Source organism: Protopterus annectens, chromosome 3.part0 (assembly GCF_019279795.1).
Source record: "Protopterus annectens isolate FY-2018-M chromosome 3.part0, PAN1.0, whole genome shotgun sequence".
Lineage (NCBI taxonomy): Eukaryota > Metazoa > Chordata > Ceratodontiformes > Protopteridae > Protopterus > Protopterus annectens.
The window spans coordinates 1,532,241,334-1,532,313,422 of NC_056731.1; positions in this window are offsets into that span (position 1 = coordinate 1,532,241,334).

A 72,089-nucleotide genomic window follows, 5' to 3' on the forward strand; every position below is an offset into this window, starting at 1 on the left:
TTCTTCATTAGCACTCTTCAAGAAAAATCTTGATGAGTGGATGGGAAATAGGAAATACACCCCAGGGATCACTTTTGTGTCTCTGCTCAACAGTGGCACAGGAAAATAACTTTCTTGGGTGGCGTAAGCCAGGGAACCTTGATGGCTAGGCTTACGTAGGCCCTTGGGCCGATAGCCTAGTACCTACCTATGAACATCCAATTGCCTGTTTCCAACAGTGGAAGGATAGACTGTACCGTGACCATCCAGACTTTCTGTACCTTTACAAATTTGTTTAACAGACTGAGATCCAAAATTAGTCTCCAGTCCCCGGTCTTTTTTGGCACTAAAAAGAGTTGAGTAGAATCCAGATCCTATCTGGTCTGGGGGGACTATTTGGATGACCCTTTTTTTTCTGTAGCAGCTTTGATATCTGTACTGTTCTGCTTCTTCCCTTTAGTTTCTGAGGGGGACAGGACAAAAATTGAAGGGGATGTGATAGCCTCTGGTGATTATCCATTGTACCCAAGAATCTGTGGTTATGATTTGCCAGCAGAAGGGTACAAGGAGAAATGCCCCTCAACTGCTTCCAGAGGTAAACAGCTGGGCCACCCTTCAGGAGCACTGGTAGGGTTGACCAGAGAAAGAATCCCTGGAACCTTGGTTTCACAGACCTCCCCTGCCCCAAAAGGGGCAACTTCCACTGGAGTTTACCCCTCTGTCCCTGGGGGAGAACTCAGCACGTGCATCATGGAAAGGGCCCTGTGATTTCTTATGCCACATCTTTCCACTCCTCTGATTTCTGGAAGAGAATCTCTGAGGGGAGGAGAAATGGACACCAATGGCAGATAGGGTCTTACCATCTTGTTTGCATCTAGCCAGTGTGTTTTTACTTTTACTTTGGGTCCAAACAAAGAAGAGGCTTCAATGGGAGCATTCAGTAAGGAAGCCTTGAAGGGGTCTGCAAAGTCACAAAGGTGCATCCAGGCATGCCGTCTCATGACTATGCCTGCACCCGCCACTCTAGCTGCTCCTTCCGTGGTGTGAGAAAATAGGCGCATGGAGGAGTTGGAGATGGATTCAAGGGTGGCTAACTGTAAGGACACTTTTTCACAGACCTCATCAGAGACAGCTCCAGCCAAGGATTCAGAGAGCTCACTTATAAAGTCCCTTTGAAGCCTGGTGAAATGTGCCAAAAAGTCCAAGGACCTGATTGCAAAGGATGATGAAGCAAAAACATGCTTCCTAGTCTATCCACCGTCCGGGACTCCTTGTTGGGTGGATGGATAGTCTGGCTCTCTTTTGCCTGTTCTTTTTTAGTTGTGGCCGCCACCACCATGGCATCTACTGGGAGACCTTTAGACCAGTGGGGATCACTCTCAGGGGGAGATAAGATTTTATCCGGCCTCCAGGAAATAGCTTCAATGGTGTCAGGAGCCTTCCATGCATGCTGCACGATGAGCTGAATGAGCTCGTCGGCAGATGGGGCAACCCAGGAGGTGGGGGGGCAGGCACAGAAAGCCTGCAGGAACACAGACTCTTCTGAGGAAGGGTTGGAGGACTTCCAATCACCTCTCTGTTTCAGGATATCGAGGATGTCACCAAAGGACACCTCATCAGAGGGGGACTGTGGGGACCCTTCCCTATCATCAAAATCTGTGACTTCCACAAAGGACTCTACTGGGGAGTCCACATGCTTCCTCTTGCACGTGCTCTTATGATGTACTTCCTCAGTGGGAGGTTCTGGAGAGGACAACATAGCAAGAGTCTCCTGTCTTGAGACTCCTGTGCCCGGTGTCCAACAGGAGTGGCTTTTGTCAATTGCGGCCCAGAGAAGGAGATATATTCCGACAGTATAGACTTGCCTACCGAGTCAAGGGCCTCTCCATGATCCAGAAGGCTGGCCCACCTGAGGAAGGATGGGAGCCCGGAATCAAGCACAACAACCTTGGAATTGGGGACACACCCCACCCTGACGAACCAGTTCCCTGGTCTGGAGTCTCAAGAGGGCTGTGAAGTGAAGGTGCACCAACGGCACAGCTACTGTCCTGAGAAATGACCAGTGGGACATGCAGGAGAATAGGTTGGAATCTGTGGAGAAAAATGATCACCTCCAAAGGGGAGAGATGTCCTGGAGGTAGAAATTCCTCTGGCCACAAGCAGTTGATAGACAAGGTGCACAACATCTTCTCAGTGAGACCTCTTGCATAGATAGTCCTGATCCTACTTGAATGAATGATGTCTGCACCAAAGATAACGGTGCTGTAGTGGCAGTGTGCACCAAAAACTCTGGTGCCAATGAGGTCTGCACCATCAAAGATGGTACCGAAGGTGTCTGCACCAAGAACAAGGTCGTCAGTGCCGAAGAGGTTGTCTGCATGGAAAGGGTCAGTGGCGAAGGCATCTGCACCCCAAGGTCAGTGCCGAAAATGTCTGCACTGGTAAAACCATCGGTGCTGAAGAGGTCTGAACCAGAAAGAACTTTTAGTTATGTACTTACCATAACTTTAGATGTTTGGGATCCATCTCGCCTACATTCAGTACTGATGGGCTCGGAGCCGATTCCTCGGCTCCGACTCGGCACGCTATGCTATAGAGTGAAGCCTCTTATTGGCTGAGCTATTTCTTATCCCAGGATGCACCACCACTAATCCCCCAGATCTTGTTTGTCCGCATTCATGAACACATACACAACTTGTTTATATAACATTGCCAGATGTTTCAAGATGAAACAACAGGATTCGGACCTTCTGATATCCTCTGATCTCCAAGGAAGGGGAAGGAGGGTGGGTTATTAGAATGTAGGGAGATGGATCCCAAACATCTAAAGTTATGGTAAGTACATAACTAAAAGATGTTATGTGATCCTATCTCGCCTACATTCAGTACTGATGGGACAGCGTCCCTAGCACCTAAATCCTGGGTGGCTCACTGGAAAACACTCCTGAGCACTGTGGAACCAAATGAAGCTCGTCCTCTAGATGCCACATCCAATTTGTAGTGAGAAATGAAAGTGTGTTGTTAGGACCACGTAGCTGCAGCACAAATGTCACTAATGGCAAGCTTAGAATGGAATGCTATTGAAGTAGCCATAGCTCTTGTAGAATGAGCTTTGACAGAGGTCGTAAGCTCTTTATTAGAAGAGGAATAAGCTTGAGTAATACAGTCCCTGATCCATTTGGCAATAGTGACCTTTGTGACGGCTTTGCCCAATTTATTATCCGAAAAGGATACAAACAATTGATCTGTTTTCTTTGTTTGTTTGGTCCTATCTAAATAAAAACGCAATTGCCTGTGGACATCTAATGTGTGGAATATGTATTCCACTTTGTTTGAATACTTCGGAAAGAAGACTGGAAGTTCTAATGACTGTTGTAGGCAAAAACTGGAACAAACCTTAGGGACAAAGGATGGATTTGGCCTGAGAGATACTCTATCTTTGTGAAAAAACAAATACGGAGGTTTTACAGACAAAGCTTGAAGCTCTGAAACCTTTCTGGCAGAAGTAATCGCCACCAGAAAGGCAGTTTTCCACGATAGAAACTTTAAATCACATGTTACTGCCAGTTCGAAGGGGGAGGAAGTTAAGGCACGTAACACCACATCGAGATCCCATGGAGGAGCAGGATGAGAAATCGGAGGTCGTAAAAGCGCAGCACCTTTCAAGAAGGTCTTACACAATCTGTTGCTCATTAAAGGTGGGTTTATAGATTCGTGAAAATTGGAAATAGCTGCCAATTGAACCTTGATGGTAGAGACTGAAGAGCCTTGATTGAAAAGGGAAGTTAGAAATTTCAGTACTTCTGATACGGGAATAGTGATGGGATCCAGACCCCGGAGTTGAGCCCAAATAGCAAATCTCTTCCATTTGCTAGAATACAATTTCTTCGTAGCAGACTTGTGGGCCGAGGATAAAATGTGTACAACTTCCGGATCTAAGGTATGATTCCTGACTATAGTCGGAAGAGGAGGAGCCAAGCCGTCAATTTTAAGGTGTGTAGGGACTGGTGGAGTAGTCCCGACTGATGAACCAATAGGTCTGGGATCTGATCCAGGAGCCATGGACCTTCCAGTGCATATTCCCGAAGATAGGGGAACCATACCTGATGAGGCCAGTAAGGAGCAACTAAGATCATTTTGCTCCCCAAGTGAGATGCCTTTTGGATCACTCTGGGAAGGAGAGGAACTGGGGGAAAAGCATATAGCAAGCCGGTGGGCCACGGATGGGCTAGTGCGTCCATAGGGCTCTCCCCCAGAGCTGGGGTGAGGGAGAAGAACTTTTTGCACTTCGCATTCAGCGGAGTTGCGAAGAGGTCGCAACAAAGAATTCCCCATTTGCTGAAAATCTGATTTGCAACCGTAATGTTTAGAGACCACTCGTGTGGAGAGAGGATAGTTCTGCTCAGTCTGTCGGCTATCACACTGGACTTGCCCGGGATATGAGTCGCCACTAGAAAACGTTTGGTCGACACTGCCCATTCCCAAACTCTCATGGCCTCTCTGCAAAGGGGGTAGGATCTGGTCCCTCCCTGCTTGTTCAGGTACCAGACAACTGACATGTTGTTGGAGTGAACGGCAATTACGCCCTGAGGGAGGTAATCGTGAAGGGCTTATAGGGACAGAAGCACCGCCCTCATTTCTAAGATGTTGATATGAAGTAAGGTCTCTTCTGAATGCCATTTGCCTTGGACTGACCTGCCCAGGGAATGCCCCCCCCCACCCCATCTGGGAGGCGTCCGTAGTCAAAGTGGCCACAGGAGGAGGTGGAACAAAGGGTCGTCCCTGATCCAGATTGGAGGGCACCAGCCACCAGCGAAGGTCCCGTTTGCAGGTTTCTGTGATCCAAATGCGGTGACTGAGAGGGAGATCCTGAAAGGACCACTGAGTTGAAAGAAGCCACTGGAGAATTCTCATGTGCAACCTTGCTAGGGGAACTAGAAGAACCGTGGCGGACATAGAACCCAATAGCTGCAGGACCATTCTGGCTGGGGCTTTGGATCTGAGAAGTAAGGCTTGAACTTGAGCCTGTATGGTTTGTATCCTTTCTGTAGGTAGATAGACCCGCATTCGGTTTGAGTCTATCTCTACTCCGATGAATCTTATGCGTTGAGATGGCAGCAACACAGACTTTGGCCAATTGAAGGTGATTCCAAGGGAAGTACCCAGTGATATCGTGGCTTGTAGGCTCCGCAATAGTAGATGCTTGGATGTGGCAGTTAGGAGCCAGTCGTCTAGATACGGAAACACCTGGAATCCTAGACTTCTCAGGTGAGCAGTCATGACCGCCAAACATTTGGTGAACACCCTGGGGGCTGTGGTGAGACCAAAGGGCAGCGCGCGGAACTGAAAATGACTGCCTCCTAGGCTGAAGCGCAGATGTCTCCTGGACGCTTTATGTACCATGATATGGTAATAAGCGTCCTTGAGATCTATGGAGCACATCCAAACACCTTTCTCCAGCAGTGGGAGAATGGATTGTAGGGTGACCATTCGGAACTTGGACTTTTTGACTGAACGGTTTAGAATGCTGAGATCCAAAATGGGCCTCAAGTCCCTGGTCTTTTTTGGCACCAAAAAGAATCTTGAGTAAGTCCCTAATCCAATCTGGTCTGCGGGGGACCAGTTGGATGACTCCTTTTTGCAGTAGCTTTGAAACTTCTGAGGCTGCAATTTCCCGTTGACTGGGTGGAGGGTCCGGGATTTTTTTGGACTGGGGTGGGGAGTAAGAAAATGGGATGGCGTAACTTCCGCGATAATTCGAAGCACCCATCGGTCCTGAGTGATACCTTCCCAGGCTTTTAGGTGCCTCGAAAAACAACCCCCGACTGGCTCCGGAGCTGCACAGTCGGGCAATCCCTCAGGGACTGTGAAAGGCTGAAGAGCCACGAAAGGACTCACGGTCTCCAGTGTTGCGGGGGCCTCTGCCACCTCTGGGACGGCATCTTCCAGAAGAATTTCCCCCTCCCCTGCCTCTAGAAGGGGGATCGTCCTGCTGTGAGGGGTAAGACTTCTGAGATCTACGGAACCACATTTTCCCTCCTCTTTTAGCCTTGGGGTAAGGCCGAAAGGGAGTGGAAAATCGTGCCCCTACGGCAGTCAAAGTCTTACCTTCTTGCTCGCAGCGGGTCAATGTGTCCTTTACCTTGGGTCCAAACAAAGAGGACCCATCAAAGGGGGCATCGGCAAAGGAAGACTTAAAGGCCTCCGCAAAATGACACAGGCGGAGCCAGGCTTGCCTCCGTAGAGCAATGCCTGTACCCGCCGCTCTACTCGCCCCTTCGGCCGCATAAGAAATGAGCCTCATGGACAAGTTTGATATGGACGACAGCGTAGCCAGCTGAGAGCCAACCGCCTGGGCCAGCTGCTCAGGCAGGTTACCCAAGAGGGTATCTGAAAGTTCCTTAATCAGATCCCTCTGAAATCTGGTAAAGTGCGTTAGATAGTTCAGGGATCTTAAAGTAAAGGCCGCTGAACTTAGGGTGCACTTACCGTACCGATCCATGCTCCTAGACTCCTTATTAGGAGGATGGACGGACGTCGAAGCCTCTGCTACATCTTGCTGGGTAGCAGATGCCACCACCAAGGCATCTACAGCCACACCTTTCGTCAAAAACTCCTTTTCTGGGGGTGCTGACAGGAATTTATTTGGACGAGCAGGCACCAGTTCCACAGAGCCTGGGTGTTCCCACGCCCTTCGACAGATCAAATCTAGGAGCTCGTCAAAGGGCAGAGACCCCCAGGAGGTGGAGGGCTGAGCCCCGAAGGCCTTAAGGAACACCGACTCATCAGCAGAAGGGGGTTTGGATTGCCAGCCGCCTCGTTGTTTAAGGGCTTCCAGGATGTCTGCAAAGGAGACATCATCTGAGGACGACTTAGGGGACCCCTCTGCATCATCAAGATCAGTGTCTGATGTGAGAGACTCATCGGGGGAGTCAACGTGCTTCCTCTTGCACGATCTTTTCCTGGGGGGTTCCTCCGAAGAAGCTTCAGAGGGACCTCCAGGAGGGGGGGAACCCCCAGTGGGGGTAACCTCAGGCCCCGGGGCTCCGCTGTCTAAGGACAGGGGGACTGCCAAAGACCCAGTCTCCGTATGCAGGGAAGGTGCTGGGGAGACCGTGGAGGTAGCCAAAGAAGATTTGGCTAACGCACTCCTCATGGCCCTGAAGGCGGGACCACCAGAATCCTGGGAAGGTCCCACCTCCGTGGCCACAACGGTAGATGGTACCCCCGCAGCCGACGCACCGAGAGGAAGGCTTGGGACCGAAAACATCAGTCCCGAAGTGTCCCCCCGGGGCCGACAGAGGAAGTCCGCGTACCAAACTCCAACTCAAGAGCCGGGGTTGGAGTAAGGGTGGGTCCGACCCAAAAACCTCCATCGGCTCCACCAGCACTGGCTCCAATGGTGCCAAGGCTGTTGGAGGAGGAACCATAACAACAGGGTGGACTATTGGCTCCGAGGCCGAATGGGCCGGAGCCGAAACTAATTTTTGAAACACCGGAGACTGGAAAAGTCTTAGGAGCACCCTGTCGATGTCCGAATCAGACATCTTGGAGGATCTAGATGACACCGATCGGGTCCGAACCGACTTCTCCATCGGCTCCATAGGACTAGGGGACCGGCTCCGAATGGATTAGACTACTATCGGTTCCGAGGGAGACCTCAAAACAATTTCCCTCGGTGCCGATGAGGACTTCGGCGCCGAAGGGGAAGAGTCTGAGCCGGCAGCCCTCATCGGCTCCAAAATCAGTGGAGCCGATGAAGGTGACCCGCCTCTCGATGCCCCAGTCCTCGGCTCCGAAACCAGAGGGGTCGAGACTGGAGGCATCGAGGCAGACCATTCCGCCCTCGGCTCCGAAGTCCATGGAGCCGATGGAGAAGCCTGCCTAGGTTTTTTGGCAGTCGGTTCCGACAGACTGGCCGGAGCCGATGCTTTTTTCTTCTTGGTAGGAGAGGAAGAGGAAGATAAGGCCTCCTCGAAGGAGGGTTTAATCAGCCCTTTTAATATTAATTTATTCTTCCTCTCTTGGAGGACTCTAGAAGAAAAGGCGTGACACACGCTACAGGACTCCTGTAGGTGCTTGGCGCCTAAACAATATACGCACGAGGAGTGGTCATCAGTTATCGACATTTTGTAACCACACCTCGCGCACTTTTTAAACCCAGAGGGTCTATGTTCCTTAGACATGCTGACTAACAGGTCACTAAAAAAACAAGTTAAAGTAGCTGTTTAGTGAAGGATTTTACCACAAGGAAAACTGAAAACCAAGTTTTTTTTTTTTTTTTTTTTTTTTTTTTTTTTTTACACAAGACAATACACAATGTCAGAACAAAACACAATATCAGGACAAAAATCACTGAAACGGAGGGTCAAGACCCTCTAACTTAAGCAGGTACTTGACCTCCTGAAAAAAATAAAAGACGCTAGATAAGAATAGGGGAAGGCCCCTCTAACTTAAACGGGAAACCTTCCCTTAACCCAAAACACAATTTTTCTCAAGAAAAGTTATCAAAAACCACTCGTACAACAACAATAGCTATTAAAACAGCTTTTGGGGTAAAAATAGCAAAATTCCTGACAGGAAACTTTGAAGAAAACAGTACTTAGCTCAGCCAAGTTTGAGACCATGTCCTAGCTTGTAAGCGGCAAACGAGATCTGGGGGATTAGTGGTGGTGCATCCTGGGATAAGAAATAGCTCAGCCAATAAGAGGCTTCGCTCTATAGCATAGCGTGCCGAGTCGGAGCCGAGGGATCGGCTCCGAGCCCATCAGTACTGAATGTAGGCGAGATAGGATCACATAACATCATCGGTTCTGAAAGGTTCTGCACCATTGGTCGGTGCCAAAGTGGTCTGCACCATAATAGGTGCCGAAGAGGTCTGCACCATGATAGGTGCCGAAGAGGTCTGCACCATGATAGGTGCCGTAGAGGTCTGCACCATGATAGGTGCCGAAGAGGTCTGCACCATGATAGGTGCCAAAGAGGCCTGCACCAATTCCAGAGATGGTGCCGAATAGGTCTGCACCAAGAACTTCGATGCCAAAGAGGTCTGCACTGAGTACTTCAGAGCCGAAAAGGGTGTGGATGTCAATTCCATTGGTTCTGTCAGTTTTAACTTTTGAGTCTTGGTTCCTTGGGTCTCCAGCGGGAGATGATGGAAGAGACCTCGAGGATGTCTCAGCATGACTGTTTTTTTTTTTTTTTTGTGGAACTTCAAAGGAGGCAATGAAACCTCCAGCCCAGAGATAGCTTCGCTGAAGGGAGTTTTTAGGAGGCCCTTTAAAAACACTTATTTTTCCTCTCATTCAAGGTATGAGTAGAAAATTCTTACATATCCCACATGGAAGGTCAACAGTGAAGTGGGAGACACTCAAACAGTAAACACACACAAAACATGTGCATCTAAACACCTTTTAAAAACCATGACTTCCTTTTTTGTCAGACATTGTTATTCTAAGAAGAAAGAAAGAAGGAGAAATGACCAACAATGGTATGAGAGAGGCTAGCCAAGAGGGTAAGGAATAAGAAGTTATGTACCTACCATAAAGTTCCATGTTAGTTGTCTTCATCTCACCTTCTTTCTTGCTGTTTGGGATCAGAGCTGATCCTCGGCTCTGACTCGGCCATCTTCAATAGCTCGAGAGCTGTTTACTGGCTCGAGGCTACCCCTTATCCCATGATGCCTAGCGACAGCTACCAAGATCTCATTTGAAATATCTAATCCCAGACATAATAAGAGAGAAACTAACAAAAAACTGGTTGTTCCATACATCCTAAAAACTAGAATAGGTTAGGAAGACCTAGGCAGAAGAGTAACAATAAAGAATACTCAGCCAGTGAAGAAGGACTCCTCTCGATCCACTAAGACGGGGGTACAGAGGGAGGGACGCAAGAAAGAAGGAGAGATGAAGACAACTAACATGGAATGTTATGGTAGGTACATAACTTTTTAATGTTTAGTTGTCTATCTCGCCTTCATTCTTGCTGTTTGGGACAGCATCCCTAGCACCTAACATCCTGGGTGGCTCAGTGGAACAGACTCTTCAGAACAGTGGAACCAAAGTCAGCTCTGCTCCAGGAGACCATATCCACCTTGTAATGAGAAATAAAGTTATGAAGGTTTGCCCACGTGGCAGCTGCACAGATGGAATCCATGGGCAACCTAGACTGAAAATCGACAGATGTGGCTAATGCCCTAATAGAATGACCTATCGGTTTAGTTGGTAACTCTTTATTCCTTAACTGGTAAATAAAAGTAATAGTGTGGGACAACCATCTGGATAAGGTCACCTTGGAAACTGGGAGACCTTGTTTGTTTAAGGCATAAGAAAGGAATAATTGGTCTGACTTTCTTATTTCTTTAGTTCTATGTAGGTAAAAACACAATTCTCTATGAACGTCCAATTGGTGAAGCTTGTACTCTGCCTTGTTGCTATGATTTGGGAAGAACACAGGGAGATCTATAGATTGATTTAAATTATTTTCTGAGCAGACTTTAGGAAGAAATGAAGGATTAGTCCTCAGAGCAACTCTGTCCTTGTGAAACACCAGGTAGGGAGGACAAAGACATAGTGCTTGAAGTTCTGAGACATGCCTAGCTAAAATGATAACAACTAGAAAGAGTGTCTTCCAAGATAGAAACTTGATGGAGCAGGATGCTGCTGGTTCAAAAGTAGGCAGAATTAAGGAAGTTAGGACTAAATTAAGGTCCCAAGGAGGTGGGGGATCTCTCACTGGAGGTCTAAGAAGAGATGTTCCTCTCAAAAAAGCTTTACAGAGCTTATGAGACATGATGTTAGAATTTGTCAAACTGATATGAAAATTAGAAATGGCCTCTAATTGTACCCTAATCATAGCGGAAGCAGCCCCGGAGTGAAACAGTTGTGCTAGGAATTTCAGAATTTCGTGGACTGGGGCTGAGAAGGGATCCACATTCCTAAACTCTGCCCAACAAGAAAAACGTTTCCATTTGCTAGCATAGTCTTTTCTCATTGTAGACTTATGAGAGGAAACGATAATCTCACGGACTGCTGGGGAAATGCTGGGAAGCCTGGCTAAGGTTGGAAGTGGAGCAACCAAGCTGTGAGCTGGAGAGTTTGGAGGGAATGATGCAACCCACCTGATTGATGAATCAGGAGATCTGGAATCGGGTCCAGAGCCCAGGGCTGATTGAGAAGGTAATGGTGCAGGAACGGGAACCATATCTGTCGAGGCCAGTAGGGGGCAATGAGGATCATTTTGCAACCCAATGATTTTGCTTTCTGTATGAGTTTCGGTATCAGGGGAAATGGAGGAAAAACATAAAGACGTCCCTGAGGCCAATCGTGGACTAGAGCGTCTCTGGGTATGTAACCTGGAAGCGGAAGAAGGGAGAGGTAGTTGCTGCATTTGCTGTTGAGAGGGGTGGCAAACAGATTGCAGCAAAGCTGTCCCCATTTGCGGAACATAAGATCTGCAACTTCCTGACTCAGAGACCACTCGTAAGGCATGGGAATAGCTCTGCTGAGCCTGTCCGCTATGACGTTGGATCTCCAAGGGATGTGCGTCGCAATCAGAAAATGTTGGGAGGAAATCGCCCACTGCCAAAGTCTGAGTGCTTCTCGACACAGGGGGTAGGATCTGGTTCCACTCTGCTTGTTGATGTACCACACCACTGACATGTTGTCTGTTTGAATTACAATGGTTCCGGAAGGAAGAGAGTGTTGAAGAGCTTGCAATGCTAAGAGCACGGCTCTCATTTCTAGGACATTTATGTGCAGATGGTACTCGTGAGGTTGCCAAGTGCCTTGGACTGTCCTGCCCAGATAATGCCCCCCCCCACCCTATCAGGGAGGCGTCTGTAGTCACTGTGGCTGCCAGAGGGGGCTGTATGAAAGGTCTGCCCTGAGTCACTAGTGGGGAGACCATCCACCAAGAAAGGTGCCTTTTGAATGCCTACGTGATCAGGATCATGTGAGTCATGGGTAACTCCTGGAAAGACCAGTGCGTGAAAAGAAGCCACTGAAGAATTCTCATGTGTAAATGCAGTAATAGAAGAATGGTAGCTGCCATGGAGCCCAGAGTTTGAAGGACATACCTGACTTGGATCCTTTTGCTCTGCATTAGGATTTGCACTTGTTGATGAATTGTGGACACACTTTCCAGTGGTAACCTTGCGAACATTTCCCTTGTGTTTAATTCTGCTCCTATGTAAGTGATAGATTGACAGGGCAACAAGGCAGATTTTCCGAAATTTATTGTAATACCTAGCTGGGTGCAAGATGTGATTGTATAATCCCACGCTTGTAAGAGTTGATGCCTGGTGGTAGCAGTAAGGAGCCAGTCGTCTAGATATGGAAACACCTGGAATCCTTGACATCTCAGGTGAGCCGTGACCACTGCCATACATTTGGTGAACACCCTGGGGGCTGTGGTGAGACCAAAGGGCAGAGCTCTGAACTGGTAATGACTGGCCCCACCCGAAAGAGAAGAAACCTCCTGGTGTGTCTGTCCATCTTGATATGGTAGTATGCATCCTGAAGATCTATTGGGCACATCCAATTGTCCTGACCCAGGAAGGGTAGAATGGACTATAGCATGACCATCCAAAACTTTGTTCTTTGTGCAGATTTGTTTAGTCTGCTGAGATCCAGAATCGGTCTCCAGTCTCCTGTCTTATTTGTACCAAAAAGAACCTTGAGTAAGTTCCGGATCCGTGCTGGTCTGCAGGACTTCCTGAATGGCTCTTTTTTCTAGCAGTTTTGAAACTTCTATTACTGCTTGCTCCTTCAGATTGGGTCGGACATCTGGAAGGGCCTTCTTTGACTGTAAGGGGATTGATGAAAGGGAATTTTGTAACCTCTGGATATAATGGATAGTACCCATCTGTCTCTTGTTAAATTTTGCCAGGCTTTTGGGTACAGCGAAAGTCTTCCCCCGACTGCCTCCAGAGATGAGCAGCTGGGCAACCCTTCAGGGATGCTGGAAGGGCTATTGTCAGAGAAGGATTCTCTGTTGCCCTGGTTCTGTGGACCCACTCTGCCACGAGGGCGGCGTCTATTATTGTTGTTTCCCCCTTTGCCTCTGGAGGAAAAAATCACTACGTGTGTCAGGCAAGGCTCCCTGAGATTTGCAGAACCACATCTTCCCACTCTTCTGACCCTTGGGGTAAGGTCTAGAGGGAGTGTAAAAATGGACTCCCATGGCAGAGAGAGTCTTGCCTTCTTGCTCACACCTAGTCAACATGTCTTTCACTTGTGGCCGAAGGAGAAAGGAGTCATCAAAGGGGTTATTGGTGAAGGATGCTCAAAAGGGTTCTGCAAAGTGACACAGCCGCATCCAGGCATGCCTCCTGAGGGCCACACCTGTGCCCGCAGCTCTACTCGCTCCATCGGCTGCATAGGAAATGAGCCTCATGGAGGAGTTAACTACAGAATTAAGAGTCGCTAGCTGGGAAGCTACTTTGGCTTGTACTCCCTCAGCTGTAGGATCTTGAAGGGTATCTCCAATCTCTTTAAGGAGATCCCTTTGAAGGCGAGTAAAATGACATAGATAGTTCAGGGACCTCATGGAGAAGGTCGCTGAAGCAAACATTCGCTTCCCATACCTGTCCATCGTCCTACACTCCTTGTTAGGTGGATGAACAGATGAAGAGGTCTCTGCTAACTCTTTTTTGGTGGCTGCTGCTACCACCATGACATCAACGGGCACACCTTTAGAAAGGAATTGCTTATCCTGGGGGGCTGTAATAAATTTACCAGGTCTCCCCAGAGTTGGCTCCACTGTGTCTGGAGCTGACCAAGCCTTTCGAGCCACTACAGACATAAGTGGGTCGAAAGGAGGAAAAACCCAGGAGGTGGAAGGTTGGGAACCGAAAGCATCCAGGAATACAGACTCATCCTCGGTAGGGGCTAGGGGATTCCAGTTTCCCCTCTGCCTAAGCATTTCCAGGATGTCCGAAAAGGAAACATCTTCAGGGGGGGATCTCGGGGACCCTTTTGATTCATCTAAGTCTGTATCAGAAGTGACAGACTCAGGGGAGTCAATGTGCTTCCTCTTGCACTTCTTCTTCCAAGGGGGCTCCTCTGAGTGATCAGGGGAGGCCTCAGAAGAAGAGGAAACACCCAATGGGGTATCCTGGGGCATCGGTTCCCTACGCCTGGGGTCTGGAGGAGGAGCAGAGGTTGGCACAGACACTATAGGGGACGAAGCCTGTGGGGCTGGTAGTGGAGCTGTCTCGGGGGACAGCACACTCCGCATGACCTCAAAGGCATCCCTGCCTTGAGGCAGAGAAAGCTCCGGTTCCGAGGAAATAGTAATCTTTCTCCACGCTGAGGGGGATGGCTCCGAGGCTGATGTTGGAACTGAGTTCACCTGCGCTGATGCTCAGAGAGAGAGAACGGGGTCGGACAACGGTCCGATGCCACTTGCCCCCTCAGAGCTGAAGAGGGAGCCCTGGCATCCAGATTCCTTGATCGAAGGGACTATCGAGGTAATAGGAGCCAAAGTCAGAACCGAAGGAGAGATGGTGATCGGAGCCGACGGTTCCACTACTCGAACCCCAATGAACTCCGGCTCCGAACTCAATGGAGTCGGAGGAGGAACAGAAGAGGAGGTGGATGGAGCCGATACCTGTTGAGGAGGGCTAGACAATAATTTTGCTAGTGCCTGTGATTTAAGAAACCTACTTACTACTCTTTCCACATCATGATCCGACAGGCTAGAGGATCGAGAGGAGTGTGATAAATAGTGGCTACGTTCACTTTGCAATAATGGAGATCAAGAAGCCGAATGAACTGACTCTAATGAAGGGGACCTCAGCCTCTTATGGCTCCGAGACGGCTCTGAAACATCCAATGGAGCTGACGGAGGGGTTGTCTTGTCGGTGTCAGCCGGAATGACATACTTGGCAAATCCTGTACAGGAGTTGGCTCTGAAGGTGGAGCCGACGGTTTAGTGGATTTTGGGGATTTCACTGGCTGGGAACTTTTTGCTGGTGAATCCTGAGGCTTTAACAGACCCCTAAGGATCAATTTGTTCTTACGCTCCTGCATGACCCTTGGACTAAAGGCATGGCAAATAGAACAAGAGTCCTGCAGGTGAACAGCACCCAAACAATAAATGCAGCTAGTGTGCCCATCTGTCAGAGACATTTTCTGACAGCATGAGTCACACATTTTAAAACCAGATACTTTAGCTTCCTTAGACATGACCCAACTACAAAAAAACTAAGTACCACAAGGTAAACACAGACAGACAAATAAGTACTATTCTAAACAAGATACACCTATAAAAATACAATCTCTGTCTTTTTTTTTTTTTAAGATAGCAAAACAGGAAAGGAAAGCATCTAAGTTAAACGGCTATCCTAGGGAGAGGGGGAGGGGGAGAACTCTCTAACTTAAACGAGTTCTAAATAAAAGGGAAACTAAGAGGAACGAAGTATTTCAACAACATGTGCAGAATAAACTAAGAACAGTAAAATATCTATTAATTTAAGGGGTCTAAGAATATTTTTACACAAAAAATTGAAAAATACAAGCCTGAGCCAGAAAATGACACACCTCGCAGCTGAAGCGGCAAACGAGATCTGGGTAGCTGTCGCTAGGCATCATGGGATACAGGGTAGCCTCGAGCCAGTAAACAGCTCTCGAGCTATTGAAGATGGCCGAGTCACAGCTGAGGATCGGCTCCGATCCCAAACAGCAAGAATGAAGGCGAGCTAGACAACTTAACATGAAGAGATTACCAGCAATGGTAACAAGGTTACCTAAAAAGGTAAGAAATATTTTGAAATACTGAAAAATAATGTGATAGGGTAAGATAAATTCTTAGCAAATAATAAAACTGGGTAAATTGTTGAAATATTTGATAAAATATCAAACAAATATACTTAGCTCAAGAGAAGTGGCTTGACACAGCTGTTAGGCAACGCGGCAAACGATATCTGAGGTAACAGGGAGAGGGGTATGCTAGGTAACATCTTAACTCGAGAGTTTTTGGCTGAAGCAAGCTTGGCATATGGCCAGCTCGGTTCCAAGGATGGAACCAATTGCCCATCAGTAATCACTGAACGAAGATTAAAAACATCAGATATATAGCTGCAAGTGCAGAAAACTCCTGGAATAACCTCATATCAATCAGGATCAGATGCAGGAATGGTTGAGGAGAGATGAATTTAAACCAAAAGATAAAAGGTTAGTATTAGCGGCCTAGGATAGTGGACTACATACACGTGTCTTTACAAATTCCATTGAGCATGTCGAGAAACAAATGTAGGTTTTGTAAAACAGAACTGGAAACAGTCACACATCTTGTTGCTGGGTGTGATATACTAATGACAGAAGGACTGTATACTGAAAGGCGTAATAATGTGGTAACACTGTTGCACTGGGGATCGTGCAAACATTACAACACTGAAGTAGCTGAGAAGCACTGGAAACATGAGTCACAAAGCATTATAGAAAATGAAGTTTCTATCACATGGCATCACACATTACCAACAGTTCAAAGAACAGATGTTAGAAAACCAGATATAGCAGTCCATGAAAAGAAAACAAAAGTAGCATCAATCATTGAAATTGCTACACACAGTGATTACAGTGTCTTATGTACAGAGAGACACAAAGTCATAAAAAAACAGGATTTGCAGGCAGAAACAAAGATAGTGTGGAAGAAGGATACCCAGAGGTTCCAACAGTAGTAGGAGCAATGGGTATCATAAAAAAGAATTTACAGTCTTATTTTGATATGCTACCAATATATGCAATTCCATATGAATTGCAGGAGGAGTTAATTCTGGGCACATTGCGGGTGCTGCAAAGTGTTCTTTTGGCTAACATCAAAGAATGAAACAATACTAATTTCATGAACTTTAGTCATATTTTGACTTAGGAATGGGGATCCATTACCGTCATGGTATTAGAAACCTAAAAGACTTAAGAGAAATTAAATGAGTGAAAGGATATGAGGTAGTTAAAATATTTTCACTATCTTCCCTTATAACAGTAGTTATATTCATTCTTGCTTCATTCCCATTCTGCTTGTTTTTTTAATGTTTATGTGGTTAACTTGTAAATCTACTAATTCAAGATTACTTTTTTAACTAGTTTTATATGTGGTTGAATGTATTGCTTCCTCCCTCCACCCCTCCCAAAAAATGGCACTGAAGCTTCTTTCTCTTTCTTTTCAAGCTGTAGTTCTGAGCAAGAATCTCCTTCCGCTTTAATTTTTCACTATTTGTACAAACTACTCGGGAGTTCCCCCTTTCTAAAGCTTTCTAATCCCCACAGATGAAAAAGGTACAGAATTCTGCATTTTCCTATCTGCTTCACCTTTAGTACTCACTACCATTTCTTTGCTTAGTGGGTACTCACTTAAGTGTCCATCTTCTATCTTTTTCTTCTCTTTTCCAATCCCAAAACATTTTGTAAGCTTCTGAACAGATATCTGTCTTTGTGGATTATATTACATTGGTGCTATCTGCTAGTTCACCTTCATTTCCTGTGTTGATATCATAGTACTGGATTTCTGCTGTCCCATCACTGGGACTAGTTTGTGGTAATGCACAAGATCTCTTTCTACCATCTAATCATAACCAAATTCAAATGCCATTGAACGGCTAGTCTGCAGTCCTACTAAATCAGACCCATTAGGATCTATTTTTTAACCATAGCCTCCAGACTGGCTTTGTTCCAGTTGAGTGGAGGACAGCAACAGTCATCCCTCTGCATGAAGGATGACCATCTACTGACCTAGGAAATTACAGACCCATAAGTTTGACTAGTCTTATTTGTAAGGTCATGGAAAGAATAATCATGCACCTGATAAATAATGACACAGGAAAACTCCAAACACTGGACCCGACCCAATTTAGCTTTGTCAAGGGCAGGTCATGCCTACTGAATCTCTGATTTCTTTAAGAAAGTCACAAAAGCCATGGATGAGGGTAAAACAGTACATACTGCCTACCCAAACCTGGCCAAGGCATTTGACACAATTCCCCACTCGGGTATTATAAATAAACTCACAAAAATAGGCTTGAATCCCTACATCACCAGACGAATGGCCAATTGGCTCATGGACAGGACACATAACGTTAAAGTGGGTGAATCCAGATCTAACAAGAGTCCAGTTACTAGTGGTGTGCCACAGGACTCAGTACTGGGACCACTAGTGTTCAAACATACTTCTCTGAAGTCAAGCCTAATGTGGAAGGCCTCTAGATGAAAAAGTTTGCCAATGACTGCAAGCTTTGAGCAATCACTGAATCCCCCAATGATATAAATATTCTTCAGAACGGTCTAGCTCAGACAAATGATTTGTGCCAGCACCATGGCATGAAACTAAATGCAAAAAAAAGCATCATCATACCCTTTGGGAAGTCAAATACCCCTGCAGATTACAGCATCAGTAGTACATCCCTAACAGCAGACTCAGAGGGCAGAGCTCTGGGTACACAGATAGATAATAGCCTGAACTTTGACCTCCATGTGTCCACAGTGGTGAGGAAGTCCTTCTATGTGGCACACATTTATGTACAGCGTCCAGATCCAAAGAAATTATAATCCTTCTGTACTCAGCCCTCATTAGACCAATAATCGAGTACAATGCACCATTTGGCAAGTACTTGTCTAGGCACTTACAACAGCTAGAGCAAACTGATAGGTTCCTCACAAAGAAAATACAGGGTGTAAACAACATGTCCTGTGTAGACAGACTAAAAGACCTGTCCCTTTACTCTGTCTCCTACTGACTATTAAGTAATGACCTATGCCTGACTTACAAGGCACTCACAAATCCAGCCCTGATGGAGCTGCTACACATCTGCAAGACAAACAGCAAGAGGGTCACCCAATCTACAGATCTAAACTCAGTCCGTGACTCAAACAAAACATGCTGGAGAGGCACTGTGTCAGAGATTGCCACTTCTTTGGAACATGTTTCCTATTCACTTTAAGGAGAGCCCCATGATCCTCTTCAATCACAATTTGGATCAATGGCTAGGGAATTGCTAATTCACATCTGGGGTAGTGCCTATGTTCCTTATTGACAGGGGCAATCTGTAACATACTCAAGGCATAGGCACAAACCTATGCCATCCTCTTGCCCCAGGGCCATATATTGGGTAAAATTGGGTTATATTGGCTAGGCTTGCAAGGTCTCTTAAGCCATTAGCCTAGTAATCTCTATGAACCTACATTAACCAGACACACTAACTGCTGTTGCAACTGCACAACCTTTTGCTTAATCTAAACATTAGACCGAACTAAGACTTTCAGTAAATCCTTTATGGTTGAGAACATACAAAATGGTTGAGAATATAAAAAAAAATGAGCAAGAAAACAAAATAGTAGTCACTGCTAATCATGGCATAGCATCAAACACATCTCTGGCTTCACAGACTTCACAGGAGAACTAGTTCAAACAGGGTAATCACTTATAAAGAATTTTATTGGCAAGCTCCTGGACAAACTGCCCATGTCCACACAACCAGTATCAAGTCATTAAAACACACTGGAAGCCTGAATAAAAACATATTTTTTTGAATACATAAATGAAAAAGTAATCCACATGGCTTTGCAAAAAAGGTATTTATGCTATTTACAGTACAGGCAAAGTACATATATATAAAATTATATATTACAGTGGATATAAAAAGTGTACACAGCCCTGTTAAAATGCCAGGTTTTTGTGAGATAAAAAAATTAGACCACAATAAATAATTTCAAAACTTTTCCCACCTTTAATGTGACCTATAATCTGTACAATTCAATTGAAAAACAAACAAATTTGTTAGGGGAAAAATATAAAAAAATAAAACACGTGCAATAAGCTGGTTACATAAGTGTGAACACCCTTAAACCAATACTTTGTTGAAGCACCTTGATTTAAATTACAACATTCAGTCTTCCTGTGTAGGATTCTATCAGCATGGCACATCTTGACTTGGCAATATTTCTTCACTTTTCCTTGCAAAAGCACTCTAAATCTGTTAGATTTTGAGGACATCTCTTGTGCACAGCCCTCTTCAGGTCACCCCACAGATTTTCTATTGGATTTAGGTCTGGGCTCTGGCTGGGCCATTCCAAAACTTTAATTTTCTTCTGGTGAAGCCATTCTTTTGTTGATTTGGATGTATTCTTGGGGTCATTGTCATGTTGAAAGGTGAAATTTCTCTTCATCTTCAGCTTTCTAGCAGATGCCTGAAGGTTTTGGGCCAAAGGTGACTGGTATTTGGAACTGTTCATAATTCCCTCCACCTTGACTAAAGTCCCAGTTCCAGCTGAAGAAAAGCAACCCCAAAGCATGATACTGCCAATACCATGCTTCAGCATAGGGATGGTATTCTTTTGGTGATGCAAAGTGCTGCTGTTTTTGCACCAAATGTACCTTTTGGATTTGTGGCCAAAAAGTTCAACCTTGGTCTCATCAGACCATAACATGTTTTCCCACATGCTTTTGGGAGACTTGATGTATTGTTTTGCAAATTTTAGCCGGGCCTGGATGTTTTTCTGTGTAAGAAAAGGCTTCCTTCTGTCTTGCAACCCTACCCCATAGTCCAGACATATGGAGAATACGGGAGATTGTTGTCACATATAGTACACAACCAGTACTTGCCAGAAATTCCTGCAGCTCATTCAGTGTTGCTGTAGGTCTCTTGGCAGCCTCTCTGACCAGTTTTTATCTTGTCTTTTCATCATTTTTTGGATGGACATCCAGTTCTTTGCAACGTCACTGTTGTCCCATATTTTATCCACTTTTTGATGACTGCCTTCACTGTGTTCCATGGTATATCCAATGCTGTGGAAATATTTTGTACCCTTCTCCTGACTGATACCTTTCAACAATGAGATTTTTTTGGTGCTTTGTAAGCTCTCTGCTAATCATGGCTTTTGCTGTAGCAGGCAACTGAGTAAATGTCAGGAAAATGCTACTGGGACAACTGAATTTTATTTGAGGTTAATCAGAGTGCCTTTAATTGATGGCAGGTGAGTACCCAAGAAGACTGAATGCTGTAATTAAATCAAAAGGTGCTTAAACAAAGTATTAGTTTAAGGGTGTGGACACTTATGCAACCAGCGTATTGTATGTTTTTTATTTTTTATATTTTTCCCGTAACAGATTTGTTTGTTTTTCAATTGAATTGTACAGGTTATAGGTCACATTAAAGGTGGGAAAAGTTTTGAAATGATTTATTGTGGTCTCATTTTTTTTATATCACAAAAAAATGGCATTTTAACAGGGATTTGTACACTTTTCATATCCAGTGTGTGTGTGTGTGTGTGTGTGTGTGTGTGTGTGTGTGTGTGTGTATATATACACACACATTATATATATATATATATATATATATATATATATATATATATATATATATATATATATATATATATCTAAAATGCGTGTGTCTGTATGTATGTATGTATATGTAGGACTCAAAGTCCTTAGTGAGCACCACCACACAGGCTCAGTCCCACACAATCACTACCACCCCCTTTCCCTCATTTTCTAAATGGGGTCAGGGTGTCACATCAACTGTCTACAGCTCCCTTAATTCAATGGTATTCACCTGCCTTCTTCGGCAGTCATTGCAGATCTTCTCTCACACAATCCATCCACCTCTTTGCTGGATGGCCTCACTTCCTCTTGCCTCCTCCCTGTCTGTCCCAAACCTTCTTTACCAGATTGTCTTCTGCTTTCCTGTACATGTGCCCTAATCACTATAATCTGCTCTCTTTGAACCTCTCTGCAATTGGTGCTAATTTGACTTTTGCTTTGATGTCTTCATTCGTTATTCTGTTTCACAGTTAGTATCCTACCACCTGTCTCAGGCACTTTACCTCCATCACCGCTAGCTTTCTCAACTGCTCTGGTATCACTGCTCAGGTTTCTGTCCCACACAGTAGCACTGGCCACACAACTGCTTTACACACCTTACTTTTCAGCTTCTTTGTCATTCTTCTGTCACACATTATCCCTGATACTCTGTAGCAGTTGGTGACAACACCTCTGATTCTAGCTTTGACCTCCTCATTCAGACTTCCCTTTTCCTCAACCACCCTCCCAGGCACTTGATTAATCTATTCCACTATTTTCCCTTTTATCACAATTTTCAACTTCTGATTTTCTCCATTTGCTGCCATGACAACTCCCTTTTCTGTACTCTGTTTCATCTTGAGTGCCTTCAGTTTTGCATTCCATTCCCGTTATTTATTGAATTTATTGTTCAGAGTCTGCTTGTAATGCCACATTGTCTGCTGCAGACAGACACCGCCATCCTGTTTGGTAATACAGTTGATCACCAGTATGAACAGTAGTGGGCTCAGAGCTGAATCCTGATGCACATCGACTCCCACTGACAACCCCTCTGTGATACCAATCGCTGTTCATATTAGAGTCTTCGGTCCATTGTTCATAGACTGCACTAACTCTATCCATATTTCCAGAACTTTGAACCATTGCAGGACTGTCCAAATCAGATTTCTTGGGATCTTATTCTATATTTTTTTCCAAATCTAGCAATGTCAAGTGGTGCTTGAATGTTAGTTACTCAAGATACACCTGCTGACTGCCACTTGCTAGAAAAAACAAGTGGTCAAACTCCCTATACCCTAATCTCACATTTCTAAATAGCTCTCCCAACACCTGATCCTATAAACCACATGGCCCTACCTGAGCCTACACCCTAAACCTAAAACTCTTACCTAGTTTCCACCAGACTCCTCGATCCTGTACTCTAAACCTCTAGTCCCCCTCCCCAACACTAAAGTCCCCGCTCACTCCCTAAACCCAAAACTCCAGCCACCGTCCCTAAATCTAAAGCCATAGATCATGCACTAAAACTCAACCCCCTCACTAAACCTAAATTCCCTGATCATTCCCTAACCCTAAAACTCTCCTCCTGCTCCCTAAACTTAAAAATACTTTCCCACTTCTTAAACCTAAAACTCCATTCCCACTCACTAACTCTAAAATCCCCCTCCTACTCCCCCCCCCCAGCTGCTTGCCCAAACTCATATTTCAGTTCAAGCATAAGTAGCAGCCCACATGAGCAACAAGAATTTGAGTACCTGGCTTTAAGACAGTGATTTATGAATACTTGGGACTTCACTGCCTGCAGAACGTCAGTTTATGCTGTGGCTGACTATTTCACTGGGAATGATGTTGAAATTGCTGATTCTACCTCATCTTTTCCTTTCTAGGAGGAACACTACTTGAGTTGCATGTTGGCCACACTTGTATGTGATCTCGTGACTGTCTTTCTTGCTGAACCATGATTTGTCCACCAAGCCATTTGTCAGACAGAAGTCTAGAATGGCCTCTCCTTCTTTATTCCTGTTGTTTCACTCATGTGGACCCAGGCAGTACTCATATCCTGTCTGGTCTGCCCCGATATGAGCATTCAGGTCCCCCATTATCAACATTAACTCATGTTGTCTTAATTTATTCCATAGATCCTGCAACTGCTGTTTGAAAGTACACTAATCCTCAGTATCACAACCCTGCTGTGGGGAGCAGACTGAGATTAGAATACTAACCTGTCCTTACAATGGAGTCTGACTGCCATGAGTCTGTCACTAAATCTAATGGCATTCCTTCACCACAATTTCCACATCATTTCTAGTCTGTCCACCCCTCTGGATCCCAAATCAATTGAGTTTGCTGCACTTCATTTCTATCTTCCCTCCTGGATACATATGCTGTACAGTGTTCTCCCTATCATCATGTCATCCATTTCCAAGATGATACTGTCACTGAACATATACCGAGTGTAGCAATCCTTAGTTCATGTTTGGCAGGTCGATTGGTTTTATGTCCAGCTTTCACTCAACAGAGGTATTCCAGGTAACAAAAGCTGGAAACTAATCACCAGCCAGCAACATATTTTCTCAAGACTGCTGAGCTTTATGACAGGCACATAGACCCCTCACACCATTATTATGGGTTCCTAGCGTATGAAGTAGATGGAGTCTTCAACCCACTCAACATCAACAAATACCCGTAACCATTTTTTGTGACATAAGTCAATGTTACCAAACCACCTAGAGCCAGTTATTAAAAAATCAAATAGCTAGCCCTGACATGGTACACAGTCTGTGATCCATGTTTCCCTATCCAGAGAATACTACGCACCACAGTTGGTACCTAAAATAGTTGGTCTATACAAATCTTTCCCCAGTAGTACCACTTGGACTTTTTGCTGCTGCCTAGGACTCCATTCAATTTTTTTTTTTTTTTGGCTTGATAATACCCAGCATGTTTTGAGGAAATAGGAGGAACCCCACAGAGACATAGAAAGAACATACAAACTTCAAAAATGCATCGGTCAAAGGTCAGGATCAAACCTTGAACCTTTTGCATGGTAGGCAAAGACATTAACTCTTATGCCATCTCAGCCCTACAGCAATGTTCCATCAAAAGGGTGCAAAATAAAGGCTGTGGCTTCAAGCTTTGGCTTGACCTTCCTTTCAGCTCCACAAAGTTCTTTGCCTGAATTTCTCTCAGGCCACATTCACAAAGAACCCAAACGGACCATATAACTTTGGAAATTATGAATCTTTGGACAAAGCCCCTGCTCCTCTCCATGCTGGACCATCAAGCTGAGGAAAGGACTTCCTGTTTTTCTTTTTCTATTTTTCTGCTTCCAAATTACAGCCTTTTACGTGGAACTAATTGTCAATCATTATTCTATCTGATATAAATAATTGCCTGAATAAGTTGTGTTGAGAACCTCAAGACAAAAGGCACATTTAGAGGCACACCACAGATTTTTACCAACAAGATCTTACTAAATATACATACACACACAAAAAAGTACATATATATATATATATATATATATATATATATGTATGACTAGAGAGAGAAAGAGGAAGATATATATATATATATATATCTATATATATATATATATATATATATATATATATATATATATATATGGGTCTACTTTAGAACACTGACACGCCAGTTTGCCGACACACAAACCACCGACACCAAATAACCGACAACACACAGTACCGACAACACAAAACACCGAACACTATTACACCGACACACTAAACGTAAACAACACATTACACTACATTACATATCCACTAGCCCTAACCCAAACCCTAACCCTAAGGTCCGACACTACCGCACACTTCCCTACCTGCATCCTAACCCTAACTCACTTAACCCACCCCTAACCCTAAGGTCCGACACTACCGCACACTTACCCTACCTGCACCCTAACCCTAACTCACTTAACCCACCCCTAACCCTAAGGTCCGACACTACCGCACACTTACCCTATCTGCACCCTAACCCTAACTCACTTAACCCACCCCTAACCCTAAGGTCCGACAGTACCAGACACGTACCCTACCTGCACCCTATTCCTAACTTACTTAACCCACCCTAAAACATAAACCCGTCACTAACACACACTTACATTACCCAAACCCTAACTCCGACACTACCGCACACTCACCTTTCACACACCCTAAATCCCTCACTATTGCACACTTACCTGTCCGCTCCCTAATCCAAAATCCCTCACTATCGCATACTTACCAAGTCCGCTTACGTCCCCTTGTCGGTCTTCCAGCTGTCGGGATTTCAGCATGTCGGTCAACTGCGTTGTCGGTCCTTTCGCGTTCCTCTTCTGTGTGTCGGCGAACTGATGTTTCGGTAATTTGAAGAGGACCCATATATATATATATATATATATATATATATATATATATATATATATATATGTATGGCCAGAGAGAGAAAGAGGAAGATATATATATATATATATATATATATATATATATATATATATATATATATGTTTATATTTATATATATATATATATATATATATATATATATATTTTTTTTTTTTTTACACACACACACGTGTGTGTGTGTGTGTGTGTGTATATATATATATATATATATATATATATATATATATATATATATATATATATATATACACCTCAAACTTGCCAAAGAACCGATATCTGAAGAATATTTATATGACATTCCTTTTACACTTTGTTAATTACTTTAGCCCTTGTATTTTTATTCAGGTTGCTAACACAGTACTAATTACATTTGTTATTTACTGTCCCATGTGGTCAGTTTGATGTTTATTTAGAAATACGTCACTGTTTTTTGGACAGAATGTAATAGAAATGGGAACTGTACTTAAGCCTAATAAAATCTGTTGAAATTAAATTAAATGTGCAATATGCATGTTGTCTAGGACATGAAAAATATGTGTAAACTTGAGACCTTCTTCTTAAGTTGTAAAATTTTAGCTTCCTAATGTTGAGAACTGTGGCAATTAAACATAAGCTGTAAAAGCACAATTGAACTGCTCTGTAGTTTAAGGATCTGACTGATGTTCATCATATTGATGCCTGCTTCATTAGCTATATGGGTTATATCCTGACAAGGATATAACAGCTAGTCAGCTTCCAAAGATTCACGGCACCTTCCATGTGCCCAAACTGTCATGCAGCTCGAGCTGAGCTGACTAAAAGGCAGGTTTGGGAGCCAAACCTTTCGGGGCTTTACTGCCACTGAAGAGTACACTCCTCTGAGGCTTTCAAAGATCAATGGTCGGCTTGTGTTGTTCCTTTGCTGGGCAGATAAGTTTCTTTTGTGGAAAAAAAAATTCCACTTTCTTATTCGTGTTGCTGTTTTATAATTTTATTCTTCAGGAAAGTTATTTAAAAGCTAGGAGTGCTGTGTTCTGACAGATTATCATGAGACTGTAATGTAGTTTTAAATGGAGCACTTGTTTTTCTTGTCAATATAAAAGTGGTGTAACATTTTTTTCTGTGGAGAGATTGTGTTCATCTTACTTTCTGGGGGCTGACAGAGTGTCTTAACATGCTTTTCACTGTGCTTTTCTTCCCAAAAATGAGACTGGCAGTGTTTAGCAGCATTTTCTGCTTGTCTTCCCTGGGAAAAGGGAACCATTTTTCACCTTGACTATGGAACAGACTACCAGTCCCACAGTTGGCCCTTCTAGCCACAAAAATAAAAAAAATAAATAAATAAGTAATCAGCATTTGCTGCCACAGCAGGTTAGCAATTTGCCTGAGATGTAAGTAGACGACTCTGCTGTGGTCATTTGTTGTACCTCAGACCCCTCGGCTCTTACCCAGATCCCTCTGGTGTAGCACCTACAGCCATTGTGGAAAAGATGTTAGCCTTAGAGGATGTGGCTAACCACTGGTGAGCTCCCCTCGGTGGGCAAGTGAGGGCCACTCTGGTCAGTCCTGGGAGAGGGAAAAGGGCAGGTGTCTCATTTGTGTCAGAATGCTATACTCAGCCCCAGGGAAGATGCTGCTGCTGCCATTAGTAACATGAATGCCCCCATTTTTCATGTCAAAAAGAAACCGAAAACCAAGCATTTATCTAACTCTCTTCAAATTTCTTTGGATAGCAGAAGTTTACCGGGTCTGGCTCAGTGTTTACTTCAGGCTATTGATATGTTTTGTAAAGCAGTTTCTGATAAAAGAAAGACGGATACCTCTTTTCCTGAAGAAAATTCTGAATCTAAACAGGAAGATGGAGGGATGGATACAAGTTTTATTCCTCAGATTTGGACTCAGAGAATATCTCAGTTTCTGATTCTGCATGTAGAGGTTTCTCTCTCTCTCTCAGACATTTATTGGAATGTGCCACTGTTTTCAGTGGGAGAACGCTGAAGTTTTTCAGTCCCTCAGAAAATACTATGAGTTGTTATAGAAGGATTTTCCAGATCCCACACCCATTCTTCCTCTTCTGTCTGCTTTAGAGGATGTGTATTACTGCAATTTTCCTGATAGTCAGCCACCTGTCCCTAAAATGACATATACAATGTATAAAGTTTCTAAGCCCTTTAAATTTCTGCACACTATTTTCAAATGTGACTCAGCAGCTGTAGTTCTAGCTTTACCAGCTGCTGCTAAGCACCCAGCTGATTATATCAGCTAATACTGATAGGCATGGGAAAAATATATACTTCTGCAACTTTGATTTTCAGAATTTTATGTTAAAGTTTGTTCTGACTAATTGTGAGTATGAGAAATCTTCTTTTTGTGTGGAAAAAACAGCTTTAAATAATTTAATTTATTCTATTGCACAGGTCATTACTCGTTTGCAGTATGTGTATGACTGCTGATACTTCTTCCATGGCTATGACCACTGGTGCTGTTTTGTGAAGGTTTGTATGTCTGCTTTCTCAGAACTTCACAGATGATGATAAAAATGAAATTTTAAATTCACCCTTGGATAGCTGTTTAGTGTCTGGCCCGTTTGCTGCAGAAGTGATCAAAACGTGTGATGAAAGGGCATACTGATCCAGGGACTTCCTAAGATCTTTTAGCCCTACTTTTCTAAATTTTATAAGGGATTTTTTATCTTCCTATCCAGTTTTGGCAAAAATTAGAATAAATGGCCTCAAAAAACAGGTAGACATTTAAGAAGAGATGGCAAGGGGGTTCCAAAAAGAAGTCTCGGACCTCTCAAAACCAAGGACAGTCCAACATGTCTGAATAAATATTCAAGAGACCTTTTGAACTACTACTGCCATGGCCCCTTCTCTCCTCCAGAAAGCCAAAATATCAATTTTTCCGTTTAGCAACAGATAGTTTCAGATAAATGGGTTCTGAAAATCAATCAAGATTACAGATGGCAGATGGAGAAAATTCCTCCTTTCCATGGGGTCATTCCTCATCCTCCAGATCAGACTCTTGTTTCCACAGGTTTTTCATCACATGCTGTTCCAAAGGGTGATAGAAACAGTTCATCCTTCCCATGTGAGGAAGGGGTTTTTATTCAAGGATGTTACTAGGACCAAAGAAAGAAAATGCTTGGAGATGAGTTCTGGATCTTTCTTTCCTAAATCTGTGAGTGTGTCCAAATTCAAAATGCTGTCACTTCACAACCTGTTACCTCTTTTTACTCTTTCAATTTCCCTAGTAATATTAGACTTAAAAGATGCTGATCACCACATCCTTATTCATCAAGACTTTGGGGTTTTCTTAAGGTTGTGTGCATCTGGCTCACAATATCAGCTATCTGCCTTACCCTTTGGACTATCCATTGCATCAAGAGTGCTCACAAAGTGTCTAGCTCCAGTTATAGTTCATTGCAGGCTGCAAGGTATCCACATTTTTAAATATTTAGATGACTTGCTTATCTTTGTAGAGTCTTTTTCAAAGTGACAGGAATCTCACTCTTGGGTGAGAGATCTCTTACACAAACTGGGATTCCAAGAGAACATTCAAAAGTATTTCCAGAGTCATTCATACAGGACTGTGCTCATGGGATATCAACTAGACACCTCCAGTCAAAGAGCTTTTCTTTGACAGGAAAAATATATCTACATCTATTTCTAGGGTTTTCCACTCGTACTCCAAAGAAGTCAGTCACCACAGTCAGCTTGGACATTGCTTTGGGAGCAGTTTCACGAGGAATAAAAGTGCAGGAAGTATGGGATGCCAAGGACAGACTCAAGCACACAACTATCAAAGGAGATTCTTGCCTTGATCAAAAGAGTCAGCTCTTTGAACCATATTTTGTCCCTGGGACCTATTCAAGTGGTTACAGATAATACCACAATCATGAGGTACATCAACAAACAAAGGGGATCCAAGTTGTACCCCATTTGCAGACTAGCCATGATAGCTTGGGACATAGCTTCACAGCACAATCTCACTCTTCAGGAATTTTACATTCTGTCAGAGCAAAACTGTGTTGCAGACAAGATGAGCAGGACAAGGACAGATCCTCCTGAATGGAAACTAGATCAGGGGTCTTACAAGATTTGATCCATCTGTGGGTAGTTCCTCAAGAAGACCTCTTTGCCTCCTCCCTAACCAATCAACTGACAGGATTCTGTTCCAGGACTTCATGCAAGAAGGCCTGAAAGAAAGATGCCTTTTTTTTCCTTGGACAGGAATATTCCTGTATGTTTTTCTACCCTTTCCACCAATATCCAGGGTACTTCTGAAGATTCAGAAGGAATCCCCCAATATCATTGTGGTGACTCCCTTGCCCAAACAATAGTGTTTCTCTCTTTTTTTGAAAAATGGCCAGGGACAATTACTACAAGCTTCTTCACAGACTGGATCTACTTACACAAGAACAGGGGTGTTTATACACCTCAACATCAAACAACTTCAGCTGACTGCCTAGATGACAGGGTCTTAACTCCTTTTAAGCACCCATTTACTGAGGACGAGCAGCAGATACAAATGTAGGTAAGAATGTTTGCTACTAGAAAATCATATATAAGCGAATGGAAAAAGATTTCTAGTTGGTGCTAACACCATAACCAGCACCCATTTAGGGCTCTCTGTTCTTTGCTTTTACAACATTTGTATATTACTATACTATGGCAGTTCTTATTCCCCTGTGAAGGTTCATTTATTTGCCATTTGAGCATGTCTGTCCATGGATCCTTCTCTTTCAATGCAGTCTCATGTCAAAATGCTTTTCAAATGGGTTCTTCATAGTAAGCCCCCAAGAAAACCAGTAGGCCATCCTTGGGATCTTAATTCTGTGTTAGAGAAGCAAACAATTGCTCCATTTGAACTAACTAACACTTTTACTGATTACACTGCCCTGTGCAAGAAAGGTGTCTGAGCTGTATGCTTTTATGGTGAATCAACCCTTTCTCATTTTCCAGAGGAACACGGTTTCTTTGAGAGAACTAATCCTTTTTTTATGCCTAAAGTGCTATCTGAGTTAACTTTAAGCCAAATTATCCATTTCCCTGTTTTCTTTCCTGAATCTAAAAATGAGGAAGAAAGGATACTCCATACCTTGGATGTCCACAGATAACTCAGATACTATCTTGACAGAACTACATCTTTCAGATCTTCGGATCAATTGTTCATTTCTTTTGAAAGCAAGAAGATGAGACAATCTGTGTCAAAACAGCCTTAGACAACCATTTGGGAATAGTCTATTACCTTTTGTTATACTCACTATAACAGAACTATTTCAAGCAGGGTCTACACCCACTCTATCACTGCCTTGGCTTAATCTATGGCTTTTTGGAAAGGGTTGGATTCTAGAAGTATTCTAGAAGCTGCAACTTTGTCCTCTCTAAGTACTTTTACAAAGCACCATAAGCTTGATTCCTTTGCTAGGTACAGATCAAGCTTTCCTAGGACCATTTTCCAAGGGCTCCTGGATTCTTCTACTTCCACCCCCCAAATGTAGTTACAATATGATGAACACTATATAATTGTGTAAGTTAACTTATCGTAACAGTAGATCACTGCTGCAGTAGTTGTCCCCTCCCTCCACCCCACCCGCTTGTTTTTTGGTGTATTTTTTATGCTAAGGCATGGACAACTATTTTTTGTTGTTCCTAGAATTGTCCTTTTGGGGCTCAGCCTCCCTCTCTCTGTTGGCAGGAAAACTCTGAAGAGCATTGCACCCAAACTTGTCTTTTATTCAGCCCTCAGCTTGAGCTGCCTGGAAGTTTGGATGCCTGGAAGGTACCCTGAAACTTTGGAAGCTGGCCTGCTGTTATATTGGTGATAGGATATAACCTATATAGCTACGGCTAATGCAGCAGTACTCATTCAAGCATCTACTGTTATGATAAATGTACTTACACAATGGTACCTTCCCAGACAGGAAGCCAAGGGTCATAAAAATTCAATTAGAAGATTTTTCAAAAGATAGACGAAACAAGAACAAGTAACTAGATCTTTAGTATATAAATGCTGGAAAACCTGTTTGTCTGCATCTGCAGTCTGTGTGAAAATATATAAATCAAAAGCAGCTGAAACAGAAACAAAGGAGAATGGAAAAAAATTGAGAGTGCTTTTTAATTTGTTTCTGTATGAAATATGTTTGAAAGTTCAGCTAGTATAACTGTGCCTTGGTAATTATTTTAGCTATGAATAGCCAGGAAAAGGACAGATGGTGCTAGATGTTATCTTCCTTGCAATCTGTTTGCTCAAAAGGTTTATATTTTTGGCCTATGTACAATTTATTATCTTTCTGTGCTTAACTGTTAACTGCATTATTTAACTCCTTTCCTTGGTAAAGACTTTTGTTTATTCACTGTCAAAAAACTTGTGGCTGGATGTCTATTCACGTATTTTTTTTAACTGATGAGGAAGACTTCACTACTAAACAATGCCATCTGAAGACTAATATGCATGTGCTATCATTTATGTTTAGAATTATTTGACTTATTACCAACAATGAAACAGAAAGTGGGGAGGTTTCCACCCTCATAATATGGGGTAGTAGCAGTCTAGTGCGACTGATAACAGTTTACTACTGTAAGCCATGAAAGAAGGTTGTAGTATTGGAGGATATTACTTGCCTTCTTTGAAAACTTGTGAGTGCGTGAGTGCGTGAGTGAGTGAGTGAGTGAGTGAGTGAGTGAGTGAGTGAGTGAGTGAGTGAGTGAGTGTTGGTTTTTCTATTTGAAGATGTCCTGGTGGCACTTTTTCCAGCACAGAACCAGTCTTGCTGATTTAGGCAGGAAATCCATATCTGTTACCTAGTAACCACATAGAAAATATTCATAAGCTCACTGCTACTTCTTACTCAGAGATAAGGTCACCTAAGTTGTCCGTTTTTTACATTCTGGGGCTAGATGACCCACATCAGTTGCTTAGTATTAGATTAATCTTGAGGACTGGTCTGGTTGCCTTTCCAAATTGCAGGAAGGATCCTGGCCACCATTAGCTAGATTTGTAGTACCCAGGATGTTGTATTGAACTCCTTCTATTTTTTTAAGCACAGTATGAAAAGCAATAGTACAGGTTGGCACTGCAGGCAGCAGAATGAAAACTACTTCTGCCTTATCTGGGACTGTGAAAAGGTTCAACCCAAGTGTCAAATGATTACCCAAGGGGTGGAGTGAGCTCTTATGCAGGACATGCCAGATAGGGGTGACCTAAAGTTTTGTTTGCTTGGCATTGCATCTGCAGAGTATCAGTTCGATAGAACTGAATATTATTAGACTAGATCTGTGGTAGATAGTTTTTTATCATCATTATATAATCACTGGAAAGTCCTTTTAGATAACTGGTTATCTGTTTTGTTTAGTCTCTGTTATAAATGTAAGCATGGACCTCCAAAAATATGTTTGAACAACTTAAATGAGTATTATACAATGACTGGCCATTAATATTCCAAAACAATCATGCTGATTGGTCAGCCCAACCAGCGTGTATGTAAATCAAGCATATACCAATGGAAAAATATGCTAATAAAATTTTACTTTTCTTTCATTTTTTTTAAAAATAAACTTAGAAAAAACAGACACTTAAAACGAACTAGAAAGATGGGACAGAGACAAATACAAGGATAATCAGGTACATCATACAAAACAAGAAAAATATACCTGATTATCCCTATATTTTTGCTATCCCACTCAATTGAAATCTCCAGATTATATTAAGTATAGCTATAGGAGAAATAGAAATATTAAGAACATCTTTGAAAAGAAAAAAACAAACAATATACAAGGGACTTGTAGGAAATATGGAACTTTTAAATGTGGTAGATGTGCACAATCTACCTATATAGCTGGTCTAAAGGAAGTGAAAATACCAACTTTGGGGATCACACTTAGGGCCAGCGGGTATAGTAGTTGTTACACTAAAGGAGTGGTACACTTAGCGTTTTGCAAAGCCTGTTTCTGCTACTACATTGGGAAAACTGAGCATCATCTTAGGTCTAGAATTTATGAGCACATCAGAGATATCAATAAACATAATGTAAACAATGCTCGGTATAGACATGTGTTGGTCTGTAACGAAGCAGATTTTAAATTTTGGGTATTAGAGGAAGTGAAACACCCTGAGAGGGGTGGTGATTGGGAAACACATTTGGAATACAGAGAAATTATGTGGCAGCTTAGATTAGATGCATGTTGTGGGAAGGGTCTTAATGACCATATTTCTATTACCCCCGCTTTAAAACTACTTGCCGCAGACCCAAAGATACATAAGTATACAAGAAAGTGAAGAAATATATGAATGAGAGATTTAATCAAGGAAACATGAATACAATATACCCAATGTACTCAGCCAGTTTTTGGGTATTGGCTTTGTCATTGGCCAAACCATTGTTGCGTTTTTATGTCACTTTGCACTATCCACAGTTACAAATACCAACACATGGTATTTATGTTCTTTGATGCATCTTAGAATATTTACTATATTTACATTAGGATAGTATATGTTAGAATTACACCTAGGCGCATTCCTATAGCCCACATTTTAGGATATCATGAATGTTTTTAAAAAATTTTTTACATTTTTTTACATTTATGTGTATATGGCTTACAAATATATATAAATTGTATATGTATAGCTATATAATTATATTATTATACATCTTATACTAATATTTTTTATTACATTTCTATTATATTTTTATATACATTTTTATATACACTTTTTATACAATTATTTATATATATTTTATATACATATATATTTTTTTAAATATAAATATTTTATATATTTTTAATATAATATAATATAAATTGAGACATTTTGTTAAATAATACCTTACAATCTTTTTATAGGGTTGTTTTATATGTTTCACATGTTTTGATAGCCGTTTTTGGAGTCATAGTTTTTAGACGGGATTATACAAAATTAGTACAATCCAGTGGTACTGGTTGTTTTTGGTTACACTATTCACTATTATGTTATTTAATTCCAATAAGGATAGTATTGGAGTGGGAGGGTAACCAATTAAATAAATAACAAATATTTCTGTGCATTTTTACTTTCTGTATTTTCCTTTATCCACTACCTATGATGTGTAATACATACACTATTCATTGCTTATGCAAATTCTCAGGCCGGCGACCCATGTGTATGTGTGTGTGTGTGGGGGGGGTTCTTATAAAATCCTAAAAATTTTAAATAATGTTATCAATTATTTAATTATTTAATTCAGATTTAGCCCCATTTGTCAATATATATAAGATGATTTATTTTCACCTTATTTTTATTTTGTGTCTCAATAAACCTGTGTTATTCTATTGGACTACTCGTTTTGGATTTGGTCTGCATTACTCAGTTGAATCTAGAAGAGATCCTTTATAGTTCCCGGAGCTGTTTTTTGCTTTTGTTTTTGTTCGAAATCTCCAGATTTCATTGTTTTAATTAAAAAAATTTAAAAAAAGCAATGGAGATCTTCCTTTCTCTGTTACTTCCTTTACATAGCACTGATGATATATTACATCAGGAAAGCACCAGGATACTGGGGAAATGTGGAAGAGCACAACAGTCCCATTATACAAGGACATTATTTAAGAAACGTTCATAACATTTTTCTTAAATAATGTAATTGTATAATAGCAATAAACCATGGCTGGGTGTGGGTAATGCTGGATTTACCCATGCTCATCTTTGTTCGGTCACTCAGGCTTCGCCCTCATGACCGAACCATGCCAAGTGTGGGTAAATTCTGCATTACCCACACCCATCCAAGGGTATTTCTATATTGATGCATTTTTACATATCAGCTGGAACAGACTGATTAGTACTGCATTCCTGCTGATTAGGAAGTTACAAAAGGCTGGAAAATAGACACTTGTGTCTAGTCAGTATCCTTGATCTCAATGATTGTGCTGTTTATATTTACTGAGTTCTCTCATTGTATTTCATGGTTAATAAAAGAGTTGTATTAAAAAAAGAAAGAGATAGGACAATCTACTTTGAAAAATAAATAAATACAAAACCGTTTCTTGTTCATATTAACATTCTTTCTTTAAACAGGCATAGCAAATAGCACCATCTGTATTCATGCCCATGCGGTGACACTGCCAGCCCAGTTATCTGGAAATTTGTAAAGAATTCTATGCCATTTGTGAATACTAATATGATTTATACAGAACTTATGTTATATACTGAGCTTCAAGAATGTAACCACAGCATACCCTGCTGGAACATAAAGTAACTTACAAAACTTCAAGAAAATTAGTTGAAATTAAGTGCTTTACTATGTGCTATAAAACTTCGATGCAGCAAGAAGACAGGATGTCTAGAGCTAGAAGTTTTTTTCTATTGTCGTGGAGAGAAGTAATCACTAAATCTAAAATGTAAAAGTGTTTATTCCTTTATCACTTCCTAGCAGCTGCACATCTGAGAGATATGTATTTTTAACAGAGAGATATTAGTTTCTGGTTTAGCTTGTGAACTAAAGTCAGGCGACAAAAAGTGATGTCATCCAAGCTAACCCAGAAGTAATACTGAATATTGATTTAAGAACTCTCTCAGAGAAAGACTGTGTATTTTCTTCGACCTGGAAACATCCATCATCACCATTATATGCACTTGCCTTGTCAATAGTAAGTAACCAGGGTACAGTAATTTCTTTTAGATATAGTTAGGAATATAGTAAAGATTAGTCTAGATGTTTTCTGTATTTATTTGAGACTGTCTTGTAATGTTGTTTTAAAATATTCCCTGTGATTTTGAACTTTGAAGTAACTGTGTTTGTTTTCTTAGTATTGTCTTGTTCTTTTGTTATTAACAGACTATGATTTGGATTAATAGGAACATTACACAGTAGGATTGGGCACCCTTTGTAAGGGTCTTATAGTAGATGATAAGTAGGGGTTGGTTGCAGTTAGTACTACCTTATAGTGTGGGCAGAAGGGGGCATAGCTAGTAAACCTGTGCCAGCCTTTCCCAGGTGTGTGTGTGTGTGTGTGTGTGTGTGTGTGTGTGTGTGTGTGTTTGCATATCAAATCAAATCTGAAAGTGTGGGTATGTCAGCTACTTGGGCAGGGACAATAAGCACTGGTGGGACAAAGAGGGTGCTGGAGGTCTTAGCTTGGCCATTTGGCTGAGATCTTAACCCTATAGAAGTGGGAAGTTTTATTGGGGATCTGGAGAAAGAGGGAGAAAACAGCCCCAAACTGACTGTGATCTCTGTGTGCTCTTAAGGAAAATTGTACTTTACTGTGTGTGTACTTGTCATCCTCCCATTGTGTACATCCCTCACTGTTGCCAGTGGTGTGGATTGAGGCTCCTTGATTACTGGGCCAGTGCAGGGGAGTCACATATTAATTTCTGGACAGCGGTGGGATATCCGCATCACATATTAATTGGTTGTCAGTGGTGTGAACATTGAATTCCTGTAGCCTGTGTACAGTGGTCACTGAAGGTGCTTGTACTCTCAATCAGCGAAGCAGTGAACATTCAGAGTTCATATCACAAATGTTTTGTTAGCTTAGTCAGGGAAAGTGGGTAAGCATATCAGCAGAGGAGTATGGGAAGCTGACAAGGAGCCAGTTGGCTGAAATGTGCCAGGCTAAAGGACTGGTGCACACCAACCTGACCAAAGCAGGCATGATTGCAGCTTTAGTCACAGCTGCATCACAGAATAGCAACCAGGAGGACAATCAGACTGGCCCTGGAGATGTACACCTCTCAGAAAATGGACAGCTCAACCTTTCCACAGAGGACTTAAAAATCCGTCTGGAGTTAAAGAGACTTGAGCTGGAGGCCAATAATTTGGAAATAGAGGTAGCAGAGAGACTGAGACATCTAGAGACTGAGGAAAATGAAAAACTGCAATGTCTGAAGGCTGAGGAAAATGAGAAACTGTGATGCCTGGAAGATGAGGAGAAGGAGAGGCAGAGGCAACATGAAAAGGAGATGCTGACTCTTCACCAGAGTCATGGAGGTAATGAGGAAGGGAGCAACTGAACACCAGAAGCAACAAAGGTCAGTAAATTTCTTCCACAATTTACAGAGGGGGATAGTTTTGATAGTTTCATTCATATGTTTGAAAGGGTATGTAAAGAGTATAATGCTGACCAAGGGCTCTGGGTACGGTTCCTGACCCCCCTTACTCCATGGTAAAGCTGTAACTTTTATTTCTAAATTGTCTGATACTGATTGTTTAAATTATAATATTGTAAAGAACTGTCTTTTAGAAAGCTTTAAGTTAACACCTGAAGCTTATAGAAAAAAAGTTTCATGAGCATAGCCGCAAGGCAGATGAAAGTGTGTGTGAATATATTGCTGAACTAAACACTTATTTTCACAGGTGGGTGAGTGAATGTTAGGTCACCACTTTTGAAAGGCTGGCAGACCTTTGCCTGAGGACATGAGAATCTGGTTAGCTGATAGACAATGCAATACTGCAGATGAGTTGGGGAAGAAGGGAGACCTATACCTAGCAAGCAGGAGATCACTGAACAGGAAAGGGACATCCAGTGCTGCTCATGGGTCTAAGGGAACCCATAGTGGGCAGTCCAGACTGCCCCAACAGAGTACGCCAGTAGCAGGGGAAGCCACTAGTCCAGGTACACATCCAGGACCAAGGGTTAAATATTTTAAATGCAACCAGTGGGGCCATGTAGCATAGAGATGTCCACGGAAGGAAGGTAGGGAACAAAAGGTGGGAGAGCCAGTAAGTGGGAGTGACAAAATGCCAACAGTACGGTTGTCTAGAGACAACAAGGGTACCAAACTACCACGAGAGGTTATATCCTAACTTAGTTAATGGGAAAGAGGCCATCGCTAAGAGAGATACAGCCTCCGACCTAACCATTGTGAAGCCTGCAATGGTTAAAGAGGAGCACTACTTGCCTGGGCAGTCTACTCCAGTCAGAGCTTTAGGAGGGATCCCATTCCATATACCTTTGGCTATGGTTCACCTTGACTGGGAGTTTGGAAAAGAAAGAAAGCAAGTATGTGTGTTTGACGGTATCCCTGCAGATGTCCTGATAGACAATGATTCTGATAATGCAGTACTGTGTGTGCATGTAGTTACATGCACTCAGGCTAGGAGACAAGCATGTGAGTCTGGTAGCCTGGGGGAGACCTAGACAGACCACACACTTACAGCCAGGATTGGTGAGGTGGATACTTCAGTGAGGGAGCTATCCTGTAGCAGTGAGACTGAAGGTGAGCCACAGCTGCTTGTGGGTACTGATGTTCCCTTGGACAGAGTGACTGCAAAGGAAGAAGTGAGTAGTAGTACCCAGGATGACAATGAGGCACTGCTGTCAGAGTATACCAGACTTACTGTGGAAGGTGAGCTGGGAAGTGTTACTAAGAGACAGTTGAGAGAGGCTCAGATTTCAGATGCTACATTACAAGGCCCGAGAGAGGTAGCTAGTGAGGCACCCAATTCTCAAGGGACAGAGGGATCTGTATACTGGGACAAAGGGTTACAGTATAAAGAGTTTACCCCTGAGAGAGGGCTACAGGGTGAGAGAATACAGCAGTTGGTAGTGCCCAGAGCCTACCATCAGGCACTTCTAGCCATAGTCCATGATATTCCCTTTGCAGGTTATATAGGCATAAAATGTACAAAGAGATGTATCGTGCAGAACTTTTATTGGCCTGGGATCTCCAGAGATGCAACAAGGTACTGCAGGACCTGTGAGCGGTGTCAAAAGGTATGCAAGGCAGGATACAAGGTGAAAGCTCCTTTGATGGCTTTCCCTGTGACTGAGGAGCCATTTCAGAGGGTAGCTATGGATATTGTGGGGCCTCTGAGTACCCCTAATTCCACAGGGAAAAAGTACATCCTAGTGGTAGTAGATTATGCTACCAGATACCCTGAAGCTGTGGCTCTGTCCTCCACTGGAGGCAGAGAAGGTGGCAAATGTTTTGTTAGCGATTTTCAGCAGGGTAGGTTTCCCAAAAAAAATACTGACTGACAGAGCTGCCAATTTCATGTCAGGTCTGCTGGCTTGTCTGTAGAAGTACTGTGTGCTGAGGCACATGAAGACCACCCCCTACCATCCCCAGACTAATGGTCTTGTTGAGAGGCTAAACTCTACACTCAAGATGATGCTACGGGCATTTGCAGACCAGTTAAAGAGGGAGTGGGACAAATATTTGCCCCATCTGTTTGCTTACAGAGAGGTGCCTGAGGAATCCACGGGTTTTTCACCCTTTGAGTTGTTGTATGGGCATAGGGTGAGAGTATTTCTAGATCTGATTTGAGATGAGTGGGAGGGTGAGTGTGAATCCCACAAGGAGTCTGTTGTGGCATATGTGCTAAACCTCAGGACAAGGCTCAGGGAAGTCATGGGCTTGGCCCAGGAGAACCTGGCAGAAGCCCAACAGCAGAAAAGGTCTGGTATGACAGGATTGCTCGAGCTAAACAGTATACTGTAGGGCAGCATATAATGGTTCTCATTCCTGTCAGACTCAACACTCTGCAGGCAGCCTGGGAGGGACTCTACAAGGTAGTAAGGAAGGTCAGTGATGTTAACTACATGGTAGAACTGCTAAGCAGGGGCACAAATTGTACCATGTTAACGTGATAAAGGATTACCATGACAGGGAGGCCCTTGTGCTGAGTATTTGCAGTGGATGGCAGGAGGAGTCTGAAGGGGATCTGTTGACTGATCTCCTCAGTGAGGCTCAAACTGACACCACAGTGGAAGGGATAGCAATGACCCAGCAGCTATCCCCTACCCAGGTTCGAGAAATCTGAGCAGTGTTACAGGACTTTGGGGACATGTTCACTGGGAAACCAAGGTACACCCACCTGGTGCAGCACCATATGGATAGAGGACCCCAAAAGCCTATTAAGCAGCCCCCTCATAGGGTGCCTGAGAGAGTCAAACAGACTCTAAGGGAGGAGATACAGGAAATGCTGTATCTAGGGGAAATTCAGGAGTCCAGCAGTCCCTGGGCCTCCCCAGTGGTGCTCGTACTAAAGAAGGATGGCAGCACCGGGTTCTGTGTGGACTACAGGAAATTAAATAGTCACACAGAGTCAGATGCTTACCCCATGCCTAGGACAGATGAAGCCCTAGAGCAGCTGGATGGGGCTAAGTATCTTACCACCACTGATCTTACCAAAGGTTACTGGCAGGTGCCCTTGACTCCCAGTGCTAGAGCGAGGTCAGCATTTGTGACCCCTTTTGGCTTGTATGAGTTCAGGAAGATGCCCTCTGGGATGAAAAATGCCCCAGCAACTTTCCAGAGGCTGGTAGATCATATCCTAGCAGGAGCAGGAGGTTTTGCCCTTGCTTACCTAGATGATATTGCCATCTACAGCCATTCCTGATGAAAGCATCTTCAGCATGTCAGGGAGGTGCTGGGCAGACTACAGAGGGCAGGGTTGACCATCAAGACCAGCAAATGTCAGGTGGGTATGGCAGAGGTCTCCTACCTGAGACATAGAGTGGGGACTGGTAAGATCTGGCCAGAACCTGCCAAAGTGGAAGCCATTCAAGCATGGCCTGCCCTGTTACCAAAAAGCAGGGGGAGGGCATTCTTAGAGACAGCGGGGTACGACAGAAAGTTTGTCCCCAATTATAGTACCATAGCTGCCCCCCCCCCCCACAGAGCTGACAAGGAAAAATAAGCCAGATAAGGTAGTGTGGACCTCAGCATATAAGCACACATTTCAGAAGCTTAAAGGAGCTTTGGGGGGGACACCCTGTGTTAGCCAGTCCAGATTACAGCAAAGACTTTATTGTGCAGGTGGATGCTTCAAACCACGGGGTGTGGGCTGTACTTAGCCAGGTTTCCTCAGAGGGAAAAGAGTACCCAGTGGTATATCTCAGCCGTAGGCTCCAACCCAGGGAGGAATGCTATGTAGCTGTAGAAAAGGAATGCCTAGCCATAGGGTGAGGCCTGCAGAAACTTCAGCCTTATCTTTATGGAAGGAAATTCACTGTAGTTACAGACCACAATCCCTTAACATGGCTACATCGAGGCAGCCAGCAAAATGCAAAGTTAATAAGGTGGAGCCTAGGGTTGCAATCATATGATAAGGCAGTGCAGCACCGCAGTGGGGTTAGCAATGCCAACACAGATAGGCTCTCAAGACAGGGAATTGGGTAAGGTTTCCCAGATAGGCTCAACGCTCTCAAGCAATGTTTCTCAAGTGTCACTGGAAAAAACTGCTTTTGGGGAGGGGGACAGGGACTGTGACACTGCCAGCCTAATTGGAATTTTGTAAATAATTCTATGTCATTTGTGAATATTGATATGATTTGTACAGAACTGTACTATGTTATTTGTGAATATTTATATGATTTATACAGAACTAAGAAGTTATGTACCTACCATAACATTCCATGTTAGTTGTTTTCTTCTCGCCTTCTTTCTTGCTGGACTCGGCCAATACTAAAGCTCGAGAGCTAATTCCACCGGCTCGAGGCTCCCCTATATCCCACAATGCTAGGCGGTAACTACTCAGATCTCGTTTGATAGCTATACCAAGCAATCCTAGTCTCCATAGAATGGAGTAGGGAAACCCACCTCAAAACAATCTGCGTAAAAGTATGGCAGACCTCAGTAAGGATAAAAGAGGTGGAAGAACGTGTGGGAATGACAACTTCCAGAAGAAGAACACAAACTGAATTCCTGTCGGTCTGTCCAGGCTTGGGGGAAGGAGGGGGATGCAAGAAAGAAGGCGAAGAAAACTAACATGGAACGTTATGGTAGGTACATAACTTCTTAATGTTAAGTTGTCAATCTCGCCTTCATTCTTGCTGGATGGGACCGCGTCCCTAGCACCTTATCCCAGGTGGCCTATCGGAACAGACTCTTGAGAACAGTGGAACCAAAACTGGCACGGCTTCTGGAAACCATATCCAATTTGTAATGTGAAATGAATGTATGAGGAGAAGCCCAGGTGGCTGCTGCACAAATGGAATCTATTGGCAGCCTATCCTGAAAAGCTACGGATGTAGCTAATGCCCTAGTTGAATGAGCTCTAGGTCTTGAGGGTAGTTTTTGATGTCTGGTCTCATAGATGAAGGTAATTGTAGAGGTGAGCCATCTAGAGAGGGATACTTTAGTAACTGGAAGGCCCAATTTCCCTTCCGCATATGACAGAAACAATTGATTAGATTTCCTGAATTGTTTAGTCCTGTCTAAGTAATATCTAAGTTGGCGATGAACATCCAAAAATGTAGCTTTTGTTCCGACCTGTTTGAATAGTTAGGAAAAGACGGGAGATCAATAATTTGGTTTAGGTTTATTTGAGAGGAAACTTTAGGCAAAAAGGATGGATTAGTACGGAGGGATACCCTGTCTTTGTGAAACACTAAGTAAGGAGGACGACTGCACAGAGCATGGAGTTCAGATACCCTTCTCGCTGAAGTTATAGCTACCAGAAAAAGTGTCTTCCAAGAAAGCAACTTCAGAGAACATGAAGCCGCTGGTTCGAAGGGGGGAAGAATTAAAGATGCCAGAACCAAGTTCAAATCCCATTGAGGCGGGGGATCTTTGATTGGAGGTTTGAGAAGAAATAAGCCCCTTAAAAAGGCTTTAATGAGTTTGTGAGCCATGAAGCTAGACTTTGAAACACCAACATGAAAATTTGATATGGCAGCCAATTGAACTCTAATGGTAGATGCAGAAGATCCTAAATGAAAGAGTTCTGCTAGAAAGTCTAGAATAGACTGGATAGGTGCAGTAAAGGGATCTATGTTTTTTGATGTTGCCCAAAAAGAAAAGCGTTTCCATTTGCTACTATAAATCTTCCGGGTAGAAGATTTATGAGAGGCTATCAAGATATCTCGGACCGAGCGAGATATTGAGGGAAGCCTGGCTAAGGTTGGAATCGGAGAAACCACGCTGTGAGGTTTAGAGAAGGCAGAGATTGGTGCAGTTGACCCGATTGGTGGGTTATCAGATCTGGTACTGGGTCCAGATGCCAAGGCCGCTCCAAAAGGTAACGATGAAGAAAGGGAAACCATATCTGTCGAGGCCAGTAAGGGGCAATGAGGATCATTGTCACTCTCAAGGCAATGGCTTTCTGAATTAGTTGAGATATCAGTGGAAAGGGGGGGAAAGGCATATAGAAGTCCTCGGGGCCAATCGTGGACTAGAGCGTCTCTGGTGGGATGGCCTGGTAACGGGAAGAGAGTGAAGAAGTCGTGACACTTGCTGTTTTGGGGAGTAGCAAAAAGATCGCAGCAAGGCTGGCCCCATCTTAGGAATACTTCTTCTAGAACTGATTTCTTTAGAGACCACTCGTGGGGCATGAGAATTGCTCTGCTCAATTTGTCTGCAATAACGTTGGATTTCCCAGGAATGTGCGTTGCTATCAGAAAACGCTAAGAAGAGATCGCCCATTGCCAAAGTCTGAGTGCCTCTCGACATAAAGGGTATGATCTGGTTCCGCCTTGTTTGTTGATGTACCACACTACGGACATGTTGTCCGTTTGAATTGCAATAGTCCCAGTGGGAAGAGAGTCGCGAAGGGCTTGCAATGCTAAAAGCACTGCTCTCATCTCTAAGACGTTTATGTGCAAGTGGCACTCGAAAGGTTGCCACGTGCCCTGGACTGTCCTGCCCTGATAATGCCCCCCCACCCGATCAGGGAGGCGTCTGTTGTCAACGTGGCGACTGGGGGGGAGAAGAGTGAAGGGTCTTCCTCGGAGAAGTTGAGGTGATGTGATCCACCAAGACAGTTGATTCTTGCATGATTGAGTTATCAATATGATATGGGACATCGAGCTGTTGAAAGGACCATTGAGTAAACAGCATCCATTGGAGGATCCTCATGTGAAAGCGAGCTAAGGGGAGAAGGGGAATAGCTGCTGCCATGAGTCCTAGTACCTTCAAAACTAGTCTGGCTTTGACTTTGTTGCATTGTAAGAGAAGGGAAACTTGGTTCCGAATGTCTGACACTCTCTGCTCTGTGAGTCTGGCTGAAAGATTGAGTGTGTCTAAGGTGGCGCCTATAAAGGTAATAGATTGACAAGGCGACAAGGCAGATTTTTCAAAATTTATCAAAATGCCTAGAGCTTGGCAAGACTGGATGGTGAAGTCCCTGGATAGAAGAAGCTGATGTCTGGTGGTGGCAGTAAGGAGCCAGTCATCCAAATATGGAAATACCTGGAATCCTTGACGTCTCAAGTGAGCCGCGACCACTGCCATGCATTTGGTGAACACACGGGGGGCTGTAGTGAGACCAAAGGGCAGGGCCCTGAACTGGTAGTGACTGGCTCCCAGCCTGAAGCGGAGATATCTCCTGGAGCATCTGTTCATTTTGATGTGGTAGTACACGTCCTGAAGATCAATCGAGCACATCCAATTGTCCTGACCCAAGAAGGATAGAATGGACTGTAGCATGACCATCCGGAATTTTGTTTTCCTGACATACTTGTTTAAGTAGCTGAGATCCAGTATGGGTCTCCAGTCCCCTGTTTTCTTTGGTACCAAAAAGAATTTGGAGTAGATTCCGGATCCTTGCTGGTCTGCCGGGACTGATTGGATAGCTCTTTTTGATAGCAGCTTTGAAATTTCTAATGCTGCTTGTTCCCTTAGACCAGGCGGAACATCTGGAAGGGATCTTTTGGGTTGGGTTGGGATGTGAATAAAGGGAATTTTGTAACCCTCAGATATGATCGACTGTACCCATTTGTCTTGAGTAAGGGAAAGCCAGGCTTTTGGGTACAGGGATAACCTTCCCCCGACTGCCTCCAAAGGTGGACAGCCGGGCAGCCCCTCAGGGATGCTGAAAGGGTTTGTCAGAGAACATTTCTCTGCTACCCTGGTTTTGCAGACCTCCTCTGCCTCTAGGGCAGCGTCTATTATTATTCCCCCCTCTGCCTCTAGAGGGAATCGGCCTTGTGCATCAGATGAGACTCCCTGGGATTGTTTATGAACCACATCTTTCCTCCCCTTTGACCTTTGGGATAGGGTCTAGAAGGGGTAGAAAAATGGACTCCTACAGCAGAGAGAGTCTTACCTTTTACCTCGCACCTGGTCAATGTATCCTTCACCTGTGGACCAAACAAGGATGATCCATCAAAGGGAGAATTGGTGAAGGACGCCTTCAAAGGGTCCGCAAAGTTGCATAGCCGCATCCAGGCGTGACATCGTAAGGCAACACCTGTGCCTGCGGCTCTACTCGCCCCATCTGCTGCATATGGGTGGCACTGTGGTGCAGCAGTTAACATTGTCGCCTCACAGCAAGAGGTTCTCCGGTTCGATTCTCGGCTGGGATGCCTTCTGTGTGGAGTTTGCATGTTCTCCCTGTGTTCGCGTGGGTTTCCTCCGGGTACTCCGGTTTCCTCCCACATTCCAAAGACATGCATCTGGAGCATTTCTCCCCGGGCCTCCGCTGAAAACAGGCTCTGTGGAACCTAGTTGGACATTCCCGATCAACAAATGTTAAATAAAATAAAATAAAAAATAAATAAAATATGAGACCAGCCACATGGAGGAGTTAACGATGGAATTCAGGGTTGCCAACTGGGAGTTCATTGTGTCTTTGAACCCCTCAGCTGTAGGATCCTTTATCTGTTCACCCATATCCTTGGGTAAATCTCTCTGGAGACGAGTGAAATGGCATAAGTAGTTCAGCGACCGCATTGAAAAGGTCACTGATGAGAACATCCGCTTGCCGTACCTGTCCATGGTCCTAGATTCCTTATTAGGAGGATGGACAGGAACCGAAGGATCAGCTAACTCCTTCTTAGTGGCCGCAGCCACCACCATGGCATCAACAGAGACACCTTTGGATAAAAAATCTTTATCTCTGGGGCAGTAATAAATTTAGATGGTCTCCTCGGGGTGGGTTCCACTGAGTCAGGAGCCGTCCAAGCCTTTCTTGCCACCACTTCCATAAGGGGGTCAAAGGGAGGGGGCACCCAGGAGGTAGAAGGGCGAGAGCCAAATGCCTCAAGATACACTGACTCATCCTCCGAAGTGTTAAGGGCTGGCCAGTTCCCCCTCTGTTTCAGGATCTCAAGGATGTCAGCAAAGGAGACATCCTCAGAGGGGGATCGAGGGGAACCTTCGGATACCTCTAAGTCAGTGTCAGAGGTGATAGACTCAGGGGAGTCAATGTGCTTCCTCTTGCACTGCCTCTTCCTTGGGGGATCTCCTGCAGGGTCATGAGAGGCCTCGGAAGAGAAAGAAATTCCCAATGGGGAAACTTGAGGAGTTGGCTCTCTGCGGTCTAAGACAAGGGGGTGAGTAGAAATCACTGCAGGCACTGTAGATGGAGGGGCTGAAGGAGCTGACTGTGGGGCAGAACCTGGTTCTAGCATGCTCCGCATGACCTCAAAGGCACCCCTGCCAGGCAAGGCGAGAGGCCCCCGCTCCGAAGAGACAAGGACCTCCCCCGGCACCGACAGAGATGGCTCCGAAGCCGATGTCGGAGCCGAACTCACCAACGCCGAAGCCCCGAGAGGGAGAGCGGGGTCGGACAAGGGTCCAATGCCACTTGCCCCCTCAGAGCCGATGAGGGAAGCCCGGCGCCAAGATTCCTCCAAGGAGGAGATCGGAGCAGATGACAGAGCCGAAATGGAAGGTATCGGATCCGACGCACCGACAGTCATGGCTCCGACAAGCCCTGGCTCTGAACTCAAAGGAGTCAGAGGAGGAATGTATTGGGGAACAGAAATAGCCACTGACTGGTGAGTCGGGCTATGCAGCATTTGGGCCAGTGCCTCGGACTTGAGAAGTCTACTCACTACCCTTTGCAAATCATGGTCAGATAACCTGGAAGACCGTGAGGAATGAGTTTTATGGCTTCGTTCCGAAAGAAGAGGGGATCCTGGCACCGAATGCACAGAGCCGATAGAGGGGGATCTGGACCTCTTCCTAGACTGTGGCTCCGATAAAAGTATCGGAGCCGACGGAGTTTTATCAGCCTCGGCTCCAGCCGGAGGCGAGGTAACAGTATGAGGCTTAGAAACAACGTCTCCAGCCGGAGCCGATGTCGAAGCCATCTTAGTCTTTTCAGCAGTCGACTCTGGAACCGGAGCCAACTGTTTGGAAGTTTTGGAAGGCTTCCCCGACACAGACTGAGTTGGGGGGGCCTTCAGGCTTTAATAAGCCCCGCAAGATCAGTTTATTCTTGCATTCCTGCAGGACTCTAGGGCTAAACCCATGACAAACAGCACAAGAGTCCTGCAGGTGCAAAGGCCCCAGGCAATACACGCAAGAAGTGTGACCATCTGTCAGAGACATTTTCTGACAGCACGAGTCACACTTCTTGAAGCCTGAGACCTTGTCTTTTGACATTGTAAAAAGGAGTGCCTGACACAACACAAACACACTACAGACACACCCTTTACAGAAAAAAATATTAAATTAAATTATTAAGGCTAAAGCAAGCCAAAAACACACACACACAAGCCCTTAACAGAAAAGAACTAGTTTAGTCACTAATGGACTGGGGAAGGGTAGCAAGGCCTACAAGATAAGGGAAGAAAGGGAAAAAAGACTCGACAAACAGGGGTCGATTTATCTAAATATTTAATTAAACTAAAAAGTTATGGTATCACAACAAAAAAGGGGGTTTAAGAAGTACCTAATAAGGTAAAAGTCTAACTCACCTGCCTGAGCCGGTAGAAAAGCACCTCGTCAGCTATAGCGGCAAACGAGATCTGAGTAGTTACCGCCTAGCATTGTGGGATATAGGGGAGCCTCAAGCCGGTGGAATTAGCTCTCGAGCTTTAGTATTGGCCGAGTCGGAGCCGAGGATCGGCTCCAACCCCATCCAGCAAGAATGAAGGCGAGATTGACAACTTAACATTGTATGTTATGTACTTAGCTTCAATAATGTAACCACAGTATACCCTGCTGGAACATAGAAAATTAACTTACAAAACTTCAAGAAAATAAGTTGAAATTAAGTGTTTTACAGTGTTGCTATAAAAAGAAGTTAGGTCTTACCATAATGTTCCATCTGAGTTGTAGATCTTTATTCATTCTTTACTGTTAGGACCTCGGTTCCATCCTCGTAACCAATATGGCCGTTTCCCAGCTCACGCAAGCCAAAAACTCTCAACTAAGAACCTACCCACAATGCCCCTCTCCTAGATACTCCAGATTGAGTTTGCCTGACCTAGATAAAGATGTAGTAACAGGAAAAAGGTTGGAGGCTCTGTCTGAGCAAATACCCTAACCAAGAGTACCTGAAGACCACCAGGCGTCCAGGCAGGGGGAAGGAAGGTGGGAACTAAAGAATGAATAAAGATCTACAACTCAGATGGAACGTTATGGTAAGACATAACTTCTTTATCTGATGTTGTAAATCTTTATTTATTTTTTATTGTTAGGACCGAGTCCCCAGCTATTTGAGTCCTGAGTGGCCCTAAGGAAGGATATTCCTGAGCATCATAGAACCAAAAGATGCTCATCCCCTGGAGGCCAAATCCAATTTGTAATGAGATATGAAGGTATGAGGTCTTGCCCACATGGCTGCTGCGTATATATATTATCCATAGAGGATCTGGAATGAAAAGCTACAGAGGTAGCCATAGATCTTGTAGAATGAGCCTTTATTCTGGAAGGTAAAGGTAGCTTATTCTGTTGGTAGATAAAGGTAATGATGTTTCTAAGCCAAGAGGATAAAGTCACTTTGGAAACAAGTTTACCCAATCTGGGTCCTGCAAAGGCCACAAAAAAGAAGTTATGTCTCACCATAACGTTCCATCTGTATTGTTGATCCTCATTCAGTCATTGTGCATGGGTATCGGTTCCGACCTCGGAACCGACCCGGCAACTTTCCAAGCTTGCGTCAGCTACAAACTCTCGAGCTAAACTCTTACCCATAATCCCCATCTCCCTGTTACCTCAGATTGAGTTTGCAAGTCAAAAGAAGGTAGAGGCTACCTCTGGTCAAATAACCTAAGAGAACCGGATGGTGCGATCCACTAGAAGCCACAGGAGGGGGAAGGAGGGAGGGTCGTAATGACTGAACGAGGATCAACAATACAGATGGAATGTTATGATAAGACATAACTTCTTTATCTGATAGTGTTAATCTTCATTCATTCCTTATGCATGGGACAGAGTCCCCAGCTACCTCTATTCCTGGGAGGCTCTCATGGAAGGACATTCCTGAGCACCATAGAACCAAAAGATGCTCTTCCCCTGGAGGCCAAATCCAATTTGTAATGATTGATGAAGGTATGAGGCGTAGTCCAAGTTGCAGCTGCACAGCTGTCATGTAAAGAAGCTCTGGCATGGAAGGCAGCAGAAGTTGCCACCGACCTTGTCGAATGAGCTTTCATGGTAGAAGGCAACGGGATATCACGTTGTGTATAAATGAAGGTCACACAGTTCTTCAACCAACTAGCTAATATGACCTTAGCAACAGCAGATCCTAATCTAGGTCCAGAATAGGCCATAAATAACTGGTCAGATTTATGAAAGGACCTAGTCCTGTTTAAGTAAAAATGGATTTGCCTGTGGATATCTAGGGTATGTAGGCAATACTCTCCTCTGTTTGAATGATTGGGAAAGAAAACTGGCAATTCAATGGTTTGATTAATAGACATTTCAGAGATCATTTTGGCAGAAATGAAGGATTAGTTCTCAAAGACACTCTATCTCTATGAAAAATCAAGTATGGACTCCTGATACATAAAGCTTGAAGCACAGAGATATGTCTGGCAGAAGTAATGGCGACCAAATACAAGGTTTTCCATGACAAATACTTGAGGTCGCAAGAAGAAGCTGGTTCGAAGGGTGGCATTGTCAGAGCTTGTAGAACTAATGATAGATCCCATGGTTGAATAGGTTCTCTGAAAGGTGGCTTCAGATGATTCACACCTTTTATGAAGGTCTTGCACAATTTGTGAGACATAAGAGAGGAATCTTGGACACCCTCATGGAAATTAGAAATTGCAGCCAAATGAACTCTAATGGTAGAGGCCAATAGACCCGATTGGAAAATGTTTGCCAGATAGTCTAGTATTATCAACACTGGTGCTGAGAAGAGATCTACTTGTTTATCTTTCAGCCAACAGGTAAATCTTTTCCACTTGCTTAGATAAGTAATTCTAGTGGAAGACTTATGAGATGCAATGAGAATGTCACATACTGGTAAAGAAAGATCATTCTGTCTGGCAATCAAGGGAATTGGAGTAGCCAAGCTGTGAGCTTCAGGCTGTTCAAGTTGGGATGAATCAGGTTCTGTGGGTGTGAGATCAACTCCGGGGTTGGATGGAGAATCCATGGTCGATCTAGTAGGTGAGACCAAAGGAAGGGGAACCAAATCTGACGAGGCCAATATGGTGCTATGAGGATCACCTTGCTCTTCAACCAACGGGCTTTCTTCAGAAATTAGGGAATGAGAGGAAAGGGTGGGAATGCATAAAGAAGACCCGAGGGCCAATCATGGACTATAGCGTCCCTGGGTGACTGTCCCGAGGGGGAAATCAGGGCGAAGTAGTTGCTGCATTTATAGTTGGTCGGGGATGCAAAGAGGTCGCAGCAAAGACGGCCCCAGAGGTGGAAGATCTCCGCCGCTATCACAGGATTCAGGGACCACTCGTGAGGTTGTAGAATGCACCTGCTGAGTCTGTCTGATATCACGTTGGAACTCCCGGGAATGTACGTTGCTAGAAGAAAATGGTTGGTAGCCATCGCCCATTGCCATATCCTCATGGCCTCTCGACAAAGGGGGTAAGATTTGGTTCCACCTTGCTTGTTGATGTACCAGACCACCGCCATGTTGTCTGATTGAATCGCAATCATCCCAGACGGCAGCAGGGGATGGAATGCTTGCAACGCCAGAAGCACCGCCCTCAGCACTAGAACATTTATATGCAGATGGGCCTCCAGTTCAGACCAAGTGCCTTGGACTGTCTGTCCCTGACATAGCCCCCCCACCACAAAAGGGAGGCATCCATGGTCACTGTGGCCTTGGGTTGCGGGGGGAGAAGGGGCGAGACCATTGTGACAGATTGCGTGTTATCCACCAATTTAAATCCTTTTTGCACCTGTGGGTTACTCAAATCTTGGCTGAAAGAGGATGCTGAAAAGGAAACCATTGGGTGAGCAGTAGCCATTGTAGAAGCCTCATATGAAACCTGGCCAGAGGGACAATGATGATGGAGGCTGCCATGTAAGCCAACAGCTGTAGAACAAAGTGAGCTGTGGATTTCTCCCTTGAAAGGATTGGAATCAGTTGTTGCTTTATCCTTCTGTGCTCTGGAATGGCAGCTCTGCAGTTCTTTGTATCCAAGATAACCCCTATGAATTCTGTTGACTGAGATGGGGTGAGATTGGATTTTTGCCAGTTTATGGTTATGCCTAGTCTTTGTGCAGTGAGGAGAGAGTATGCTAGAGCTTTTTCAGTAGATGTCTGGTGGGGCGGAAATGAGCCAGTCGTCTAGGTATGGAAACACCTGGAATCCTTGAAGTCGCAAGTGAGCTGTGACGACTTCCAAGCACTTTGTGAACACTCTGGAGGCTGTAGAGAGTCCGACGGGCAGTACTCTGAACTGGTAGTGACTGGCTCCTGCACGGAAGCACAGAAATCTTCTTGATGGCCTGTCCAATTTTATGTGGTAGTACACATCTTGAAGATCTATCGAGCACATCCAATCATCTTTTTCCAGAAGTGGGAGGATAGACTGTATTGTGACCATCTGGAATTTTTGTACTCTCACAAACTTGTTCAATACACTGAGATCCAAAACTGGTCTCCAGTCTCCGGTTTTCTTTGGCACAAAAAATAGTCTTGAGTAGAATTCGGATCCTATCTGGTCTGGAGGGACTATTTGGATGACTCTCTTTCTAGCTTTTCTATCTCTAGTGCTGCTTCTTCCCTTTGACTGGGTGGAACATCAGGAAGGTTTTTTGAAGGGATAGGACAAATATTGAAGGGGATATGATAACCTCTGGTTATAATCCTTTGTACCCAAGAATCGGTGGTGATGGTTAGCCAGGCAGAAAGGTACAAGGAGAAACGACTCCCAACCACCTCCAGAGGAAAGGAGTTGGACTGCTCTTCAGGAGCGCTGGTAGGATTGGCCAGGGAAAGAGTCCCTGGAACCCTGGTTATGCGGACCCCCTCTGCCCCAAAAGGAGAGTCTTCCCTGTGAGTTTCCCCCTCTGCCTCTAGTGGAGAACTTGGCCTGTGTGTCACAGAAAGGACCCTGAGATTTCTTGAACCATATCTTCCCACTCTTTTGGTTTCGGGAGAAAGCACGTTGAGGGGAAGAATAACAGACACTTACAGCAGAAAGGGTCTTACCGTCCTGTTCACATCTGGCCAGTGTGCTTTTAATTGTGGGTCCAAACAATGAAGAGGACTCAATGGGAGCATTAAGAAAGGAAGCCTTAAAGGGTTCCGTGAAATTGCACAAGCGCATCCAGGCATGTCGTCTCAAAACCGCAGCTCAACCTGCCACTCTAGCTGCTCCTTCTGATGCGTGAGATATTAGTTGCATAGAGGAGTTAGATATTGACTCAATGGTGGCCAGCTGAGAGGCCACTTTGTCACGGACCTCATCAGACACGGTACCAGCCAAGGTTTCTGAGAGCTCGGAAATCAGATCCTTTTGAAGCCTAGTAAAGTGTGCCATATAATTCAGGGACCTGATAGTAAAGGTCACTGATGCAAAGGTGCACTTCCCTATCCTGTCCAGGGCCTGGGACTCTTTGTTAGTTGGATGGACAGTCTGGCTTTCTTTTTCTGCCAGATCCCTTTGTGTTGTGGCCGACATCACCAGAGCATCCACAGGAAGACCTTTTGACCAATGGGGATCTGTAGAAGGAGGGGACAAAATCTTATCTGGCCTCTGGGGAATAGCCTCGATGGTATCAGGAGCCTTCCACGCATGCTACACGATGCGCCAGACAAGTTCATCGGCAGGTGGAGTAACCCAGGAGGTAGGGGGCCAGGCGTGAAAAGCCTGCAGGAACACAGACTCCTCAGAGGTCAGATTAGAGGGCTGCCAGTCACCTCTCTGTTTAAGGATTTTGAGGATATCACTGAAGGATACCTCAGGGGGTGACCAAGGGGATCCTTCCCCCTCATCAAAGTCTGTGTCTTCAGTGAGGGACTCCTCTGTGGAGTCCATGTGCTTCCTCTTACACAAACTTTTCCGGTGGACTTCCTCAGATGGAGAAGCTGGAGAAGACAGCGGAAAAGGGGTTTCCTGTGGGAATATGTCCTGAGGCCCTTGCACCTGGTGTCCGCTAGGTGCGACTTGTGAAACCAGTGTACCAGAGGAGGGAGGGGGATAGACAGCCCAGTATCACCAGCAGAAGTGAAAGCCTTCTCCATCAGTTGAAAGGTTGGTCCACCTGAAGAGGAATGAGTGTCCAGGACAGGGGGTCACTCCTCCCCTAAGTGGCTCAGCCTGCCGACTCAGAGTCCCTGGATGGCTGTGGAGCAGCAAATTACGTGTGTTACAACTGTCATCCTGGGTCGTAGCAAAACTTTCCTGCCACAAAGGCAACTGCGATTCCTTAGTGAGATCCGTAAATGGAACCGCAGAGGGGGAAGTCTGTGCTATATCAATGGACTTCAAAGGCAATGAAGGAGGAGAATAAGAAGGGGTCTTTGGAGATGGGTGATCACCTCCCAAGGAAGGATAGGTCCCGGGGGGTGGGATACCTCTGGACAAAAACACTTGATCCACAAGACGCAACACATCGTGTTCGGAAAGGCTTCTAGTGGACCTCACAGAGACTGAGGGAGAAACAGGCCTGTCCACAGAAGAGACTAACTCGGTGCTAACCTCACCAGTCCACACTGAGAACAATGGTGCCGAGAGAGACTGGACTACGGGTGTCTGCACCGAGGAAGTCATCGGTGCCAAGGTCACGGTCAGCACTGACACAAGGATCGGTGCCGAAGTGGTTGTCGGTACCAAAGCTGGAACCAACAAAATTGGAGCCAACAACTGAGGGGTTGGTTCCGAGTAAGATGTTGGAGCTGATGTGGTCAAGGTCTGCGCCGACTGAGCGGTCGGTGCCGATACAGTAGTCATAATAGTCTGAACTGAGGAGACCCTCGGTGCTGATATAGTGAAGGCTGCAGGAGAAGACAGAGCCGAGATCACTAATGGAGCCGAAGACCTCAGTGCCGAAAGTCTAGGCATCAAAATCACTGGGGTTGACTGAGTGAGCTCCGGATTGAAAACTTTAGCCTTTTTAGGTTTTGGTTGGTGGGAGTCCCCAGCCGAGGATGAAGGCACAGACTTGGCCTTAGTAGGAACATCCAAAATTTTCTTATGGGGTCTAGGAGGGGTTGAGGCCTCCGACCCAGAAATAGCATCTGAAAAGGGAGATTTAAGAATTCCCTTCAGCAACAACTTGTTTTTCCTTTCTAGCAAGGTTCTGTTAGAAACATTTTCACAGATAGTACAGGGCGGGTCAACAGATAAATGGGACGCCCCGAAACAATAAAGGCACAAAGAGTGTGCATCAGATGTAGGTAATCTGTGTCTACAATCAGAACACCTTTTAAAACCCCGACTACCTTTCTTATCTGCCATGATGGAAAAAAGGGATAGTAGAAAGGGTACCAGCAATGGTACAAAAGAATACCCGAAGGTATGAAAAAAGGAAGATTACCAACGATGGTAGGGGAAAAATACATCGCATTAACAGGTGTAGAGAAAGAGAAGAAAACTCAGGAAAATATGGTCGCTAGATGCGATAGGGTAAGAGACAACAAATAGAAACTTCCCTGACAGAAAAAGTTATATAAATGACTATTCTGACAACAAATAACTATACTTAGCTCAAGAGAAGCAGCTTGACATGACCGAATGGCAATGCGGCAAACAAAATCTGGGGTAACAGGGAGTGGGGGATTATGGGTAAGAGTTTAGCTCAAGAGTTTGTAGCTGATGTGAGCTTCGAAAATGGCTGGCTCAGTTCCGAGGTCAGAACCGATACCCATGCGTAAGGAATGAACGAGGATTAACAATATCAGATCAATTGGCCTGTTTTCCTGAAAGATTTAGTCCTGTCCAAATAACAATGAAGCTGTCAGTGCACATCAAGGGTGTGCAAAAGGTACTCCCCTCTGTTAAAATGCCTTGGGAAGAAAACCCGCAGGTCAATAAATTGAGTAATGGAAAAAACAGAAGTGACCTTGGGCAAGAAGGAAGGGTCAGTATGAAGGGACACCCTATCCATGTGGAAGATCAAGTAAGGACTCTTGACACTCAAGGCCTGCAGCTCAGCTACTCTTCTTGCTGAGGTGAGTGCTACTAGAAGTATGGTTTTCCAAAACAAAAATTTCAAATCACATGAATCAAAGGGCTCAAAGGGAGAGCCTGTAAGAGACTGAAGCACCAGAGTCAGGTCCCAGGGATCTAGCGCCAGAGTCAAGTCCCAGGGAGCTAAGGGAGGCTTGACCGGAGGTTTAACATGTAATACTCCCTTAAAAAAAGTTTTGCATAGGCGGTGTGACATAATTGAAAAATTTTCAAGACCAATATGAAAATTGGCAATAGCTGCTAAATGTACAGTGATCGTTGAAGCTGAGGCTCCTGCATGCAGGAGAGTAGTCAGGTATTGCAGAATCTTTTGAATTGGCATAGAAAAAGGGTCTACATTCTGGTCTTTGGCCCAAATAGAGAACCTAGTCCATTTACCAGAATAAACCTTTCTAGTGGAAGGTTTGTGTGAGTCCAAAAGAATTTCACGAACAGGAGATGGGATGTCAGGCAGTCTGGCAATCACTGAAAGTGGATGAACCAGGCTGTGAGCTTGAGACTGTGCAGGTTTGGATGAATCAATCCCTGAGGGTGGGATAACAGGTCCTGGGAATGATCCAGGATCCATGGGCTGTGAATCAGATGAGGCCATAGAAATGGGAACCAGACTTGACATGGGCAGTAGGGAGCAATGAGGATCACTTTGCTTTTCAACCTCTGAGCTTTCTGGAGAAATTTTGGAATGAGTGGAAATGGGGAAAGGCATACAGAAGACCTGGGGGCCAATTGTGCATTAGAGTGTCCCTCTGTGGTTCCCCTTGAGGGGGATCACGGTAAAATAGCTCCTGCATTTGTAATTCAGGGGAGAAGCAAACAGGTTGCAGCAAGACTTACCCCAATGTTAGAAGATCCGAGCTGCTATTACAAACGTGAGGAAGAAGGTCTTGAATTTGGTGTCTTATTTTCAAAGGCCTGTGTGGGGGAAGAGAAGTTTGACAGGATGTTGTGTTGAAGACTGTTCCAATAAATTCCAGTGTTTTCGTTGGAGACATCTGAGATTCAACTTTGTTAATTGTAATCTCTAAGCAGAGAGTGAGATTTTGAGTGTAAGAAAGGCTGCGGACTAGGAGATTCCTTGTCAGATCGGTAAGGAGACAGTTGTCTAGACAGAGAAACACCTGGAATCCTTGTAATCGAAGATGAGCTACCACAACTGCCATACATTTGGTGAACACTTGGGGGGCTGTTGAGAGACCAAATGGCAGTGCCTTAAAGTGGTAGTGACTGGCTCCCAGCCAGAAGCGGAGAAACCTCCGGGAGTGGTGATCCATCTTTATGTGGTAGTATGCATCTTGTAGGTCTATAGAACACATCCAATTGTCCCTCCCTAGGAAGGGAAGAATAGACTGTATTGTGACCATCTGGAATTTTTGAGGTTTGATAAATTTGTTCAGTAGGCTGAGATCCAGGATTGGTCTCCAGTCCCCTGTCTTTTTTGGCACTAAAAAGAACCTTGAGTAAAACCCTGAGCATGTCTGTTCTGGTGGGACTGGTTGGATGACTCTTTTTCCTAGCAGTTTTTCTATTTCTAAGGCTGCTAATCACCTCTGATTAGGTGGTGCATCGGGGATTCATTTGATGGGTCTGGGAGTTTGGTCAAAAGGTATTTGGTAGCCTCTGGATATTATTCTCTGCACCCAAACATCGGTAGTAATAAGATGCCAGGCTGGTAGATGCAAAGAGAAGCGACCCCTGACTGCTTCCAGAGGAAAGCAATCGGGCAGCTGCTCAGGAGCACTGGTAGGGTCTGCTGGAGAAAGAATCTCTGGATCCCTGGTTATGCGGACCCCCCTCTACCACAAAAGGGGCATCTTCCATATGAGTAGCCCCCTCTGCTCTTGGGGGATTGCTCACTATGAGTGTCACAAAAGGATCCTTGGGATTTCTTGAACATATCTTTCCCCCCTTCTGGCTCCTGGAGTAGGGCCTCTGGGGGTTGGAAAAGCATATGCCCACAGCAGACAAGGTCTTTCTGTCTTTCTCACTACGTGCAAGTGTGTCACGTACCTTGGGTCCAAAAAGTGCAGATTCATCGACAGGTGCGTGAACGAAGGAAGATTTAAAGAGGTCTGCGAAATCACATAACTGCATCCAAGCATTACATCTCATGACAACACCAGATGTGGCAGCTCGAGCTGCCCCCTCGGCGGTGTGAGATATCAAACGCATCCAGGAGTTTGAGATGGATTCAAGGGTAGCTAGCTGTGAGGCGACAGTGTCACGCAACTCATCAGGCAGTACCCCCACCAAAGAGGAAGACATTTCAGAAATTAGGTCTCTTTGGAGGCGAGTAAAGTGTGCCAGATAATTCAGTGACTGAATGGCAAAGGTCACTGAAGCATGGGTCTGCTTCCCTAGTCTGTCCATGGTCCGAGACTCCCTGTTTAGAGGATGGACAGTGGAACTATCTTCTGCCATTTCCCTCTTGGTGGCCACTGCCAAGACCATAGAATCAACTGTCAGCTGCTTGGACCAGTGGGGCTGGTCTTCAGGTGTAGATAAAATTTTGTCTGGCCTCTGGGGGACAGGTTCTACATTGTCCGGAGCCTTCCAGGCATGCTGCACAACTAGTTTAACAAGATTATCTGCTGGTGGGGTCACCCAGGAAGTAGATGGCTGGGCATGTAAGGCCTGCAGAAACACCGATTTCTCAAAGCTTAAGTACAGCTTACAAATGTTTTACAGTTTTAAATAAGAAAGAAAAAGAAAACACATATTACATTTTAAATTCAATTTCCCTACCCTGGCATCACAATCTCCTCTATAAGAACCTCAACATAGCCCTCAAATTCCTCACACCTTTCTTCTTAACCCTGTAGAACTACCATGACTTTGAATATAGCTGGAGATGTTGAAAGTACAGTTTTGTACCTACCATAAATGTAGATGTCCGATAGATATGCAACTGCAGTCCTGACATATGGGTTGTCCTGCCTCAGGCAGCCCTTCGATCAGCCGGATTCCAAAGTCTGGGTCCAGCGTCGGCTGATGTCGCCTCCTCCCCGACGTCAGAGCGGCTGGGGTATAAAAGCATCAGCCAACGCCATCTTCTTCAGTGTTACTTGCCCCAGATGCCAGGTGCCCTCAAAGGAAGGCTAAATTTAGAGAATGGATAAAATTCCAGACATGCACAATAGTAATAAACAGATACACCATAAATGCTATCCCCAGCTAAGTTGGGAAAGGGGTAGCAGACCCAGAAAGTAAATTGCAGAGGGGTAGGAGGGAGGGTAAACCTGACTGCAGTTGCATATCTATCGGACATCTACATTTATGGTAGGTACAAAACTGTACTATGTCCTTCAAGAATGCAACTGCAGTCCTGACATATGGGTTGAATACCATAGCCAAGCTGGGGGTGGTAGGATCTAAGAAAAAGATGGTGTAGCTAAAATGCCCTGCAGGACTGCCGAAGCAAAGCCTGCTCGGGATCTGGAGTATAAAGGCAGGTTGTAGTGTTTGGAAAATGTATGCACGGAGCTCCATGTAGCAGCTTCTAGAATGTCCTTTGTAGCCACCCCTCTTAGAAAGGCTGTGGAGGTGGCTATAGCTCTGGTGGAGTGTGGCCTGATATTGGCTGGCACACCTTTTCCATGGTAAGAGTAACAGAATCTGATGCAGTGTTCAATCCATTTTGAAATTGTTTGTTTGGAAATTGCTTTTCCTTGCACTCCAGCAGCGTAAGCTACAAATAGTTGGTCCGACTTTCTGTTGGCCTTTGTTCTGTCCAAGTAATAGCGTAATTGTCTGTGTATGTCCAAAGTGTGCAGTAGCTTTTCTCCTTTATTTTGAGGATTGGGAAAGAAAGTAGGCAGGTGAATTGCTTGATTAAGAGACACCCTGGATATCACTTTTGGCATGAATGAAGGATTGGTTCTTAAAGAAACTCTGTCCTGATGAAAAATGAGAAATGGAGGTACTGCCATGAGGGCCTGTATCTCCGAGACTCTTCTTGCTGAGGTAACTGCCAACAGGAAAACTGTTTTCCAGGAGAGAAATTGCATTTCTGAAGATGCTGCTGGCTCAAAAGGAGGAAGAGTCAATTTTTCCAAGACGAAGTTGAGGTCCCATGCAGGCACTGGTGGTTTTCTGGGAGGTTTGATATTCTTTATCCCTCTTAGAAACTGTCTTAGCAAAGGATGTGAAAACACAAGTGGATCACAGTTGTATTTTGCTGAGATTGCTGAAGCGTGTATTTTTATGGAAGAGTATGAAAGGCCACTATGAAGCATTTCTGCCAGGTATTCTAGTATATGTGGCATGCTCATTACTGATGCATCCTGACCCTTGTTGACATTCCAGATGATGAATCTCTTCCATTTGGCTGAATAAGTTTTTCTGATGGAAGGTCTACGTCCTTCCAGTAAGATCTCTTGAACTTTTTCGGAGAGATATGGGTAGAAGTCATGGGACCCTCCAAGCTGTCAGCTGCAATGTTTGCAGGTTGGGATGAACAGTCCTGTAATTGTGCTGAGTTAGAAGCAGAGGCCATTGAGGCAGGGGCCACGGCTTGGTGCGAGATATGCTCCTTAGTAATGGATACCAGTGCTGCCTTGGCCAGTCTGGAGCTATCAAAATGCCTTTCGGTTGTTCTGCTTTGATCTTCAGTAACACCTTGGTCATTAATGGTAGAGGTGGAAATGCATAGATTGTCAGAGAATTCCAGCTGAAGGAGAGAGCATCCATTCTCCAGGCTTGAGGATGGTGTGTCCTCGAACAGAACTTCTTCAGATGATGATTGAGGGGAGAGGCAAAGAGATCTATGTCCGGCCTTCCCCATGCATGAGTTATTTGTGTAAAAATGACCGGATGCAGCATCCATTCGTGCGGGTCCAAAATGTTTCTGCTTAGACTGCCTGCCAGAACATTGTTCTTGCCTGGAACAAACTGGGATTGCAACTGTATGTTCAGTTTCAGGGACTTTTCCCAAAGAGTCATTGTTAGTCTGCAGAGGGGGTAAGAATGAGTGCCTCCCTGTTTGTTTATGTAACACATGACAGTGGTGTTGTCTGTCTTTATTAGCAGATGACCTTGCTGAAGAAATTTTCCGAAGGCCTCGATTGCATAAATCACTGCCAACATCTCTTTTTGATTTATGTGCAGATGCATTTCCCGGGAGCCCATTGCCCTTGAATGCATCTGCCCTCCATTTGCACCCCCCATCCGTGATCTGAGGCGTCTGTTGTAATGGTTTGACTTGCTTGAGGTTTGTTGAAAGACACGCCTTTGTTTAAGTGACTTGCTTGTGCCCATCACAAAAATTCCTTTTGAAGACATGGAATGAGTGGTATAATTTCTTCTAAGTTGTGGCTGTGTTGAGACCATAAACCTTTTAGGTACCACTGCAGTTTTCTCATGTGTTGTCTTGCCAGTGGAATCAGAAGAATGCAAGATGCCATGAAACCCAGGGCCTGCAGGATTTTCCTTGCAGTCATCTGGATGAGCTTTGCTAGGCTTTTGAAGTAATCTGGTAATTGTTCTTGTTTTTCTTCTGTGAGGAAAGCCATTTGTGAGTTTGTGTCCAGTTTGGCTCCTAGAAAATGTATTTGTTGGGATGGCAGTAGTCTTGATTTTTGAATGTTGACTGTGTATCCCAAAGCCTGTAGTAAGTGTATGACATAGCCCAAGTTTCTTATCAAGGCTTGTTTGCTGTCCGCTTGTATAAGGCAGTCGTCCAGGTAAGGGTAAATTTGTATCCCCTGGAGTCTGCAATGGGCAATTACTGATGCCAGGCATTTCGTGAATACTCTGGGCACAGTAGATAAGCCAAACGGCAATGCTGAGAATTGATAATGCTCTGACCCTGCAAGAAATCTGAGGTATCTTCTGCAACTGTGTCTGATTGGAACATGCAGGTATGCCTCCTTGAGGTCCAGAGTAACCAGCCAAGACCCCTTGCCCAGCATGGGAAGAAGTTGCTGTAATGTCAGCATTTTGAATTTTGGCACAATGAGAAAAGTGTTTAGAGCAGACAAGTCCAGTATAGGTCTCCATTGCTTTTCTTTTCTTGGAACAAGGAACAGTCTTGAGTAGAATCCCTGGCCTTGTTCCTGACGAGGAACCTTTTCTATTGCTTTGATTTGTAACAGGTTTGAAACTTGTATGAGTGCCTCTGCCCTTTGATTTTGTGGCAGATTTGGCATGCCTTGTCTTGTTGGTAAGGTATGGAAGTGGAACCTGTAACCTTTGTCTATTATGTCCAGAATCCATTTGTCCTTTGTTAAAACAAATTAAATTCTTTGAAAATAAGGATAATTTTCCGCCTAAAGGTGCTTCTCTTTGAGCCTTGTTCGGCGGTGTCAAAGTCAAGTCATTGTGATTGTCCCTGTGGAGCAGTAGAAGTCCCTGCGCCACTTCTCTGATTAGTTGGTTGCCATTGGCGGCCCCTGTAGGAGCCTCGGTATTGCCCTCTACCTCGAGCATGCCTGTTTTTTCCCCTTTGGAACTTGTCAGTGTCTGGAAAGGACCAATTCTTTGAAGGCCAATTCCTGCTGAACCTCGGTGGCTGAACCTGGAGGAAATCTTTGACCGTTTGTACTGATTTAGCCTTTTCCTCAATACATTTCAACACATCCTGTGCATTAGCACCAAATAGCTTCTGTTTTTCCAGAGGTGCATCTAGGAGCTTTACCTTAACATGATCTGGCAATGCCTGTTCTTTCAACCAAGCATGTCTACGTATGACAGCCCCTGTCATAGCTGCCCTACACGAAGCTTCCAATGCATCATAACCACACTGAAGAAAATGATTGCTAACCTGCTGAATATTATGAACCAAATCCTGCAAGGCCTTTCTATCTAAAGGCTCAGGAGAGGCTAACTTTTTCTGCAAATCATCCATCAAGAAATCCTGATACTGAAACATATGAAAAAGACAGTTAAGTGCCCTCATGGCAAGGGTGGTTGAGGTATAAACTTTTTTGCCCCATCTCTCCAAGGACCTAGATTCCCTGTCTGCAGGCAAAGGATTTTTGGCCGTGGAGGTGGCCACTCCTTTGGGCCCCTGGGAAATAGTTTCTAGATCCACAGAGTGGGCCTTAAAGAGATGCTTATGAGTTTCAGGAACCCTGTAATATCTGTCTGGCTTGACAGGAGCAGGAGGGAGAGAATCAGTGGAAGCACTGGAGTCTGAGTACACATCATCCAATATGTCTAACACTGGTGGGATAGCTAAAGGCCTGTGCTGGGGTAACTTAAGGAAAGTACGTAGCCTTTTCCTGGAGTCAGAGAAATCCTGGCCCTGCCACTGAAAATGCTCTCTCATGGAGTGGAGAATTTCCCCGAAGGAAATATCCTCTGGAGGAGAGGCAGAGGGAATGGATTCATCAGCATCAGAATCCTCGTAGGCCTGGAAGGATTCTTCCTGGGAATCTGAATGGTCTGAGTCCCCAGAGGCTTCATCTGAGGAAAGGGTATCTGTCTGCTCAACCCTAGGCCTTTTATCTGCAGGCGGCTGAGAACCTCTGTCTGGATGTGCCTGTGAGCCTCTGATTAAAGAAATTAGATCTGCAGCTAAAGTCATGATCTGTTTATCAGAAGTGGAACCCTGGGAAAAAGATTTAGGAGGGTGAGCCTTAGCCTGGCTGGCAGCCTTGGCACGTGTGTAGGCCTTGATGGACATACAGATTGGAGGCCTAGCTGCCCCACGTGCTGGAGTAACTTTATCCACAGGTATGGTGTCAGGTAAATCCGTGGCTTCAGTTTCATGAGGAAAATCAACAACTGGCACCGGGGTAACCTCTGGGACTGAAGTGTGCGGTAAAGCGGAGGCGTCGGTCTGGAGCGGTTGAATTACCGCCTCCGAAGAGACCGATGCACTCGCGGTAGGCTTTGGCGTGGCATCGGTGGAAGTCGTGGGCTGAGAATGTCGGTCCCGGTCCTTCCGTTTTTTGGAAATATGTGTTGTCGGTTGTTCCGACGGCATGATATAGGAGAAATTTTCCCCAAAAAAGTCTTCAGCAAATTCTGCCCGGCGCCTGAGTGTGCGCTTATTGAAGCAAGCACAGGCAGCACAGGCCGAGACGTCGTGGTCTGGGCCCAGGCAGGGAAGGCAGTAAGAATGGAAGTCCTTATGAGGTATTTGTTTACCACAAGACAGACAATTATTAACTTTTGCAGTTTTATCTGACATCGGCTGAGGCAAGAAAAGGTTCCCCAATGGGGTACTTAGCTTTTTGATGACTTCGGTAACTGAAAACTCAGGAGCTGGCCGACCAGCACTTGCGAACTGCTTCTGCTTCAGGCACCGCGCGGCAAGAAAGACTGAAGAAGATGGTGTTGGCTGATGCTTTTATACCCCAGCTGCTCTGACGTCGGGGAGGAGGCGACATCAGCCGACGCCGGACCCAGACTTTGGAATCTGGCCGACCGAAGGGCTGCCTGAGGCAGGACAACCCGTATGTCAGGACTGCAGTTGCATTCTTGAAGGACATTAAGTTCAATTCCAATATCCTCACCATCTGCTAGTAAGTTGGAGAGGGTTGGTCTGGCACTGCCAACAAATGTTATGGATGACTAGCACTGACAGTAGATTGAATCCCACCACTGACACTGATTGTGACAGACATACTGATATCCTGGTACTGTAAACAAATGTTACACATGACTGGCACTAACAGAGGTTTGAATCACATCACTGCCAAGCAGCATGCCACATGGATATATGAGAGATGGGCTATGATTTTTAGATCGGCTCCATTGCACCAAACAGGATTACTGGATATCAAATAGACAGTCTCAAGTCATACCACTTGTATTCAACAGGTTAAAAGAAGAAAAGTGCACACAAATCTGATTATACAACAAATGTACCAAATGCAAACCCACACAAATCTGATTATACAAAAAATTTAGCAAATGCAACCCTTCTTCAAAAACATAAGGGTAATATGCACTGCTGTCCTAACTATGGGCTTCTGAGATCCACAGCCAGGCTAGGACTGCACACAGGTCATTTACACAGTTTGGTCTAGTACCACAGGCCCCTTTCTCTCCCTTGTCGCTGTGAACCACAATGTACTCAGTGCCACACACACACACACACACACACACACACACACACACACACACACACACACAAAATTCCCGGGGAAGGAAAATAGAATCTTGTGATACCCCACAGCTTTCTGTCACCTGGAACAGTAATACTGACCCCACTGTAGATATGGCTAGAGACCAGACACATCAGTTACCCCTGGCCCCTCTTGATTTAACCAAATATAAATGGATAGATAGATATGAAGTCATTGCTCAAGCAATCTGACCATGTTAAAAGGCAAATACAACAGCCTTACCAACCTATAGAACTGCAGTTCTAGATAATAATACACTTTTCCAGGTAATATATAATACAAAATAAAAAATAACTCATCTATAAGATATTAAAATTGAATACATAAAACTTTGCTAAAAAAATAAACACACAGCTGATACACATTAAGTCTGTAGAAATCAAAACAATGCACAAAGAATATGAAAATAGCACACAGTTTTACAGACAAGCATACGTAAAGAAAATTCTGTTGTCCATATAAATAAATGCCCATCTCTCACTGAAGCAATGCTGGGCCTAATTTTTCTATGTCAGAAAAAATTGATATAAGGCAGAACAGCAACTTATGTAGATGTATCAAGTTATTTCAAGCAAGGACCAATTATAACAAGTCAGTTTCTGGTTTCATTTCCAGATATATATACCTTATCTCATCATTCTATTTACAAATAAAATAAAGGATCATCAAATTACATAAGTTTCTTCCTCACAGAAAATCAGGTGTAATTTCACTAAATTAAATTACATTGGCTTTTTTCCAGATACTAAAGGAACACATGATTTTCCACCTTCCCAGACTTTGCATAATAAGTAGTGCTTTCTCAACACTGACTATCTGAATCTATGAAGAACATTGTAATTGTGTTTTATGGCTCTTTTACTGCCTGACTGCAGACCTTTGAATGAATTCATTGCAAGCAGTTAGGTCCTGACAAACAAACAGCAATAAGTGACATTTTACATTTCAATTGCAAGTTTCATTCATTTCTTTTTTAATCTCCTTTTTTCTCAGAGACAGATTCACACATTCTCAGTCCATAGGAAATACACATATTGCAGATTGAAGAGTGTAAATATTGCACTACCAAGGTGCCAACTATTTCAAATACACCAAAAAAAATCATATTTAAATAAAATTTTCTGCCATGGCACCACCATGTGTTCAAATGATAAGCACCATCAGTTGCTGTGCAGCAGATTTTTTTTCTTTGCTTGTCCTGTCATACCAGAATTTTTGCTGTTTTACTTTTTTCAACTGCTCCTATACCATCCGAATGAACACCCTAAGCCTTGTCCTAAAGTTTAAGGCATGTTCTATAATAGACTCCTTGTTTGAATCACACTCAGCCTTCAAGACATCATAAAGCAAATCCAGGGACCACTCACTTATAACTAAATGGCAGTTCAAGGAGTGAAAAAGCTGTGAATTTCTGGAACACCTCCCTATATGCAAAGCTGAGATGGGGGAGGTACTTGTTCCATACCATACTGAAGTGCTCTGCAAATGTTTTCAGCATACCACTCTACCAAACCAGCCTTTGAATGGTAAGGTTTGTTTTTAAATACTTGACCTCACAATGCTTTCCTGAAAGAGGGTAGCAGGTCTGAGATGAAGCTGGCACATCTATCCATCAGTATTTCAGCTGAGCCTGTCTCAATTCCTTCTTGGTTATCCTCACCTGCTCACATTCTAAAGGAAATCTGGTATCTTCTGCCTGTAATGCTTTGAATTCAGACTGGCTACTACTACTTACCTCTCCTCTTGAAGTAACCTCTTCAAAGGGAAGCTTAGTATGTTTCTTCTGCCATGACTCACTTTCTATCTTATTGCTACAGACACGTTTCCCCTTTGAAATAGCACATCACAAGCCTCATTTGAATGCATGGGCCATTGCTGGGTCTCCCCCACCTCTATCCCTGTGCTGGCCTCTATGCCTGGCTATGTGTAACTGCATGCACACAAGGTAATGCATTGCCAAAGTAACTCCCTATTTGGACATATCCTCAGACATAACAACATTCTTGTTCCCTTGCCCATCTTCCATTCCAGATAAACTCTGGCCAAAATTACTCCTCTACCTCAGTGGACAATGAGACTATATATGCCCCAGTTGGTTGCTCTAAAACATCTAACCCCAAGACCTGGGCACGTACTAGAACCACTGGCTTCCTTCTTTACATGAGGAAGTTGCTGTGATGGCTTAGGATGCCCCTTATATGTTCCTTAATAAGCATGTGCAGTGCTACGTAGATGCAATTTCCACACTAGACAGAGAGACCCTTCCTCCCAATCTCATTAGCAGTCTTACACTGTCAGTCTTCCAACCAGATCCTAATGTCCTCCAGTAGAATACTGGAGGCTTGTTCTCCTACCAAAAGATCTGCAAGCATTTCAGATATGGTGACCTTACTTTAATGAGTGGCTGAATGGATGTAAGTGGTGATATCTGCAATATAGTCATTTTCTCTGTCATCTGCTTTCCTTCTCAACTCTCTGAAGTTAATTTTGCATCTAGACTACATTTAAAACAAGTAAATAAGCATTCTTTAACTTCAGAATAATTTAATATCTCAAAGTTTAAAAACTGCATACATTCCTTTACCCATGACCAAAGGAGAGAAAACCCTCACCTGCTGCCCTCGGTCAACTTGGTATTAATAACACACCCTTTTAAATGTCCATATAAAACTAACCAAATCATCCCCTTCCGTATACTGTGGAAAATATTTTGTACTGACCTAGGCATCTGGGGTTCAGCTTTCCCCCTCCCAATAACCAATGTCTCCAGCATCTCTTTTTCACAATGGCATGACTAGTCTGTCTTTGGCTTGATCTGTGCTCTCTGCTCCTCAAGTCATTGCATTTTCTCAGTAGCTATGAGTTCCAGAATTTACAGCTTCAGTGTCAGCCTCTGTAATTTCAGGTGGGATTTCAAATTCTCGGAGGATGTATGGGATTGTCCTTTGTCACACACTTAAAGCACCTGCTAGGCTGTCTCTATGGTTATTTGGCTGCATCCCAACTGCCCACATAGCTACTACCAAATTCTCTTTGGATACATTGACATGTGGAACTTCTTTAACTTTACTCCCCTTAATCAGTTAAAACACTGCCATCTTAGCATAGTTGCAGAGGAGCACATTTCTACCTGTTTCTCAACCTATTCTAACTGAAAAATAAAATAAATTGCTTTGCAAAATTAAACTCCTGTATACTCACCTTGTGGCTGTAAGGGTGCACATACCTTAGGCTTTTTACAGGCTAAAATAAAGTAAATGTCAATATTCTCAACACTGCCAAAAAATATAACTACGGATGTGGCACTGATGGGATGTGAATCCCTTCTCTGCCAATCAAATATTATGCTAGATATGCAAAGGTCAGGGAGTATGGTCCTTGGATCTACTCCAACACAAAGAAATAAGAAGGAATGACACCATGATGGTCTCTCATGTTACACTACTGCTACACATCAGGTTAAAGTACAAATGATGCACCCAAGTGTGATTCAGTGATCAACAAGTACAAATGATGCACGCAAGTCTGATTCACTGATCAACTCACCAAATACCACCTGACCTTAAAAAACATACAACAAATACGCACAAATGCCTGGGGTATGGGCTTCCAGCATTTTCACTCAGATTAGGAATGCACACTGAACACTTACAAAGTTATGTCTTTGGCCTAGCACCACTGCCCCCTTTCTTGCCACTCTCTCTGTGAATGTGTCTTCAGTGCTCTTTACCTATGGTATCTTCTTTTCAAATGTACTACACACACACACACACACACACACACACACACACACACACACACACACACACACACACACACACACACACACACACACACACACACACACACACACACACCAGGGAAGACTGGAAGAATTTTCCAATTCCCCACAACTTTCTTCCTGGCAAGGTAGTACTGCCACCACCCTAGATATGGCTATATACCAACCAGCTACTACATCATTCTTCATCAACAGCCAAACACATAAGTAATTAGAATAATAATAAAAACAATAAAAAGAAATGACACTGTGTAGAGCAGCTGGGCCAAATGGAGGCCGGTAACCAGCAGATTGGCAACCTAAAATGGTAAATAACACCCTCTCTTCAGAGCGTAAATAAGATAAACACCAGCTACAGAATCTTAAAGGTGAATAAATACAAGCTAAATAAATTGCATGTAGTCAATTCAAATGAAACAAACAGAAGTAGATTTTTTACAAGGAGCAGAAAATAATTAATTGGAGAGACAGAATACTTAATGAAAAACTCTAACTTAGTTACATAATCTGACTGTCACTATTTCAAAGAATGCTGAAGCCTCATTGCTAAATTACAAGAATACTATACAGACAGATTAATGAGCAGCATTTAAGAAGATGGTAAAACCATAATGTCTTCCAAAGGCACTAACTTTATACACTTTCAGCTAAAAAAAAATTAGTTTATGATCTCTTTCTCCTAGGAAGCATGAGTAATAAATTCAGTTTTCTCAAACGTTGTAAAGATAGCAGAAACAACTACAGAATTTCACATATTGCTGTTACTAACTGACCTTTTTATTACATTAAGCTCAACTTAAGGTTTCTTCCTTTGTCCATTTTATGGCTTTTCCAGCAAGCATTGGCTATTTCCTGAGTCACAAAAATAGTTTTACAATTACTGCATGTTCTAACATGAATATAATTACTGTATTTAAATATATTTTCTCTATATTTCATGAAAGAAAAAATACAATTCTCTTGTCACTGACAGAATAAATACAATTATCCCATTATTGATAATACATCTTACAAATCAGTTTCACAGTGCAGATTTCACAAAGCTCAAATAACGCTTACAAATGTAGTACAGTTTGAAATAAGAAAGAAGAATCAGTTTCTCGACCCTAGCATCACAGTGGCTTTGGTGTACTTATAGCAGTTTATTTAGTTGAAGATACAATTTTGCAGGTATATATCATTTTTCTTATCATATTATACCCCAGGATAAGCCGATAGAGCAAGGGTTTGAAGCTTTTTGTTTTTGTCAGCCACTGGGGGTCATAAATCTATTGAATCTTTAGCTATTAAAAGCTATGCATGCTATAATTTACAATTCTTTCCTTCTTTTCGAGTTGTAAACCAATCAAGCCATGGAAAACTTACATTGCTTTTACTACCTAGTCTCAGAGGGAAGAAACATGATACAAGCAATAGGAACAGATTGAAATGGTCAGCTGATTTTAATTAAAAAAAAAACTAATTCAAACATTATTTTGCCACTGACATACTGCAATCTGCTTACAATATGACAATGAACTTAATAAAAAAGAGTGTGTTAGCAGAGGAAAGTTTCAGACAGTCTAGATATTTTCAATATTTAAAATGTAAACAATATTTCTGCAATTATGTGTAAATAAATATAAAGTAGAAATTGTGTGAGAAAGTAAAGGAAGATAATTTCATTTTTAAGGATTCAAAAAGCATTGTGAGGAAAAATAGAAAGCCATAACTAAACAGAAAGCATGTCACTATGTCCACCCACTTCTGGGCGTTTTGGGTTAGAACAAAATAAAAAAATGACTAATGGTTATTTAATGGTAGGGACACTACTATAGTGCAAAGCATTGAGATGATACAAGAAATGCAGTATTTCAGTTTCTGGCCACAGTTGTCCTTTAACATTAAAAAATATGACAAAAAAACAAGTTCTCAAGACAGCTAAAAGTTAGCATTACACCACGAAAAAAAACACTTAACTGCAAAGATAAACAAACGATGGCTCCTGCCGCAATCCGGTCAGTATACTTCTGCTGCAATCCAGTCAGTGTACTTTCCATCCTGTCAGTGTATTATCCATTTGATTGTTTGTACAGAGTATTTTATTTCGATTATTTCAAATAAACCAGTTGGAATTTTAGTAAACAACAGCCTGTGGTCATTACAAAGTACACTGACTGGATTACATCAGAAGTATACTGACTGGATTGCGGCAGGAGCCATCGTTTGTTTATCTTAGCATTAAACCATCCAGCCATCTGACATTCAAAACCAGAAAACTATAAAAATTAAATGACAACTATGCCCTAAACACATTGCCCTTTTCCAGAGTATATTTCCTTTCTACAGAATGATCCATAACTGCCATATATAAGAAGTACAACTTAGCTATTGTTTTCTCTCTGTATTAGTTCTATACTAACCAGTTTCCCCAATGAATACCATATTCGGTTTGAATGGAATCTCATGCTACTTTACTTAGGATAATTCAACATACTATATATTATTGATTTTAATGTAATTTGCCATCCTGGCTCAGGTCATGAATAAATATTTAAGAAGATAGTAAAACCATAATGTCTTCCAAAGGCAATAGACCAGTTTGCTTACCCAGTTTACAAATGACAAATGAAAAAACAAAGTAATTAGTCTCCCTGACCCTTACATTCTAGACGTTTTTAGCAAAGAAAAAGCTTTACCTACCAAGGTATGATGGGTCTTTGTTCATTCAGACTCACTACAGCTTTAAACCTACTGAATTTCTAGAAAGTACTGTGTACTATCATTTATATCTGTTTTCTTCCCTCCCTCCCTCGGGATCATAAATCTATTACATTTTTGTAAATTAATAGTATATTGACTTTGTTGTACTGTGTACTATAATTTATAACAGCTTTCTTTCCTTCTCTTGGGGCCATAAATCTAGTGAGCTTTTGGAAATTTGCATTTCTTTCACTTTGTTTTCTTAGACAGAAGAAACATGATGCCAGCAACAGAAACAGACTGACTTCAGCAACTGATTCCTACTGTTTTTGCACTCTTTCCCTCCTCTGTCATCCACCCACCCAACCTTTCACAGCCATTGTCATATTTATTCTTCAATATGGTGAGGATTGATCGGGAAGGGCAATCAATTCAGACAGCCATCAGGGATGGTTCAAGATTTTTTGCTTTAGCTTCCCCCTGCTTTAGTATATGTATCCAGTGTGACATAGGGGAAAGGTATGCAATGAGATGGCACAGGAGGCCATCCCACCACTTGTGTAAAGGGCGTTCCCTGCAAGCATCCTTACTCCAACCCCCAAGACACAAACAGTGAGTTTCCCTTTCTCCAGGGTTGCCAACCTGGCGATTTTGCCCCTAGAGCTGGTGATTTTTTCAGATTGTTTAACAGGCA